General features: G+C 48.7%; 4 protein-coding genes across 5 annotated transcripts; 3 read left to right on the forward strand and 1 right to left on the reverse strand.

Annotated features, from left to right (window-relative positions):
* Window positions 1-3,358: 3,358 nt before the first annotated feature.
* TMEM169 (transmembrane protein 169) lies at window positions 3,359-15,476 on the reverse strand. The gene is made up of 3 exons (XM_072122000.1): window positions 14,547-15,476; window positions 6,637-7,015; window positions 3,359-5,959 (listed from the first exon to the last, which is right to left on the reverse strand). The coding sequence occupies exons 2-3, from the start codon at window positions 6,944-6,946 to the stop codon at window positions 5,337-5,339; spliced, it is 933 nt and encodes a 310-aa protein (XP_071978101.1). The 5' UTR covers window positions 6,947-7,015; window positions 14,547-15,476; the 3' UTR covers window positions 3,359-5,336.
* PECR (peroxisomal trans-2-enoyl-CoA reductase) lies at window positions 12,435-22,335 on the forward strand. Of its 2 annotated transcripts, none has more exons than XM_072122002.1 (8): window positions 12,435-12,561; window positions 16,672-16,805; window positions 16,945-17,110; window positions 17,395-17,476; window positions 18,447-18,543; window positions 18,717-18,827; window positions 20,487-20,598; window positions 21,555-22,335. In XM_072122002.1, the coding sequence occupies exons 1-8, from the start codon at window positions 12,531-12,533 to the stop codon at window positions 21,641-21,643; spliced, it is 822 nt and encodes a 273-aa protein (XP_071978103.1). In that variant the 5' UTR covers window positions 12,435-12,530; the 3' UTR covers window positions 21,644-22,335. The 2 variants fall into 2 exon arrangements, with proteins under 2 accessions (XP_071978103.1, XP_071978102.1); XM_072122001.1 differs by lacking the exon at window positions 12,435-12,561 and adding an exon at window positions 16,048-16,205.
* Window positions 22,336-25,976: 3,641 nt separating this feature from the next.
* MAP3K2 (mitogen-activated protein kinase kinase kinase 2) lies at window positions 25,977-54,160 on the forward strand. The gene is made up of 17 exons (XM_072122003.1): window positions 25,977-26,326; window positions 33,962-34,031; window positions 35,547-35,665; window positions 35,880-35,920; window positions 37,076-37,175; window positions 37,595-37,708; window positions 37,843-37,933; window positions 38,011-38,141; window positions 38,688-38,767; window positions 38,928-38,995; window positions 39,730-39,822; window positions 40,192-40,398; window positions 45,157-45,305; window positions 47,308-47,439; window positions 47,511-47,640; window positions 47,735-47,912; window positions 48,740-54,160. Exons 2-17 carry the CDS (start codon window positions 34,028-34,030, stop codon window positions 48,963-48,965), a joined length of 1,863 nt encoding a protein of 620 aa, XP_071978104.1. The 5' UTR covers window positions 25,977-26,326; window positions 33,962-34,027; the 3' UTR covers window positions 48,966-54,160.
* A 3,680-nt stretch (window positions 54,161-57,840) lies between these two features.
* ERCC3 (ERCC excision repair 3, TFIIH core complex helicase subunit) lies at window positions 57,841-70,605 on the forward strand. Its single transcript, XM_072122005.1, has 14 exons — window positions 57,841-57,996; window positions 58,781-58,983; window positions 60,196-60,432; window positions 60,957-61,006; window positions 61,167-61,302; window positions 61,471-61,635; window positions 61,819-62,023; window positions 62,696-63,010; window positions 63,314-63,498; window positions 64,554-64,756; window positions 65,633-65,847; window positions 67,277-67,395; window positions 69,891-70,043; window positions 70,130-70,605. The coding sequence occupies exons 1-14, from the start codon at window positions 57,969-57,971 to the stop codon at window positions 70,262-70,264; spliced, it is 2,349 nt and encodes a 782-aa protein (XP_071978106.1). The 5' UTR covers window positions 57,841-57,968; the 3' UTR covers window positions 70,265-70,605.
* Window positions 70,606-70,767: the final 162 nt, after the last annotated feature.

Here is a 70,767-nt window from a genome sequence, read left to right on the forward strand (position 1 = left end):
GATGTACCATAGGGATGGATCAAGGCAAAGATGTCAGCCGCCTTGAAGTCCATCTTCAGCAGCAGCTCAACTACCCGTGCCCGAGGGGGACACACATCACTGCCACGCCACCGAAGACGGACCACATTCCTACGGTTAGCACCCGGCCCGGTTGTCGGGAGCGACCATGATGTCTCCCTGCCTCTTTGCTCTCGGAAGGCAGACAGGCCGTGCCTCTCTATCCAAAACGACAAATCAACCTCCTGCCCCGCTACATTGATCGTCCTTTCTCCCTTCTGTAAGGCCTGCAGGAGGCGCCGTTGCAAAAAGCCGTCCCCAGAGCCCAGAGACGAGGATGATGGACCCCTACTTCCCCCAGCAGCGACACTGGCATAGCTCTTAATAGGGGCCGCCACTGGGGGAGCAACCGAACCAACCCCTGCACCCACCACATTAACACTACCCACCTGCATGTTACACTCAGCCACGCCACTCACACCACCAGTCACTCCATCACCCACCCCCAAAGCTGGAAAAGATTCAGCACCACTCACACCATTCACATTATCCACCACAACATTACTGACTCCACTCACACTGGCTGGACCAGCAACAACATCAGGAGACATGACCACCTCCGCATCTTCAGGCACAAGGGACGGGGGTCCCCCCGCAGCGCATCGCCCAGAGGGGACCCCAACTCTTGTCACACTTGTGCCCTCCGCATCATCGGTAGCAGATGTTATTTTACTTCTCCTGGGGCTTGGTAACATTCGCCGCTGCTCTTTAGCCGGTGTGAGGCGCCGCTGATCTTCAATTTCCACAGAATTCAAATTATCCCCAACACCAACACAGAATAACACTTTTTGTCTGGGAGGTTCGGAGCCCTCAGCCTCAGCGACCCCTCCACACTGCCGCCGCTCCATAACCAAGTGATCAGCAGCAACAGCATGAAGAGGCGCCGAGGCACCGGAAGCTGCCACCAGTGCCGGGCTGTCCCCCCCTCCCAGCGGGGGACGCACCACAGCACTGGATTTTGATGTTATCGCCACTGCCGAGCCGCCCTGACTGTCCGGCCTTGCGGCCGATGCCTCCACTGCTCCCCCACTGTTACCACAAACAGAGACGGAGCCCATCGCCACATCAGATGTCACACCTGTAATCTCCCTGCACCTTTGCACCGGGTCCACAGCAGAACTCGGGGGGGTTTGGGTAGCAGGGCTTGCACAGTGAGCTGACCCTGCGCTTTGCCCGGGGGGGTGTACAGGGAGGGGGGTAAAGATGAATCGTACCTCTTCTTGCTGCTTTGGCCTGGTCTTCTTACTCTTCCTCCGGCTGCTCCCCCCAGCGGCTTCCTCTGGGAGTTCATCACCAAAAGAAAAGTTCTCCATGCGCACTGGGGACTCGAGCAGCCGGATCTCTGCCATGAGCGCCCCTCCCTGGCTGCCGGTGTCACTGTCCTCCCCCGAGCGAGGTGTTACTGCTGGCGGTCCTGCAGGGGGCCCACTGCACGAGGCCTGCTGATCTTCCTGCAGGCCGCCAGGTGTGTCCTGCTGATCGTCATCATCATCATCATCCTCCTCCTCCTCCACCTGGCTTGCAGGCTGCAACCCCATCAGCCTTTGCTCTCTGTTATCAGCCATCTGAGCAAATCGGTCATCATTAATCAGTTTTTCCTTAAATGGTCCGCTGTTATCACAAATAAAGGTCTTTCTTTTTGTCAGCTTGTCAATCTCTGCCTTTAGGTGATTAATCTCTCCTTTAACCTCCGTCTTGCGCTTCTTTGGCGCCGTGTTCGCCCTGGCGCGGGCACATCGCAGCTCCTCCCGGAGCCTCCTGATGGTCTTGGTCGCCTCTTCGTACTCACAGAGGTGGCTCTGGACCCGGGAGGCATAGGTGGACAAAGACTCCCGGGGCCCCTGCACCGCCCAGCCTCCCCCCGCATGGTCAGCCTTACCTCTGTGAGCACTCCGCTTCATGGCTCCAGCCCCGGAAGGACCGCCGTCACCCGCACCATCATAGACATCCAGGTTCTTGCCGCGCCGCCTCACACCAGACTCAGGGGGAGCAGGAGCAGTATTACTACGACTCCTGGTGGAACGTCTCACCCCTGAGTCCTCCATAGCGCTGGCCGGTTCCTGGCTACCCCTGCCCCCCGCCGGCCTGGCCCGGGAAGCAGGAGCCTGGGGCTTGCCGCTCTGGCTCATGCCTGGAAACCCACCCCCTCCCTGGGAAGGGAGAGAGCAGGTCCCAGGTGGAGGTGGATTATTCCTGGAGCTCAGAGCAGCAGCAGCACACAGCCTCTCACAGCAACAGACAGAGATAACGAGCTAACGAGCTCCAGAGCTGCACTCACTATCTGCTGCTGGTGCAGTCACTGTGTACATACATGACATTACTTATCCTGTACTGATCCTGAGTTACATCCTGTATTATACTCCAGAGCTGCACTCACTATTCTGCTGGTGGTGCAGTCACTGTGTACATACATGGCATTACTTATCCTGTACTGATCCTGAGTTACATCCTGTATTATACTCCAGAGCTGCACTCACTATTCTGCTGGTGGTGCAGTCACTGTGTACATACATGGCATTACTTATCCTGTACTGATCCTGAGTTACATCCTGTATTATACCCCAGAGCTGCACTCACTATTCTGCTGCTGGTGCAGTCACTGTGTACATACATGACATTACTTATCCTGTACTGATCCTGATGTTTGGGGGATTTTGCCTGGTTATTAGCATAAATAAATTTAGGGGTCAGGCAGTGGCAAAGCAGGGACCATGTCATCAGGAAAATATCATGAACTGTCCATATATGGTCTCTACATCTCCCAGGGCTTCCCCAGACAAAGGGTCTCTACGTTATTTTTTGTTATTTAAATATGTTTTTTAGATTTCTTTGATCATTACTGTTTGTATACGTTTATAGTAAACGTATAGGTGATTGGGCAGAGCTCCGCCCCCAGGGATTCGCCTTATGTTTCTAAACGCAATGTAAACGCCCCATTTGACCCTTGACCTTTGAACCTTGAATCCAGATAATACAATAATTTCAAGAAATTAAAAGTATCAGTATCTTGATACTTCTCCAGGTATCGCACTAAAAATTGTGGCATCGGTTCAGCCGCTGGACCTAGGGACATGAAGCTGCAGTGTCCTCAGGAAATGTTCTGCAGCCTCTGGGCCTCGGGTCGAGTATTGCCGGGTCATGACACTTTCTGTTCTCATGTGACAGATACAAGTCTATGGCCGGTTCTTCCTTCTCCCCCACCAGGGACCACCAGGGATCATACTGGCTCCAACCTCTTCCATTATAACATTCATTACCATCATCCCCTTTAACGACAAAAGAGGACGACTCCCGGATTCCGTTAGATTTGGGATATTTTTTATTTCTGGTAGTGCATCAGATGTGACATTTTACTCGTCCGCCAACAATCCATGAAACAGGAACATAAAACCCTCCATCTTATGGAAAATTTAAAAAAAGGACAAAATTAAAAGTTACATTTTCTACAAAGCAAATAAATAGTAATGGCTTCCCCGGGCACAGTCCGATGACGTCCTGCGCTTGACTGAACATAGAAATGTGTTGTGAATATTAAATAACCCGTTATATGGTGTAGCAGAGCCGGCTGCGTGGAGGGTGCAGTGATGACGTGTGTTGTACAAAACAACTTTATTAACAATAATTGTCGGTATATTTAAAGGGAACATGTCACCATATTCAAGGCAAAAGTGGAGCCACAAATAAGACCCTTCGTTCTATGGCCTCTCAGCCAATCAGTAGGGCAACCAGGGATCATGTGACACTTTCCTGAAGAAACAGGAAGTCCCCTTGGTCAAGTGGGTGGAGCTTAGTTTACTAGATTCATCAGTGATATCTCAGAGGGACATTTAAAAAAGTGCTAATTTGCCGATAGACTGACATTTAAAAAATAAACAACATAATCCAGGTGACCCCTTTAAATAGTCCTCCCAGTGTATAGTTTTAGGTTGCAATCCAGACATGCAATAGGCAGTGGCACAGGTTCACAAATCACCAGCATTATCCATATGGCACAGGATTCCACATACATCAGCATTCCATAACCGCTTAAAGGGATACGGTCAGTGGGTGTGACCAAACAGACTGCAGCCAGTGCTATGTATTGTCCCTGGAGAGATGTGTAATCAGACCTCACACTGCTGTGCTCTGTGCTCTCTGCAGCCAGTGCTATGTATTGTCCCAGGAGAGATGTGTAATCAGACCTCACACTGCTGTGCTCTGTGCTCTCTGCAGCCAGTGTTATGTATTGTCCCTGGAGAGATGTGTAATCAGACCTCACACTGCTGTGCTCTGTGCTCTCTGCAGCCAGTGCTATGTATTGTCCCTGGAGAAATGTGTAACCAGACCTTTGTGTAAGTAACAGCAGGACTGTGATATATGGATGTATATTTCGGGGTTGTAACTTATCCATGTACACAGAGGGAGCCTGCTCACGCTGCTGTGCTCTGTGCAGCCAGGGTTATGTATTGTCCCTGGAGAGATGAGTAATCAGACCTCACACTGCTGTGCTCTGTGCTCTCTGCAGCCAGTGTTATGTATTGTCCCTGGAGAGACGTGTAATCAGACCTCACACTGCTGTGCTCTGTGCTCTCTGCAGCCAGTGTTATGCATTGTCCCTGGAGAGATGTGTAATCAGACCTCACACTGCAGTGCTCTGTGCTCTCTGCAGCCAGTGTTATGCATTGTCCCTGGAGAGATGTGTAATCAGACCTCACACTGCTGTGCTCTTTTTTATGTTTGGTGTGAAGTTTTGCCTGTGGAGATACATGTTATCTGCCCTGTGTGGATGCTGTTAGTAGCAGCAGGACTGTGAAGTATGGATTTATATTCCAGGATTGTAACGTCTCTAATTGCATTGTGGGGGTGTTTTAACACTGCTGTGCTCTGAACTGAGCGTCTCCACAGCCCCTTCCTTTTGCTCCTAGTAAAAGCTGTAAAAAGATACTGGTTAAATACTATAGATATCACTTAACAGAAAAAGAAGGTGCAGCTCTATACTCTATGCACAAAGCCCAGAGCACAGCAGCAAGGGAACACACTCTGAAATACTGATTTATATTCTTGTATATTCTTTATTTATAGTCCTGCTGCTACAAAAAACATACACACAGGTCTGATTACACATCTCTCCAGGGACAATACATAACACTGGCTGCAGAGAGCACAGAGCACAGCAGTGTGAGGTCTGATTACACATCTCTCCAGGGACAATACACAACACTGGCTGCAGTATTTATGGTTGCACCTGCTGACAGGTTCCTAATTAAATAAATTGAAGAAACAACGTGATCAAGCAGAGGTCACACGGCCGAGGTCTCCACTCCCTGCGTGGAGCCTTTCACCGATAAACTCCCAGAGATATTGTCAGAGTCCAGTAGCTCCACGATGCTGTAGGGGGAGCAGTCCTCCAGCCCCAGCTTACTACAGAGCCAACCGCAGAACCCCTTCTCCATGTCCTTCACTGCCTGCCACCACTCAGCCCACGACCACGAGATCTGAGTCACCGCCGTATACGTGGCCAGAGACAGCGACACCGCCACGATGATGATGGGGTAGAAGATGATGAGGAAGGGGCAGAAGGTGATCTTGTGCCAGAAAGTCCTTTCCTCATTGTAGACCAGGAATATATTGTACCATGTTATAGTCCCGTAATAGAAGGAAAGCACGAAGGACAGGACGAACACAACCGGCAAGCACAGGACACTCCACAGGAGGACGTGCGGACCCCTGTCCATGCCCACCGTGCACGGCTTCTTCCCCTCCATTGGCTCCTCCTGCAAAGGCTCCTTAGATCTTGTAAGTTCTTGGAGTTCCTTCTCAGTTAAAGTGACGTGGATGTCCACCAGCTGACCCTTCTTCTTCCCACGGGTGATTGTCCCAGTTAAAGTGACATAACGGCTGTCCAGAGGCATATTCCACCCACCTGAGGGACACAACAAGAGGGTTACATATATCGGTATATAGGGGGTAGTATTATAGTAGTTATATCTCTGTACATAGGGGGCAGTATTATAGTAGTTATATTCTTGTACATAGGGGGCAGTATTATAGTAGTTATATTCTTGTACATAGGGGGCAGTATTATAGTAGTTATATCTCTGTACATAGGGGGCAGTATTATAGTAGTTATATTCTTGTACATAGGGGGCAGTATTATTGTAGTTATATTCCTGTACATAGGGGGCAGTATTATAGTAGTTATATTCTTGTACATAGGGGGCAGTATTATAGTAGTTATATTCTTGTACATAGGGGGCAGTATTATAGTAGTTATATTCTTATACATAGGGGGCAGTATTATAGTAGTTATATTCTTGTACATAGGGGGCAGTATTATAGTAGTTATATTCCTGTACATAGGGGGCAGTATTATAGTAGTTATATTCCTGTACATAGGGGGCAGTATTATAGTAGTTATATTCTTGTACATAGGGGGCAGTATTATAGTAGTTATATTCTTGTACATAGGGGGCAGTATTATAGTAGTTATATTCTTGTACATAGGGGGCAGTATTATAGTAGTTATATTCTTGTACATAGGGGGCAGTATTATAGTAGTTATATTCTTGTACATAGGGGGCAGTGTTATTGTAGTTTTACCATCACTCATTGGAGTCCCCAGAAATCTAGACCCTTCTTCTGTGCTTCTCTCTCCAGTTTCCTGATTAGTTGATTCATCCTCCAGGACCTTCTCATTGTCGGAGCGATACACAATGATGGATTCTGGACGAGGCTCTTTCTTTTTTCTCTTCTTCCGTTCTATAGTTGCTTCTCCAGTTACCCCCTCAAAGGACACAGCTGCTGCAGCTCTCCGCAAGGTGTCTCTTAGGGGGCTGTGGGGGGCGCTCTTATTTGGTTTTGGAGGAGGCTCCTCCATCTCGCCATCACTGGGGATGACCTCGCTCTGCATGATGTGGAGACTCTCGATGTATCAGTCAGCCATGATATGTGCAGTGGCCAAACTATGGTGGGGATCAACCTTAAAAATACAAGAAATCAGTGTTAAGCAGAATCGGAGAGACATAGAAAAGTGCAGAATCTCCACTCCTGGGATGTGCAATGCTGATCAATAATCTACAATACAATATGATAGTGTCACTGGGTCTGGAATATTATGTTCTGGTCTTAGTTTACGCTTTCTCAAACATGTTAAAAATATTGTGCAAATCTTGAGATCCTCAATTTACTCCAATAACTTCCGGAGCTGTGATCATAGGTATCTATAGAATTAGGATTGAGAATAATTGTCAGTCGGTGTGACCATACAGACTGGAGAGACGTGTAATCAGACCTCACACTGCTGTGCTCTGTGCTTTCTTCAGCTTGTGCCATTTACTGTCCCTGGAGAGATGTGTAATCAGACCTCACACTGCTGTGCTCTGTGCTCTCTGCAGCCAGTGTTATGTATTGTCCCTGGAGAGATGTGTAATCAGACCTCACACTGCTGTGCTCTGTGCTCTCTGCAGCCAGTGTTATGTATTGTCCCTGGAGAGATGTGTAATCAGACCTCACACTGCTGTGCTCTGTGCTCTCTGCAGCCAGTGTTATGTATTGCCCCTGGAGAGCTGTGTAATCAGACCTCACACTGCTGTGCTCTGTGCTCTCTGCAGCCAGTGCTATGTATTGTCCCTGGAGAGACGTGTAATCAGACCTCACACTGCTGTGCTCTGTGCTCTCTGCAGCCAGTGCTATGTATTGTCCCTGGAGAGACGTGTAATCAGACCTCACACTGCTGTGCTCTGTGCTTTCTTCAGCTTATGCCATTTACTGTCCCTGGAGAGATGTGTAATCAGACCTCACACTGCTGTGCTCTGTGCTCTCTGTAGCCAGTGCTATGTATTGTCCCAGGAGAGATGTGTAATCAGACCTCACACTGCTGTGCTCTGTGCTCTCTGCAGCCAGTGTTATGTATTGTCGCTGGAAAGCTGTGTAATCAGACCTCACACTGCTGTGCTCTGTGCTCTCTGCAGCCAGTGTTATGTATTGTCCCTGGAGAGATGTGTAATCAGACCTCACACTGCTGTGCTCTGTGCTCTCTGCAGCCAGTGTTATGTATTGTCCCTGGAAAGCTGTGTAATCAGACCTCACACTGCTGTGCTCTGTGCTCTCTGCAGCCAGTGTTATGTATTGTCCCTGGAGAGATGTGTAATCAGACCTCACACTGCTATGCTCTGTGTTTTCTTCAGCCAGTGTTATGTATTGTCCCTGGAGAGATGAGTAATCAGACCTCACACTGCTGTGCTCTGTGCTCTCTGCAGTCAATGTTATGTACTGTCCCTGGAGAGATGTGTAATCAGACCTCACACTGCTGTGCTCTGTCCTCTCTACAGCCAGTGTTATGTATTGTCCCTGGAGAGATGTGTAATCAGACCTCACACTGCTGTGCTCTGTGCTCTCTGCAGCCAGTGTTATGTATTGTCCCTGGAGAGATGAGTAATCAGACCTCACACTGCTGTGCTCTGTGCTCTCTGCAGTCAATGTTATGTACTGTCCCTGGAGAGATGTGTAATCAGACCTCACACTGCTGTGCTCTGTCCTCTCTGCAGCCAGTGTTATGTATTGTCCCTGGAGAGATGTGTAATCAGACCTCACACTGCTGTGCTCTGTGTTTTCTTCAGCCAGTGTTATGTATTGTCCCTGGAGAGATGTGTAATCAGACCTCACACTGCTGTGCTCTGTGTTTTCTTCAGCCAGTGTTATGTATTGTCCCTGGAGAGATGTGTAATCAGACCTCACACTGCTGTGCTCTGTGCTCTCTGCAGTCAATGTTATGTACTGTCCCTGGAGAGATGTGTAATCTGACCTATGTGTACGTTAGTCCAACATCCCCCTACCGAGGATGTCCTGAGGGCTTGTGGCAATGGTATTAATGTCTTGACTGGGTCATGGTCCAAGTGGAAAGGGCCTCATCCATACCGGGCAGGTGTCCGACAGGTGGGTTGCAGGAAAGAGGGAGATACTGCGGATGGTGATAGTTTTCCCTGGGTACTCCTAGTATAAGCGTATATAAGGATCCCTGGATAGTGGGGAGGCCCTTGACCTTAGCAGCTTTCGGGGATCACAAGAGGGACAAGAGATGTCAAATATCAACTCTTGGTTCCTTTATTAAAGAACGGAAACTCAACAGTCCACAGGCAAAGTAACAGTGCAGTCTGTCCGGGTCTAAGGCCACTACGCAGCAGGATCTGGTAGGTAGAGTCCGTTCTGCAGGCCTTGTGTCTGGACAGCAGGACTCAGACACACCTACTCCTCCCTGCATCGAGCCTCCAAAGACCTAGAACTTTCCAGCCAACCAGGGACCTTCTTACAGATGTAATTAACAATTATTAAACGTTCTTGGATTGGCAGAAGTTAAGCAGCTGCAATACCAGATATGGAACGTAGATGGCGCACAGAGGTGATCAGGCTCTATGGGACACATGCAATCTAATAGGAGTAATACTTCATAATGAACCTGCAATGGACAGGCCATTAGTAGCAGCAGGGCTGTGAGTCTGGTTGCAGTCTGCATGGTCACACCTGATAACAGGTTCCCTTTAGAGGCAAGCCGCAGCACAATATGACTGACAGCTTTAGCACCAGCAGTATTCTGGATAGATTATGCTGCAGGGTAGCTCCAAACTCTGTGCGGTGGCATGATTGAGTGACTGCAGCTCAGATCCTATTGAAATGAAGGAGGCCCAACACATACAAATGATAGCACCAGCGCACACCGCACCAATCACAGGCAACGAGGGGGAGACACCGGCAGCAGGTGGGAGGACACTTCCTCAGGGGTCGAAGACGAAGCGCATGAACAGTTTTGATTTTTTTTTTTTTTTTTTTACAGGTCATTTTCACAATGTCATTGCCTCCCCCAAATATCTTATTATGCACCTGTTCCACTGATGTTTTATGAATATGTTTATGTAATAAAAGGACTTTCCTCACAGATCCTTGTGTGTTGTGACAGTGTAACGGCGAGGTATCGCAGTCCTAGGCAGTCGTGTGTCGTGACAGTGTAACGGCGAGGTATCGCAGTCCTAGGCAGTCGTGTGTCGTGACAGTGTAACGGCGAGGTATCGCAGTCCTAGGCAGTCGCGTGATGTGACAGTGTGTCAGCGAAGTGTCGCAGTCCTAGGCAGTCGCGTGTTGTGACAGTGTATCAGCGAAGTGTCGCAGTCCTAGGCAGTCGCGTGTTGTGACAGTGTATCGGCGAGGTATCGCAGTCCTAGACAGTCGCCCTTACATGACCTGGGGCAGGTGATGCTCAGACTTATCGCTCATGTAATGGCTCTGATGGACATCTAGGAGTATAATCCTCCATTTACCGCCCTTATCCCACCCCGATCACCGCCCAGCGGGTGCCTCCACTTCCTGGCAGCCATCACTAAGTGAATTACTACCTTTCAAATGGACTTCAGCCTCTTCATACACTGGATGCAGTAAGTGATCGGCTCCCATTACTCACAGGGCCCATAGGTTACACTCCCGTTACTTTATCAGTTAACCCTTTATAAGACCCTAAAATGGAACAAGGAAGGAGCCTTAACATAAAGCCGTAGGAGAGTGAATGATATATGATCGGATATGGAAAGAACACTCCATGGAAAGTGTTGTACAAGATGAGAAAACCTACACTATGGGGGAACCCCAGACAGAATTTCGCTTGAGGTCCCTAATATCAAATCCCCCTCTTTCTATGAGCTGCCGTACGAATCCACCAGAGTCATCTATAGGATTATAGAGGCCCCATTAGAAAGATCTGTGTGATGTCAGAGGCAGATAGAGGTCCGGTCGAATCTGGAGTGTTGCGGAATACTCAGCACATGGAGAGGGATATGCTCAGGACCATGTGAATCCCCCCAGACCGAGCCTCCATTATCCTACAGCTGATTTCCTGCCTTTCATCACCAGTGATCGCACAGGGAATAATCCTCACAGGATGTGAGCGGCTCCTCCGTCCTCTTTCCTCTCCCGGATTTCCTAAGGACAGTCCCAAAGTTTATAAAAGTCGTCAGCGTGACCTCCATTCAGACTCAGTAATAATTCTTTATGTATATAGCGCACACAGATTCCGCAGCGCTGCACAAAACTTGCCAGAGCAATCCCGGTCCCCATACGGCTCACAATCTAATCAACCTACCAGTATGTTTTAGAGTGTGGGAGGAAACCGGAGGACCAGGAGGAAACCCACACAAACACGGAGAGAACATATAAACTCTTTGCAGATGTTGACCCTGGGACTTGAACCCAGGACACCAGCGCTGCAAGGCTGTAATGCTACTCCTCCCTTTTCACTCCATTCCTGTTTTGGACTATGGAAACTGTATCTGAAAAACTGAGCACAAGAACATATCCAGAGGACGTGTTCCCACGTTCCGCTTTTATTGCAGTTTAGAAATGCATCTTATGAAAACACACGCATATTCACCGGAACTTTGCACAATACGTTTGCATTTTAAATGCGTTTTCTTCGAAGCACAGTGCAATGTTAATCCGATGCGTTAAGAAACTGCTACTGTTAACGCTGCATTTTGTAAGAGCAAATGTTAACAGCAATGTAATGGCAAGTCTCATCTCCTCAGCGGTTGCATCAAAACACAATGAAACCGGCACGTGTGAGCGCAGCCTCCGAGTGAGAGCCAAGGAGTAGATTCTCCTCTACTTTCTGTATGCAGTGAATGGAAGACGTAGGGCGCTGTCACGCGGTGCGTTCTTGGACAGGTTCTAAACGGATTAAAAACGCCTGCGCTTTATTATGTTTCCGATGGAAAACATACATAACACATGCGTTTTCAGTCCGTTTAAATACCGACCAAGATGAGGCGCACATAACAGCGACTAGTCTCCAACCACCGGCTCTGAGATGGTTGAGGCTGCGTTCACAAATTGCGTTTTAAATACATCGAAGGCTCCACATCTGATCACATTTTGAGTTAAGGGCGATGGCACACATGGCGTTTTTGGCCTGTTTTTAAGCAGTGCGTTAAAAAACGCATGCGTTTTTGACAGGTTTGACCAATTATCTTAATTCAAACTAGTCAAAAACACAATCGTTTTTGGGCGGACTGCTTAAAAATGGGCAAAAAACGCAATGTTGACTCAAAATGTGATTGGGTGCAGCCTTTGGATTATGGGTCAAGACACACATGAAACGCAACGTGTGATTGTGGCCTGAAACGTCTACAGGATCAACACGACCTGCACTGATGGGAATAAAGCACTTTGGGTGAGATAGAAGACTATTATCTCCAGCAGCCTCTTCATATGCCCATTTCTCTGCTGAACTCTATACCCCAGAACATTGGAATCATCTATGTAATACACAAATCTACAGCTGGATCTGGACGCGATCCCTCGGCGGCTGCACCTGCCTGACTATTTGCTTGTGGGTGAAGGGTTCGAGATGGAGATTTCCCAGGAAGGAAGTGACATTGATGTGACAAGAGGAAGAAGCCACAGCAGGAGATGAACAATATTTGCCCAGTAGTCAGGACTGACCTACAAATCAGATGATGGAACATGGTGATTGCTCTCAGGGTGGTAAGTGCCACCAATAATCCACTGGCTTCTGGGAGCTTTCCATAGGCTGAAGTTATTTCTCCTGTGACATGAAGCGGTGATGGTCATCCTGCTGCTATATGTTCATGCTCCGCAGGGTAGAATATACAAGCAAGGGGGGTGATTGATTGTATAAGAGACACTTCCCCTTTAAGTGAAGGGTCTGCTGCGCTATCTATAGACAATGATGAATGCAGTTTCGGGAATTAGCATTTATTTCCAGCAGAGAAAAATGTGACCATCACAGGGGGCCGGGACCCCTCCGGGCGGTGGCTTCTGTAGTTTATGGGCAGCTGGATGACTTTCACTGGAGGGGGGAGCAGAGACCATAGAGATGTAAGAAGTGGAGGATGGGACATGAAGACACAAAAAGGGACATCTGTAAATGTGAGATCCAGGACATGGGCATAACTACAGGGCCCCCCCCCCCCATCCAACCTAACACCAAACAATGGGGGATGTACACACACACACATACGAAGCTGGGTCCTGCACCCAACTCATAGAGATCACTTATCCCAAGCAGTTTCTTCAAAACCATCAACACCTTAGGGCACGTTCACACATCCGTTTTGTAAACTGGAATGTAATTTGGCAAATCTCCACGGTTGTGCTTGAAAACGCATGCGTTAACGCCACATGTGAACGTGCCCTTTGGATGCATTTTAGAAAGCCAAAAGCAGGTGTGGGTGATAATGGCTGAGAACATACTATAGAGAGGCGCTGCTCCTCTGAAAAACTGAACGTGTGAAAGCAGCCTCACAACGAGGACCTTCCGGTGTTGACTTTACAGGATTATCCATCAATCCATCATCCACAGGAGCATTCATACAAATCATCCCACCAACAACATGGTGGCTACACAGGGGAGTAAAAAGCAAGAACATATACACGTAACCATCAGACCACACAATGCACAATTGTTTGTTACATTTTTATACACTGGAAAGACATTCGGTACTTAAAAAGTGACCATAAATGTCCGGGGCATCTGTTATAATATTTGCTGAGACTCCGAGCTCATCACCCAGCTTTCTGCATTGATTTCCCCATTCCGTGTGTACAAACCCACCCATTCCTATACAAAACATGGAAAGATGATCTTACACCGGGGCAATGTGCCGTCTGCGGCCTGACGTGGGGGGAGGGGCAGAGCTACTGTAGAGCTATATATAAAAATAGGAGATTCCCTCACTAGGGGCGAGAGCTCAGCTGAGCGAGTGCAGACAACAGACGACTCCCTGTTCTCATCAATGAAATCCTGCTGAATTTTTTGGGGGGCTAGTAAAATAATACCGTAAATTGAGGAAATTACAGATAAAAAAATAAAAAGCTACATGGATGTAGAAGGGAAGATCCATCACATGGTGCACACAGGATAATAATCACTGATACATTGTAACAATATTTACTTTTTTCACCATTGTTGATACATTGCAACAATATTAAAATGTTATATTATACATTGACCTGCTCACAATCTGAGCTACAGAACAGCCCCAATCCCTTCACGTCATGTATGTATGTATGTATGTATATATATACACACACACATATACACACACACACATATATCACCCTCTATCCATCCGGCATCTACCCAGATTCATTGTTTCTCTCCTGTTCTCGGAGTGCATTGTATCCATATCTGACCCTGTGACATTGTATCCGCTCTGATACGGGTAACCTGGGATTATTTCCATACTGGCTCATCCTCTGTATCACTAGCAGTCGTGTACACGCATTAACCCCATCCTCCCCTCACCGTACACTTCAGCAATTAATTACAGAATCATCAGTAATTAATGAGCCAGATATTTCATTATCTGCAGATAAAAGCTTCCTGGTCCCAGTCCTGCAGATGGCAGGCGGGGGAGTCAGTGTGACAGTCTGCAGAGAGTGCAACGGTCTGCAGCAGGGCTTCTACACAGGGGACCTATAGTGAATATACAGAGGGGGCTGCTCACCTGGTCCCATGTGCAGGGGGTCTGTGATGGTGGGGAAGGAGGTTCCCAAATATGAGGTAGATCAAGATGCATCAGTGTCCATCCAAGGACTGCTGCTCCCTGCACAAAGCCTAGAGTGCAGACCCTATCCAGGCATAGCCACGCCCATCAGGCACATCCCTGGGCGGGGCCTGAGACCCTACACATGACATCATTCAGGCACCAGCCTCTGGGTGCATTCACACATTCAGATTTTCACGTGCAATTTTTGATGTCCACACCAGGAGTGGAGTAAGAAGAAGAAGAGGAGCAGCTTCTCCTGATTATATGTCCTCACCCATTATCATCCCTGGAAACACATATGTGATCGGACCAAGGCCTGCCCCCTGTGCGCTAGCGTTGAATTAAACGCTAGCGGAACGCGTGACTGTGGTGTAAAAGGTTAATGGGTTTTAAAAAACTGATCCCCTAATGTTTTGGATAAGTGATCGATATGAGGTTGGGGGGCAGGCGAGGAGCTCCCCATCAATATGGCTGTCACTGTTATGGGGGATCTATGGCTGTCACTCTGTTATGGGGGGATCTATGGCTGTCACTGTGTTATGGGGGATCTATGGCTGTCACTGTGTTATGGGGGATCTATGGCTGTCACTCTGTTATGGGGGATCTATGGCTGTCACTGTGTTATGGGGGATCTATGGCAGTCACTCTGTTATGGGGGATCTATGGCAGTCACTGTGTTATGGGGGATCTATGGCAGTCACTCTGTTATGGGGGATCTATGGCAGTCACTCTGTTATGGGGGATCTATGGCAGTCACTGTGTTATGGGGGGATCTATGGCAGTGACTGTGTTATGGGGGGATCTATGGCTGTCACTCTGTTATGGGGGATCTATGGCAGTCACTTTGTTATGGGGGGATCTATGGTTGTCACTCTGTTATGGGGGATCTATGGCAGTCACTGTGTTATGGGGGGATCTATGGCAGTCACTGTGTTATGGGGGGATCTATGGCAGTGACTGTGTTATGGGGGGATCTATGGCTGTCACTCTGTTATGGGGGATCTATGGCAGTCACTGTGTTATGGGGGATCTATGGTTGTCACTCTGTTATGGGGGGGGGGGGGCTCTGCCTCTGTTATGGGGGATCTTTGGCTGTCACTGTCTTATGGGGGATCTATGGCTGTCACTGTGTTATGGGGGATCTATGGCTGCCACTCTGTTATGGGGGGATCTATGGCTGTTACTCTGTTATGGGGGGATCTATGGCTGTCACTGTGTTATGGGGGATCTATGGCTGTCAATCTGTTATGGGGGAATCTATGGCTGTCACTGTGTTATGGGGGGATCTATGGTTGTCACTCAGTTATGGGGGGTTCTGTCTCTGTTATGGGGGGATCTATGGCTGTCACTGTGTTATGGGGGGGGGGGCTCTGTCTCTGTTATGGGGGGGGGGCGCTCTGTCTCTGTTATGGGGGGGTGCGATTGGTGTCTGTGGCCTGCAGTGGTTGCCTTGGTACCGCAGCCTGGACTTCTGACCCCGGAGGTGTCACGTGACTTCCCCCATCATGGCGGCGCGCAGTGTCTTCTCCGCGGGACTGTTTCGGGATAAAGTGGCCATAGTGACCGGAGGAGGCACCGGCATCGGGAAAGCCATAGCGAGCGAGCTGCTGGGTCTGGGTGAGTTATCGGGGGGCGCCGGGCCCCCCGGGAACACGCAATATTATCTGCTCCGTCATCGCCTGTGTGGGAGTGACAGCAAGAACACAGACCTTTAGTCCGAACTAGGACTACACATCCCGGCATGCCTTGCGGGCCACAGAGTGGAGTTGTTACAGAGGATGCTGCGCGGCATGCTGGGACTTGTAGTTTTTTCTCTTATTCAGTTTCTGACCTTCTGCAGGGTGTATAAAGTCTTTCAGACCTGATTAAAAATTTATTTAGAGGTGATACTGGGACTGCAGCAACGTCATTCAGTGCAACATCCAGGTCAAAGGCAAATCTGCAGTTTATTCCCCAGTTTGAACACATAGGAACCCCTCTTTTTAGGCAGTGATACCCCATGTGAGTGCTATGGCTGCACCCTGTGGAGAGGTCAGAGGTCATTATCCATCATCCTCATGTACCGTCTTTTTGTTCTGCGCAGGTTGCAATGTGGTCATCGCCTCCCGGAAACTTGACAGATTGAAAGAAACGGCAGAGAATCTTGTGACCCAAATCTCCCCTGCGAACCCCAACAGGGTGACAGCACTAAAGTGTAACATCCGCAAGGAGGAGGAGGTGAGCTGTGCAGCACAGAGTATTTCAGGAGAGGAGCATGTAGGAGGGATGTATGGGACTTGGGTCCCCTTTAGTGTTCCCCATTGTAACTACAGGTGTCTTAACCCCTCCACGGCTGGCTTCCTGTCTCTGGGAACAGGTGGAATCGATGGTTAAAACCACCTTGAACATCTACAACCGTATCGACTTCTTAATCAACAATGGAGGAGGTCAGTTTCCTTCTCCAAGTGAAGAGATCAGCGCTAAAGGATGGAACGCGGTAGTGGAGACTAACCTCACCGGGACCTTCTACTGCTGCAAAGCAGGTAGGTCCCTAATACTGTGGAATAAACATACACATTATATCATTATAAGGGGAAAACAAAAAGTTGCATCACAGCACAACTTTAAAATCATTGCAAGGAGTAGCAGACGTTGGGCCTAAGCACTTCGACCGAGATTGCTCTTCGCCATGCCATATTATTTTGTGAGTTAGTCCCTCATTGCCAGGGGTGCACAACCACTATGGGTCTGAGGGTCATATTGTCACACTTCAAGGGACAGTACTAGTAACTAATCACTAACTATGTCATTTTTCCTTTATATACAGTGTATAACGCCTGGATGAAGGAGCATGGGGGCGCCATAGTGAACATTATAGCAGATATGTGGAAAGGATTCCCTGGCATGGCGTATGTTCTTCATTGTGCATTATCCTAATTTATGCAAGAAACTAACTAAGCTGCAGAATAGTGAGTGGAGCTCTGGAGTATAATACAGGATGTTACTCAGGATCAGTACAGGATAAGTAATGTCATGTATGTACACAGTGACTGCACCAGCAGAATAGTGAGTGCATCTCTGGAGTACAATACAGGATGTAACTCAGGATCAGTACAGGATAAGTAATGCCATGTATGTACACAGTGACTGCACCAGCAGCAGAATAGTGAGTGCAGCTCTGGAGTATAATACAGTATGTAACTCAGGATCAGTACAGAATAAGTAATGTCATGTATGTACACAGTGACTGCACCAGCAGCAGAATAGTGAGTGCAGCTCTGGAGTATAATACAGGATGTAACTCTGGATCAGTACAGGATAAGTAATGTCATGTATGTACACAGTGACTGCACCAGCAGAATAGTGACTGCAGCTCTGGAGTATAATACTGGATGTAACTCAGGATCAGTACAGGATAAGTAATGTCATGTACGTGCACAGTGACTGCACCAGCAGCAGAATAGTGAGTGCAGCTCTGGAGTACAATACAGGATGTAACTCAGGATCAGTACAGGATAAGTAATGTCATGTATGTACACAGTGACTGCACCAGCAGCAGAATAGTGAGTGCAGCTGTGGAGTATAATACAGGATGTAACTCGGGATCAGTACAGGATAAGTAATGTCATGTATGTACACAGTGACTGCACCAGCAGCAGAATACTGAGTGCAGCTCTGGAGTATAATACAGGATGTAACTCAAGATCAGTACATGATAAGTAATGTCATGTATGTACACAGTGACTGCACCAGCAGCAGAATAGTGACTGCAGCTCGGGGGTATAATATGGGATACTATTCTGGATCCAGTTTAGCTGGATAGGAGCAGGTTTGGGTTCTCTGTGTATAACGCTTTTCAGGTGTGTTTTGTCTTGCTAGTCACACAGGAGCTGCACGAGCCGCTGTGGATAACCTGACTAAGAGCCTGGCTATTGAATGGGCACACACGGGTGTCAGGATAAACTCTGTCTGTCCTGTAAGTATGGGGGATCTTTGTGTTGATACTACAGGGTGTTATAGGACGCTCTCCAGGGGCTGAGCTGGACATGGACTTTGGAGCTGTTGTTTAATGACCCTCATTGCCCCTTGTAATGAAGATTTATTGGGGTCATTGAGGAGTTACTAGCGGCTTCATTATGTTGTTTGCAGGGAACCATCTTTTCACAGACTGCAGTTGAGAATTATAAGGACTTGGGACCTGAATTGTTTCAGAACTATGTCCCAAAGATTCCAGCCAAGAGACTTGGCCTCCCTGAAGAGGTAAGACATTACCCTGGATGATTCTCTCTCGTGTCACACACGTTGGCCAGCTGGGTGCAGAGCTGAAGCAAACCCTCTGCGGTGACAAGTATTAGGCTGCATTCACACTCAGCGTTTGAATTGAGTATTGAAATGCAATTCATTGGCTTTGGGGAGGGTCTGCTGCGTTGAAATACTAGACATGTTCTGCATGTAATAAACAAAACATATCTGTGATCAGGACAAGACCCTCACTGCAGCCCCGGGATTACACAAATCAAACGCTGTGTTTGTAGCGTTCTAATGGGGGTCCTGATATGTACAGCGCTACAGAATATGATGGTGATATATATTATTATTTTGATTTCCAGGATAAAGAAATCTAAAAATCCATCCTGATAAACCAGGGACATTACTCTTAGATCCAGGCACTGGGACTGTGGTAATCTGCTTATATTTGTTATCCATGGCCTCCTTCCTTCTAACATCAGGGTTTACCTTCCAGGTCATAATTATAAAAGTTGATTTTAGAAGGGAGGTGGCCATGGATAACAAATATAATTACCACAACCCCGGTTCCTGGATCTAAGAGTAATGTCCCTGGTTTAACAGGATGGATTTTCATGGTATATTTCCCTCAAAGGGGTTGTCCCGATTAATTGTTAACCCCTATCTGCCATGTGACTACTAGGACCCTAAGTTCCTGTCCCCAGTAGCTAAAAGTGACCATGTCTGTCCAAGTAGCCAACAGTCACTGTGCTTTCCCCACAGTACACAATAGTTACAGTGCTTTCCCCACAGTAGCAAAAGTTACAGCGCCTGTTCCCAGTAACCAATAGGGACAGTGCCTTATTTGTATAGCTGATGGTCACGGTGCTTGCCCCACAGTAACTGATGGTCACAGTGCTTTCCACACAGTAGCCAATATTTACAACGCCTGTCCCTAGTAGCCAATAGGGACAGTGCCTGTGTTTGTAGCCGGTGGCCGTGGTGCTCTCCCTACAGTGGCGGGTGGCCTTAGAGCTGTGGATCAAAAGCACAGTTGTCCTCTGCCCTCTCATTCATCTTCCGTGGGCTAGGATCCCACCCCTGCTGTTGCCCCTTCCCCCTCATTACAGTATTGCACTCCATGTCCTTGCAAAGTTTGTTTCTGATCACATTGATAACAGTGGTCATGTAATTCTGTGCAGAATCTTGTGCATTTACCACATCTGCACGTGGTCAGATGTGACCACTCCATTTAGGAATTAGGACACCCTGGTGGTCCCAGATGTCAGATCCTCAGCAGCCTGGCCAGGGAGTTGTTAATAGGAATAAAGCTGTATGCAATGCTAGATATTTATTAATAATCAGAAATGGCATTTTCCTTTATATTAAGTCCATGATGGTGTAATACAGTAGCGGGTGCTTGGCCCACAGTAGCCGATCAAAAGAATGGGGGTCCTGCTCCCTCTAATTGACGCACTGTCTATGAGAGTCCCAGAAATAGCTGAGCACAGTCGTCCTCGGCCTTCTCATTCATCTTCCGTGCACTCCGTTGGGCTATGTCCTGCACGATCATGGACATTGAATCTAGCGTCGTGCTCATCCTGTCACTCATTTCATTAGTGGTGATTTATCCGCCTGCTCTCATGGTTCATCTCAATAGTCTCTGACTGCTTCCTGCTCTCTCCCGCACAGATCTCTCCCATGGTTTGCTTCCTACTGTCTCCTGCCGCCTCCTTCATCACTGGAGAGACCATCAAGGTGGACGCTGGCCAGAGCTTGTACCACAGTCCCTGGACTGTGCCAGGTAGGAGATGCCCACAGGAAACATCAAGAAGGGTTCCTAATGTGTTGCCCAGGGGTGGGGTTTTAGTATATTAAAATAATATTTAAATGAACCTTTTTGTATTTAATAGAATTTGAGTTAACATTTTCTACGTTCTAATCTTCTGGCTTAGAATGTAAATTACACATTTAGTGCTTGTCCCCGTAGCCAATAGTCACAGTAACTGCCCCCGTCGCCAATAGTGACAGCGCTTGCCCCTGTAGCTGACAGGTCACAGTGCTTCCCCCCCAGTAGTCGGTAGCTGAATCACTTGCCCCACAGTAGCCAATAGTCAAAGTCCTTGCCACCAGTGAGCCAGCAGAGATGCTACCAGCAGGCTGGATCCCACCCCTGCTGTTGCCCCTTCCCCTCTGTACAGTATTGCACTCCCAGTCCATGCATAGTTTGTTTCTGATCACTATGATTACAGTATTCTGTGCAGAATCTTCTGCATTTACCACATCTGCATGTGGTCAGATGTGACCACTCCATTTAGTTTGAGGAATTAGGACACCCTGGTGGTCCCACATCCTCAGCAGCCTGGCCAGGGAGTTGTTAATAGGAATAAAGCTGTAGGCAATGCTAGATATTTATTAATAATCAGAAATGGCATTTTCTTTTATATAAAGTACACAATGGTGTAATACAGGCTTAGTACATTCACCTGCAAAAAATATGGGACCCCCTTTCTTGTAAAGTCTCATATGATAGAGTGAAGTGCAAGCTCTGTCCTGTGGTGACCCCTGGAGGTGGTTGGTGGTAACTTGATGCTCTAACTGGACATTTGTAGATCTTTGGATTCAGCGACCCCATTAATGGTTAATTAGTGTGAGATGTTTATCCCGGGGTCTTAACTTGTGTATTATTGATCTATTACATGATTATCAATGAGGATATTATTGGCCGCATTAATCACCCGCTCTGTCCTCTCCATCCAGATCACGACAGGTGGCCGGAGGCTCCGGACGGGGAGAATGCCAGAGCCCTAAAGAAGATGATGGCAAACGTCCCCCCTTCCAAGCTGTGAGGTCTGGGGTCTGTGATGGATATAGCCACGTGGTGTAATTGCCACGCCGAATGAAATGCACTGATGAGCGCTAATTACACAGATCTTTTATTTTTGTCAGATGAAAAGCTCAATGGATTTCACTGTCCAGACGTAAAATATATGATCATAAAGATGATCAGCAAAACTGCATAGAATGAGATGTATCAGAGCCGCCTGCGTGTGATACAGATAATCCTACAGGAACATGTGGCGTCTCATACCCAAAACATCTTTCTGGGCCTCATTCACTGTCATTGGGCAGAGAAACCCAATTCCTTGGAAGAATTCGACAGCCAGAACTTTTATCAGCCGCACTATCTATAAACTGCGGCATTAATAGCGCCTGCCGCATTATCCGTGTTCTGTGTAATCTCACAAGATGAGGAAAAAAACGAACAAAAATAATAAACTGTTTCACAAGTGCCTAGAAAATGCAGCTTAAAAAAAAATCAGATGTCACCTTAAGGATGTATTCACACTGCACGGTCTTTCGGGGAAAGATGTTTGTATTTTTTTGTGGATTTTATATTGTAGATGAAACACGTTATCCTAAGACCGAGACCACAAAGTGGTTCCTGAACCTGATCTCTATCTTCTGGCTAATGGACCATGTGGAAATGTTTGACCACAACAAATGTCTAATTGAATAAAAATGCAAAAATTTCATGCAATTTTTTGCACGTTTCAATTTTTTATTTTTTTTTTTTAATTGGTGGGCTACCTGTGTATAAATTGGAACATCTTTGCTTGGGGGAGTCAACATTTTCAAAATCTCTGCTTCCTGAGAAACATTCGTTTTTGCTAAATCATGGCGGTATTTTGACACTAGGCATGAATCACAGGTCGTGCAGACCGACCAACAACTCCGGAAGGAGAAGAAATAAGTTTCTTTCAGAATTTTCCCTTTTGGATTTAGATGCTGATTTTCAAGTGGTTTTTCTATGCAGATATTGACAGGGTATAGGTTGTGTCTGCTGGGCCACAGAGATTGAAATTCTGCAGTACTTTCTGTGTGTTTTTTGGTGCCACCTGCAGACATCTGAATTATCTCCCTTTTTGCATCGGATGATGTGACTTTAACTGATGCAGGAAGATGAAAACATTAGCATCGTACGTGAATAGCGCTGGCGCCATAAATAGCGAGTGCCAGCTGTGGTGCACGACTCTGATGGCAGGTCTATAGCCGATGCAGTTTGTAGTCCAGGCATTGCCATGGCAGACATTTATTTTTGGATCCCAGATCGACCTGTATTATGACCGTATGTGGAGAAAAATTTGTAAAAATTATCTTTTATACTTGCCTAGAAGTGAGTCCATTGGAGCAGAACAGACTCCCATCAGAAGATCCAGAACCTGCTCTCAGGATCTGGCAAACAAAGATGCGATAATGCCCCGGCTTCATTGTCTATGTGCTGTACCCTGGGGTGCTGCCACATGGGGCATTTTTGGAACGTGTTTAAAAGCATGTTTCCCATGCATTTGGCTGGTTTTAATCCGTTTCACAGCGGTCTATACTTCTAGAAATTAAGATAAACAGGTTCAAACCAGCCAAACGTATGTTAAATATACGTTAAATAATTATAATACTGCATCTTTTTTAAACGGTTAAAAACGGTTCAAGAACGCACTGTGTGGCAGCACCCTAAAGGTGATGCTACACATGGCGTTTTGAACCCGTTTTTGGTCCGTTTTTAAGCAGTCCGGTTTTACCAACTATCTTAAAAAACGCATTCGTTTTTGACCTGATTTAATTAAGATAGTTGGTAAAACCGGTCAAAAACGCATGCGTTTTTAACGGACTGCTTAAAAACTGCCCAAAAAATGGGTTCAAAACGCCACGTGTGCCGCCGGCCTAAGGCGCTTGTTCAGTGAGGTCCGGGTGAACTACATCAGATGCATTGCCACTGCGCGCAGGCGCCAAGGGGGACGAGGTGAGTATAAATTTTTTTTTCAGGGCGCGCTCACACATTCCGCTAGCGCACAGTGGGCGGGGCTCGGGCCGATCGCATATGCATTTCCCGGGAAACGCATGCGATTAATAACCCGATCGCATGCGTTTCTCTGGAAACGCATATGCGATCGCCCCAAACTCCGCCCCCTGTGCGTTATGAACGCGGCGCTAGCGGAACGTGTGAACCGCCCTCACTTAAAAATACTACAGGGTGACCATAAGGACCTTTGGGTGTTTTAGTGTTCCAAGTCGCCATGGCAGGGTCCCTTCATGCCCCTGCACAACGTTCTTGGTCCAACCCCTTGGATGCTTGCAGCACATTCTACCACAAATCTGCAGCATGTGAATATAACCCTTAGTGCAAGGTCTGGGAGTCAGTGATGGACGCAGTAAGGAGCTGATAGATCATTGCAGTAATCACAGAGGAGGTGACGTGCGCTGCGAGTGGAATGTTTCGCTGTAGATAACAATGTCGTCCTTTGCCCTTTATATATAACGTGAGGGCGATGAGGTAAGTGAAGGAAAACTGGAGGTGCCGGTCAGCGCAATAATAATCGCCTTCACGTTCCTGCTCCATAAGGTGAAAGATAAACCTCAGCAGACACAATGCTGCCGGAAATCTTTCTATTCAGTCCGGATACACAGAAACCACGGTGTGCAGATTTTATGCTGTGTGCTCCTGGTTGGTGTGTTATATCTTAGGGTGAAGACACACATGGCGTTTTTGGGCCGTTTTTAGTTAGTGCGTTTTCAGACGCATGGGTTTTTGACCAGTTTGAATTAAGATAATTGCTCAAACCTTTTAAAAAACGCATGCGTTTTTAACGATGTGAAAACGCACTAACTAAAAACGGCCTAAAAACGCCATGTGTGTCTTCACCCTTAGGCCACGTTAACACCAGCACATTCAGTCTGAGTAGAAACCATGAGGGCGCGTTCACACGTTCCGCTATCGTCGCGTTCATAACGCGACGGTAGCGCACAGGGGGCGGAGTTTGGGGCGATCGCATATGCATTTCCAGAGAAATGCATACGATCGGGTTATTAATCGCATGCGTTTCCCGGGAAACGCATATGCGATCGGCCCGAGCCCCGCCCACTGTGCGCTAGCGTCACGTTATGAACGCGACAATAGCGGAACGTGTGAACGCGCCCTAAGGCCCGTGTGTAGAGACTTGCATATAGTATCAGTGGCTGCACTCGAGTGAAATGCAGCAAAAGTGATGAAGAGGTTTTCAAAAAATCCCAAAGAACCTAACGAGGGCAACAAAAAGTGTCAGCTGGCCTGGAAGCGTCGGGGGGGCTCGCGCTCTATGGCACTGACCCCTGATTACAACCCAAAATCCACTGTGATTCTGGAACTGGTCCTATATTGGATTTTGCTGAATTCCTGGAACCCCCAGCACCCCCCCCCCTTTATAATACTGGGGCACATTTACTTACCCGTTCCGTTGCGATCCCTGTGGTGCGTGGTCTGCCGCGATTCACTAAGATCGTGAGCCCGATATCCTGCATGTGTCGCTTCCCTGCTTAGATCCGCCGGAGTTCACCTTCTTCTTCCTGGTGCATGTGAGTGCATGGCTTGCGACACAATTTTGAAAGTTAAATTCCGCGGTTTGTCTGAATCAGTCGGGTTGTCCGAAGGCCATACTCCCGTGTAAAGGGAGTATGGAGAGGGCCTCAGTACACACCGATCGTACCGCATCTGTTTTTGACAGGTTTTACCAATTATCTTAATCAAAACTGGTCAAAAACTGATGCGTTTTCAAAAACCGCATGTGTTTTTTAAAGGACTGCTTAAAAACGGCCCAAAAACGGGTTCAAAACGCCATGTGTGCCGCCGGCCTTATAGTAAAGCCGGGACTGTATCCCAGCTATCCTGGACTATCCCAGTTATCTGGGGCGCAAGGGAACAACGGTCAAGGTGAGTATACGTTTTTTTTGGAACACTAAACTAAGTGTTCCAAATCGCCCCGACAAGTTTAAATTAAATTAAATTGTGCTGCAGCTGAACCCAGGGCATTTTAATCAATTTTCGAAAATTATTGCCGAACTGTAGGAAATGTTCATTACTGTACAAAACTTTATTTATACAGGGAAATAGTCCTGTTGCCAATAGCAGCCAGTCTCCAATTCAAGAAAGGAGGTTGATACAGCAGCCACCTGATTGGTGGATACAAGTATCCACTTTTGTACAAAAAACAGCTTTTACACCCTCGTAGTGTCAGACTTTTGGGGACAAGTTTTAGTATTTTAGGTTCTGTCTTTATTTTGAGGTGCTGTGATATTTCTAGTTACATGTCAATCAAACGCTTGTGACTCCGCCCCTTTTTACCACGTCTTTTGGTGGAATGACAGGAAAAGCCCGCCCCCTGCTGTTGTCACTGCCACGAAGGAGGCTGGCCACGCCCCCGGTGACGTCACGTGTCTGGCCGCTGGTTCCGCTCCCGCCGCTGCCCGGTGTCTCCGGGATATTCGGGATCCGCAGCAGTCGCGCCGTGTGCAGGCCGGGCTCCGGAGCGCAGGACATCATCCACGGCTTCTAGGCGCCGCCGAGACCAGATGGCCGCCATCTTGTGACAGGGCCGCGGGAGAGCAGCGGAGCCGCGGACTCATGTGACTGGTGTCCGGCCAGAGAGAGGAGCTGCCCCCGGGCCTGTGTCCCCCCGGATCCCGGGAGGTGCGGGCTGGGGGGCGGGAGAAGCCTTCAGGTCAGTGCCGTCCGCCATAATGTATGTCCCGCTGTCACCATGGTACCGTCCAGTGAGCCCCCCCCTGCTGTCACCATGGTACCGTCCAGTGACCCCCCCCCCCCTGCTGTCACCATGGTACCGTCCAGTGACCCCCCCCCCTGCTGTCACCATGGTACCGTCCAGTGCCCCCCCCTCCTGCTGTCACCATGGTACCGTCCAGTGACACCCCCCCCCTGCTGTCACCATGGTACCGTCCAGTGACCCCCCCCCTGCTGTCACCATGGTACCGTCCAGTGACCCCCCCCCTGCTGTCACCATGGTACCGTCCAGTGACCCCCCCCCTGCTGTCACCATGGTACCGTCCAGTGACCCCCCCCCCTGCTGTCACCATGGTACCGTCCAGTGACCCCCCCCCTGCTGTCACCATGGTACCGTCCAGTGACCCCCCCCCTGCTGTCACCATGGTACCGTCCAGTGACCCCCCCCTGCTGTCGCCATGGTACCGTCCAGTTACCCCCTCCTCTGCTGTCGCCATGGTACCGTCCAGTGACCCCCCCCCCTGCTGTCACCATGGTACCGTCCAGTGACCCCCCCCCCTGCTGTCACCATGGTACCGTCCAGTGACCCCCCCCCCCTGCTGTCACCATGGTACCGTCCAGTGACCCCCCCCCCTGCTGTCACCATGGTACCGTCCAGTGACCCCCCCCCCTGCTGTCACCATGGTACCGTCCAGTGACCCCCCCCCCTGCTGTCACCATGGTACCGTCCAGTTACCCCCTCCTCTGCTGTCACCATGGTACCGTCCAGTTACCCCCTCCTCTGCTGTCACCATGGTACCGTCCAGTTACCCCCTCCTCTGCTGTCGCCATGGTACCGTCCAGTCACCCCCTCCTCTGCTGTCGCCATGGTACCATCCAGTCACCCCCTCCTCTGCTGTCGCCATGGTACCATCCAGTCACCCCCTCCTCTGCTGTCGCCATGGTACCGTCCAGTGACCACCCCCTCCCCCTTGCTGTCACCATGGTACCGTCCAGTGACCCCCTCCCCCTTGCTGTCACCATGGTACCGTCCAGTGAGCCCCCCCTTGCTGTCACCATGGTACCGTCCAGTGACCCCCTCCCCCTTGCTGTCACCATGGTACCGTCCAGTGAGCCCCCCCCCCTTGCTGTCACCATGGTATCGTCCAGTGACCCCCCCCCTTGCTGTCACCATGGTATCGTCCAGTGACCCCCCCCCCCCTTGCTGTCACCATGGTACCGTCCAGTGACACCCCCCCCCCCTTGCTGTCACCATGGTACCGTCCAGTGACACCCCCCCCCCCCCTTGCTGTCACCATGGTACCGTCCAGTGACACCCCCCCTGCTGTCACCATGGTACCGTCCAGTGCCCCCCCCCTGCTGTCACCATGGTACCGTCCAGTCACCCCCTGCTGTCACCATGGTACCGTCTAGACCTCACCCGACCCCCCCCCCCCTCCCGCTGTCACCATGGTACTGTCCAGTTACCCCCCCCCCTATGCTGTCGCCATGGTACCAGTCCAGTGACCCCCCCCCCTGCTGTCGCCATGGTACCGTCCTGGTGGTAGATTCCCCCCCCCCCCCCCCTCTGCTGGCACCATGGTACAGTACAGTCACCCCCCACTGGTGACCCCTTAGCCCCTCCTCCTCTCACCCTACATTTTTGTGATACATGACCCCAGTATTACGGCTTCTTGTTAGGTTTAGGGGACAGCAGTGTCTTCTCCCTGGCCCCCTGTCCATGGGGATCCCTGTGGATTATAAAAGGGTCCAGATTATTGTCCTACAACAGATAACGTCCTGGATTATAGGATGATGGTTCTGGTCACACAGTAGATCCAGTCCTGGATTATAGGATGATGGTGGTGCTGATCACACACAGTAGATCCGGTTCTAGATTATAGGATGATTGTGGTGCTGGTTTTACAGTAGATCCGGTCCTGGATTATAGGATGATGGTGGTGCTGAACACAGTAGATCCGGTCCTGGATTATAGGATGATGGTTCTGGTCACACAGTAGATCCGGTCCTGGATTATAGGATGATGGTTCTGGTCACACAGTAGATCCGGTCCTGGATTATAGGATGATGGTGGTGCTGATCACACACAGTAGATCCGGTCCTGGAGTATAGGATGATGGTGGTGCTGGTCACACAGTAGATCCAGTCCTGGATTATAGGATGATGGTGGTGCTGGTCACACAGTAGATCCGGTCCTGGATTATAGGATGATGGTGGTGCTGGTCACACAGTAGATCCGGTCCTGGATTATAGGATGATGGTGCTGGTCACACAGTAGATCCGGTCCTGGATTATAGGATGATGGTGGTGCTGGTCACACAGTAGATCCGGTCCTGGATTATAGGATGATGGTGCTGGTCACACAGTAGATCCGGTCCTGGAGTATAGGATGATGGTGGTGCTGGTCACACAGTAGATCCAGTCCTGGATTATAGGATGGTGGTGGTGCTGGTCACACAGTAGATCCAGTCCTGGAGTATAGGATGATGGTGGTGCTGGTCACACAGTAGATCCGGTCCTGGAGTATAGGATGATGGTGGTGCTGGTCACACAGTAGATCCGGTCCTGGAGTATAGGATGATGGTGGTGCTGGTCACACAGTAGATCCAGTCCTGGAGTATAGGATGATGGTTCTGGTCACACAGTAGATCCGGTCCTGGAGTATAGGATGATGGTGGTGCTGGTCACACAGTAGATCCAGTCCTGGATTATAGGATGATGGTGGTGCTGATCACACACAGTAGATCCGGTTCTAGATTATAGGATGATTGTGGTGCTGGTTTTACAGTAGATCCGGTCCTGGATTATAGGATGATGGTGGTGCTGAACACAGTAGATCCGGTCCTGGATTATAGGATGATGGTTCTGGTCACACAGTAGATCCGGTCCTGGATTATAGGATGATGGTTCTGGTCACACAGTAGATCCGGTCCTGGATTATAGGATGATGGTGGTGCTGATCACACACAGTAGATCCGGTCCTGGAGTATAGGATGATGGTGGTGCTGGTCACACAGTAGATCCAGTCCTGGATTATAGGATGATGGTGGTGCTGGTCACACAGTAGATCCGGTCCTGGATTATAGGATGATGGTTCTGGTCACACAGTAGATCCGGTCCTGGAGTATAGGATGATGGTGGTGCTGGTCACACAGTAGATCCGGTCCTGGAGTATAGGATGGTGGTGGTGCTGGTCACACAGTAGATCCGGTCCTGGATTATAGGATGATGGTGGTGCTGGTCACACAGTAGATCCGGTCCTGGAGTATAGGATGGTGGTGGTGCTGGTCACACAGTAGATCCGGTCCTAGATTATAGGATGATGGTGCTGGTCACACAGTAGATCCGGTCCTGGAGTATAGGATGATGGTGGTGCTGGTCACACAGTAGATCCAGTCCTGGAGTATAGGATGATGGTGGTGCTGGTCACACAGTAGATCCGGTCCTGGAGTATAGGATGATGGTGGTGCTGGTCACACAGTAGATCCGGTCCTGGATTATAGGATGATGGTGGTGCTGGTCACACAGTAGATCCGGTCCTGGATTATAGGATGATGGTGGTGCTGGTCACACAGTAGATCCGGTCCTGGAGTATAGGATGATGGTGGTGCTGGTCACACAGTAGATCCGGTCCTGGAGTATAGGATGATGGTGGTGCTGGTCACACAGTAGATCCAGTCCTGGAGTATAGGATGATGGTTCTGGTCACACAGTAGATCCGGTCCTGGAGTATAGGATGATGGTGGTGCTGGTCACACAGTAGATCCAGTCCTGGATTATAGGATGATGGTGGTGCTGATCACACACAGTAGATCCGGTTCTAGATTATAGGATGATTGTGGTGCTGGTTTTACAGTAGATCCGGTCCTGGATTATAGGATGATGGTGGTGCTGAACACAGTAGATCCGGTCCTGGATTATAGGATGATGGTTCTGGTCACACAGTAGATCCGGTCCTGGATTATAGGATGATGGTTCTGGTCACACAGTAGATCCGGTCCTGGATTATAGGATGATGGTGGTGCTGATCACACACAGTAGATCCGGTCCTGGAGTATAGGATGATGGTGGTGCTGGTCACACAGTAGATCCAGTCCTGGATTATAGGATGATGGTGGTGCTGGTCACACAGTAGATCCGGTCCTGGATTATAGGATGATGGTGCTGGTCACACAGTAGATCCGGTCCTGGAGTATAGGATGATGGTGGTGCTGGTCACACAGTAGATCCAGTCCTGGAGTATAGGATGATGGTGGTGCTGGTCACACAGTAGATCCGGTCCTGGAGTATAGGATGATGGTGGTGCTGGTCACACAGTAGATCTGGTCCTGGAGTATAGGATGATGATGGTGCTGATCACACAGTAGATCCGGTCCTGGATTATAGGATGATGGTGGTGCTGGTCACACAGTAGATCCGGTCCTGGATTATAGGATGATGGTGGTGCTGGTCACACAGTAGATCCGGTCCTGGAGTATAGGATGATGGTGGTGCTGGTCACACAGTAGATCCGGTCCTGGAGTATAGGATGATGGTGGTGCTGGTCACACAGTAGATCCGGTCCTGGAGTATAGGATGATGGTGGTGCTGGTCACACAGTAGATCCAGTCCTGGATTATAGGATGATGGTTCTGGTCACACAGTAGATCCGGTCCTGGATTATAGGATGATGGTTCTGGTCACACAGTAGATCCGGTCCTGGAGTATAGGATGATGGTGGTGCTGGTCACACAGTAGATCCGGTCCTGGAGTATAGGATGATGGTGGTGCTGGTCACACAGTAGATCCGGTCCTGGAGTATAGGATGATGGTGGTGCTGGTCACACAGTAGATCCAGTCCTGGATTATAGGATGATGGTTCTGGTCACACAGTAGATCCGGTCCTGGATTATAGGATGATGGTTCTGGTCACACAGTAGATCCGGTCCTGGAGTATAGGATGATGGTGGTGCTGGTCACACAGTAGATCCGGTCCTGGAGTATAGGATGATGGTTCTGGTCACACAGTAGATCCGGTCCTGGAGTATAGGATGATGGTGGTGCTGGTCACACAGATCCAGTCCTGGAGTATAGGATGATGGTGGTGCTGATCACACAGTAGATCCAGTCCTGGAGTATAGGATGATGGTGGTGCTGGTCACACAGTAGATCCAGTCCTGGAGTATAGGATGATGGTGGTGCTGGTCACACAGTAGATCCGGTCCTGGAGTATAGGATGATGATGGTGCTGATCACACAGTAGAACCGGTCCTGGATTATAGGATGATGGTGGTGCTGGTCACACAGTAGATCCGGTCCTGGATTATAGGATGATGGTGGTGCTGGTCACACAGTAGATCCGGTCCTGGATTATAGGATGGTGGTGGTGCTGGTCACACAGTAGATCCGGTCCTGGAGTATAGGATGATGGTGGTGCTGGTCACACAGTAGATCCAGTCCTGGATTATAGGATGATGGTTCTGGTCACACAGTAGATCCGGTCCTGGATTATAGGATGATGGTTCTGGTCACACAGTAGATCCGGTCCTGGAGTATAGGATGATGGTGGTGCTGGTCACACAGTAGATCCGGTCCTGGAGTATAGGATGATGGTTCTGGTCACACAGTAGATCCGGTCCTGGAGTATAGGATGATGGTGGTGCTGGTCACACAGTAGATCCAGTCCTGGAGTATAGGATGATGGTGGTGCTGATCACACAGTAGATCCAGTCCTGGAGTATAGGATGATGGTGGTGCTGGTCACACAGTAGATCCAGTCCTGGAGTATAGGATGATGGTGGTGCTGGTCACACAGTAGATCCAGTCCTGGAGTATAGGATGATGGTGGTGCTGGTCACACAGTAGATCCAGTCCTGGAGTATAGGATGATGGTGGTGCTGGTCACACAGTAGATCCGGTCCTGGAGTATAGGATGATGGTGGTGCTGGTCACACAGTAGATCCGGTCCTGGATTATAGGATGATGGTGGTGCTGGTCACACAGTAGATCCAGTCCTGGAGTATAGGATGATGGTGGTGCTGGTCACACAGTAGATCCGGTCCTGGAGTATAGGATGATGGTGGTGCTGGTCACACAGTAGATCCGGTCCTGGAGTATAGGATGATGGTGGTGCTGGTCACACAGTAGATCCGGTCCGGTTGCGGCTTTGGTGACATTTCCCTCCTGAACCTTCACTTCCCTTTTCTCTGGCGGCTGATGCATTGTTTGTACTGCGCTACAGCTTGAGTTTGTGCTCCAGGGAGAGAAAAAAAACAGGAAATTACATTCGCTGTAGTGTTGTTACATTGTATCAGCTAAGAAGATCTCCTTGTATTATGCTGCACCTTACAATATATAGATACAAGTGTAACAGACCCTTAGCTCTGATGATGATGTTCCCGGTTTCTGCAGATACTTGCATCCTGTGTGCAGGGGCTATGCCAGCGATGTGCCCCCCATGACCCGCTCTGTGCAGCATGACTACTGGTGGCGAGGGTCTGGAACGTCCTCCATCCCCTGTGCCTCTGGCGCTGCCCCAAAAGAACCTCATTATAAATTGGGGTCTGTTTTTTTTGACGCCTTGTGATCAACTGTACGGAGACCATGTGACGGATGGGTCCAACCGGGGCTGGCGCTGCATCCAGGACTACTACACCCAGCGGATATGATGACACTACAGGCCGTTCAAGGACATCTACCTCCAGGATGAAGGGTTGTAAAATAAGCACTGACGTTCTGGTGTGCGCCCCCTCTGCCAGGATGTGCTTTTCTTTAAGCTTTTTATGCCCTTGTTTTGAAGAATCAAAGGCTTTCAAATATGCAAATGAGCCTGAGGGGCTCCAGGCTCCATTAAAACCTATGGAACCCAGAGCCGTGCAGGCTCAGTCCTTTTTTATGGGGGGGGGGGGGGGGTGGACAGGGAATAAGAAGAGAAGAGCAGATCCTAGCAGAGGAGGTGCACACCAGTAGGTCAGTGCTAGGTTTACAATTCTTCATCCTGGTGGTAGATTTCCTTTATTGGCTGTGATGACCTTTTGCAGTCCCCGTATAGACCCCCCCCCTCCCCCCCATGTGTCTTCATGGGACAAGGATTTTGGGATCGGGTCTGCTTGGGATGGATGGCGGCTTATAACTTTACTTTTAAATGTCCCTGGGAGCACCGGCGCCGCAGTCCCGCGCTGGTCCCCCTTGTATCTCTTGGGGGGCCGGCGGTGAACTCCCTGTCCTAGTCCCTGGGGGGTTTTAGTGTTTAGTCTGCAGAGCGTTGCGCTGTCTTCACATCGTGTTCTGCAGCATGTCATTTTTATACTTCAGGAACCTTATTAGAACCAGAAACCCGATCCGTCTGTGTCCTGGGAAATAAGCCGCGTGGTTTTTGGGAAGGATCCCCGGCCGTGTTTCTCTGGATTTTCCAGCCTGACTGGTTTGCAGGTTTTAGAGCCTGTTCTGCTCCAGCTTGAGACCCTGCACCCCCTCCTCATGGTCCCTGGGGGGCGACTCCTGGGAAGGTTTGGAAGTGTCTGTAGGGGCGGCAGGGAGCGCCCCCCCATCCTCTATAATGGGGGGTCTGGATGGGATTTGCTGTTATTTTCTATCCTGTATAAGATGCATATAAGGAATTTCCCTCTTGTTGCAGGAGAGAGACTGGACCTGCACATGGGACCCTCATCTCCCTGATCACTGCTAGCACCTACCTGCTGTCATGGGTAAGTTACTCTACACTGTTACATATGAGCTGCGCAGATACATTGTAACAAACAATGCACTGATAAATATCAGGTCACATAGGAGCTTCTATATGACTGAGAGGGAAGAGAAGGAGCTTCATATATATAAAACATTCAAACAGAAACATCTAGAATTTCCAGTCTTTTCTTTGCTGTAAAAAAAATGTCAAGTTCATTGTACAAACAATTTTTATTAATTTTTTATAATTGTACATATACACAGATGTATAGTTATATATTGTCATAGACATTTCTTATCCTGTATTATACTCCAGAGCTGCACTCACTATTCTGCTGCTGGTGCAGTCACTGTGTACATACATGGCATTACTTATCCTGTACTGATCCTGAGTTACATCCTGTATTATACCCCAGAGCTGCACTCACTATTCTGCTGCTGGTGCAGTCACTGTGTACATACATGACATTACTTATCCAGTACTGATCCTGAGTTACATCCTGTATTATACCCCAGAGCTGCACTCACTATTCTGCTGCTGGTGCAGTCACTGTGTACATACATGACATTACTTATCCTGTACTGATCCTGAGTTACATCCTGTATTATACCCCAGAGCTGCACTCACTATTCTGCTGCTGGTGCAGTCACTGTGTACATACATGACATTACTTATCCAGTACTGATCCTGAGTTACATCCTGTATTATACCCCAGAGCTGCACTCACTATTCTGCTGCTGGTGCAGTCACTGTGTACATACATGACATTACTTATCCTGTACTGATCCTGAGTTACATCCTGTATTATACTCCAGAGCTGCACTCACTATTCTGTTGGAGATGCTGATAATGGAGTCATTTTTGGGCTGCTGCTGCGGAGCATCTTGCTTGTTGTGTTCACCTTTCCCTGACATATTAAGCTTCAGCTCTTCACCGCAGTCGGCTTCTGAGCGGGCGCCATTGTTTGTGCAGAATAAATAAGCCTCAGGGAGGATTGTGGTGGATAAACACATGATGTCATGTCTCACCCTGAGCTTTGTGTTCGGGGTCAGGCAGGAGTTTTTGTAGCAAATCTTTTGGCAGATTGTGAATACATGGGTTGTAGCGACAGGCTTCACAGTGTAGGTATTTGTATGCATCTTCCTAGCACTCTGCTTGCTGTCAGTAAATTGAAACTTTGTCATTTGCATGCGTTAGTGGGGAAACCCTCGCCGCCTTTCCTTCAGCTGGGAATGTGGTGCAGTATTCAGTGTAGACATCCGGGTCACATGTCATTCAGTGTAAGCCTAATAGTGTAGCTCATGTATGTGAAGGGACGGCAGGTCATCATTTTATGATCGTAGGGACTTGATATCTTGGACCCCCAGCACAGGTGGAGGAGAGGCAGCACTGATGTATGTATGTATAATGTAGCAGTATGTTTATAGGATAAAGCCTTATTCGGGGTATAACCTGCAGCTTCTTATGTTAGTGGCGTGTGCACGGATGTGTCTCCAGCGTGACCAGTGACTGCAGTGTCCTTGTCTCCCCACAGATGAGCAGCAGGCGCTGGACTCCATCATGCAGGATCTGGTCGTCCTTCACAAAGCCAGCGGACGGTCCCTGTCACTGCAGGAATCCAGCGCAACTAAAACCTCCTCTCCCAAGAAGCAGGTAGGTGTCCGTGTAGAGCGTTGGATATGCTCCAATACTGTGGCCCTCCTTTTGCAAGTTTTGGTAAAACATCTCAAAGGTTTTGTTCCACGATTGACATTTTATCAAGTCCGTACTTTTTTTTTTTTTTTAGCTGCACTCCAGTCACATCCAGAGCTGCATCCACCTTTCTGTAGTGCAGGTACAAGCCTAATATTATGTCTCTGTTTTGCAGAACGATGTGCGCGTCAAGTTTGAACATCGTGGAGAGAAGAGGTGAGAGCGTAATGTGTCCGGCAGCTATCATGGCGGATCTTGGGGAGGGCTGGGAGCGGATACGGCACAGATAGGCGTTCAGGAATATCTCTCAGGACTTATGAATGATTGGAGAGAGATGAGACAGATGGCTGCGGCACGGGTGTAACGCCAATACACACAATATGTTATGAATGATCAGCAGGAAGACGCAGCTCTCCTCATTCACTGACAAGTCGCTGCCGGCTTCTGGCATGAATAGCATTGTGTAAAGAAGTAAAGCAAATGCAGATCATCTTATTAGCAGGGCAGAACCACAAATACAGCACCAGAACCCCCACATAAAGCAGCATAACTGCACCGATCCAAAGAAAAGGGGTCCCCAGTCTCCCATTATGAATAATAGAGGGGCATGATGGGGTCACTTGCTATTGGCCGTGTGTGATACCCCATGCTGTTGAATGCCACAGTCAATGACATTGGGACATTTCAGTCTCTTCAACTTTCTTCCCGTGGTCCCTCACATTTCTCAGACATTGATCCTGGCTGCACGTGACGTGAGCAAAGGTCGTCTGACACAGGCGTCAGCCATGCAGGGCTATTGATCCACGAGCCGAAGGACAATGGCATTGCTTAAAGTTAAACTTCACTTTTCAGCTTGAATTTTCAGATCATTAGGTTCTTGTGAGAATACATACATACATACATACATACATACATACATAATGAAATCATGATTGTAGCCAGAGATCTATGCGTGGAAGTGAAATTGAGATCTCCTTTGCCTATAGTACAGTCCTAGTGAGTCTTCCTGCACCTACCACTAGGGGAGCTTTTCATAGCTACACAGTCGTCTTCAGCTAGTGCCCTCTAGTGATGGCAGCAAGCACATAACGTGTGAAGGGAAGCAGAAGGTCTGCAGCTCCATCGCCTGGAAGACGTAGATAAAACAACAGACTTCCCAACTAGTTAATGAAATGAAGAACCCCGATGTAAAGAATAAAATGAATCTGCTGGAAGTCTATTCCCCCGTTGTGATCGCACTAATGGACTTCAATGTTTTTAGCTGCTGCTCTGCGACTTTATTATGTGTCTTCCGCTCTAACCTTTAGCATGTAAATCCATGTGATGGAAGAAACCATACAAGCTAATGCATCTCTAATCTCTCATATACAGGATCCTGCAATTCCCCCGGCCGCTCCTGCTGGAGGATCTATACAGTAAAGCTAAAGTCGCCTTCGGACAGTGTATGGATCTGCACTACAGCAATAATGAGGTAGGTGTCAGCCACTGTCCGGGTAGCACTTGCAGCTCTGGAGTCGTCAATTTTTCACAGCTGAAGATTTGTTATAATTGTATTTGGCCTCGGCCGTCTTTTTTTGAGCTAAACCCATCGGCCTCCTGATCAGATCAGTGTAGGGTTTATTGGTCTAGATTGACATTGTAACAAGTTTTCAGTTGTGATAAGTACTAGACGAGGCATTATATAGCTCCAATTACTCCAGTGGATCTGCAGTGTAAGACGCAGACACTCCAGAGCTTCACAGTCTCCTAGAAGGGGTCTTAGTGGGACCCTCTCGCTTTATTGCCTCAAATATCTAAAGAGGACAAATGGAGAGGGAATTCCAAAAAGAGAGAGAGAGTCTTTAGGTGCCGTGAGGTGGGTTATAAATTTGTCTTGTTTGCTTTCTGTAGCTGGTCATCCCTCTGAAGACCCAGGATGATTTGGACAAGGCGGTGGAGCTGCTGGACCGGAGCGCTCACATGAAAAGCCTGAAGATCCTGCTGGTCCTACATGTTCACAGTCAGGTAGGAGCTATAGATCACCTAGTAGTTATGGCTGCAGACACTGAGAAACAGTAACTAAAACCCCAGTGGTCGGTGCAGGCTTGTTTTCCCCATTTGTGAGATACAGAATGATAGAATCCTGTTGTGTCTCTTAGGCCCCGCACCTGTGTGACATGCCTTCCTTAGATGATCTGGACAACACAGTGTTTGGCGGGACTGAGGCAAAGGACAGGATGCCAGTTATTGGTAGGTCGAGGATAAGAAGGATTGTCCGGATTGCAAAGGATATCACCGTTGCTTACTGTACTAATTCTGGATCCTAGGAAATCTCACCAGGGACCGGAGCTCTCCTCCTCCAGGTTACATTCCAGATGAACTGCACCAAGGAGTCCGAAACGGGTCCTTCACAAGCATCAACAGCGAAGGGGAGTTCATTCCAGAGAGCATGGACCAGGTACTGCTACACCTAATATTCCTTATTAAAGGGGAAGTCTCACACAGTTATGCATGGAGCGGAGGATGTGCTGTGCTCTGAAGCTTCATTCATATCTGTGAGACTGACTGATATAGCTGACTGCCATCACCTGTCGTTAAATAGTAAAACGGGCAAAAATTGCCTCAACTTAAGAGGGAATGTGAGCGGAGCTTTTCATTCCCAGTGATCAGCTACCTATTACCTGGCCACAAGGCAATACGTTTTGATCCTGCGACCATGCGCCCAGCTCCTTGCCCATAGCATAAGGATCCAGACTCTGAAGGGCTTTTTAGAAGCCTTATGTGGGAGCCTTGGATCCAAGCTTCATGCGTATCCATTTCTGACTTTATATGTTATATATGACAGAGAGACTGGTCTCACAGCTGTGCGCCACCAATGTACAGTCAATCTCCATTTTTATAGAATTCCATAAAGGATCTTTTTTATGGTTTACAACACTTTTGCTTTCCTATCTTTTCCCTTTTCCTTTTGTAAATCAACCATGAGTATTTTCTTGCACCATAGATGCTGGACCCCTTGTCTCTCAGCAGCCCCGAAAACTCTGGCTCCGGCAGCTGCCCCTCACTGGACAGCCCTTTGGACGGGTAAGGAATATGGCAAAAGAAAATGCACAGAAATCCATTTTTTAAAAGGAATTACTAATTGTCAGTGCCCTGCATGATGTGATCAGGTTTTATATATCTTTACTTTTGTTGTGCTTTAATCCCCTGAATTGTGGATGCACTCTCCTGTTCTCTTCCATAGGGAAAGTTATCACAAGTCCAGGATGCCCCGAGCTCAGAGCTATCCTGACAATTACCAGGAGTTCTCAGGTGAGCCCCCCTCCTGCTGTCACTGAGATAAGCGGCACTTTGCACTAAATGGCTGGAATAGTTTTCAATTCAGATGATCGTAAGCGAAAGGTCAAGTTAATGTTTTGCTGATAAGAAATCGGCAAAGTTCAGTGAAGGAGTAAAGAAATGCCGAGAATTCTGAGGATTTTTATGGCGTTGTAACTATCTGTCTTATCCATCTCATGATGTGACATGTACGTAGGCTTATTTTCCACCCTAAACGTGTCCACCACTGATGAGAATGATAGCTTCATCTTATTATCTGTTAGTGCTATATTATATTTGAGACTCCGATGACCAACAATCCCTTTAATGCCAGGGACACATTGCTTGGAGTCTCGGCAGTGTACAGTAGCCGTGTAGGGCAGGATATCTACACAAATCACTTGGGCAGATGGGCCATGCTGCAGATATTACGTCTGCAGCAGGGAGAGTTACTTCTGCAGATTCTGGGGTGGCCTCCTGGCGATGCCTTTTCGGCTGTGAATGTGCAGCAGGGAGGGACCCCTGTGTCTCCAGCTCGAAGGGCTTCAATGCTTTACATGGGACATCTGCACTGGGACCACCACTGATCATGGGAATAAGGCTTCCAGGTTTCCCCAGTTATCAAACCTGCTCTATACATTGCTTCCTCTTTTGATCTCGTAGACCTCACACAATGCTGAGCTCAACCCTTCTGTGATGCAACTTCTCTGTTTTGTCACCCACATTAGAATACGACATTCCAGTGTTTGAGAAATTTGGAAAGGGTGGGACGTACCCGCGCAGATATCACGTCTCGTGTCTTCATCAAGATTACAGCGATGGTGAGAGGGAATATAGCATGTACACATGGGATTGTCCCACAACACACATTGAGGATAAGTGTCAGATCGCTGGGACCCCCAGAGATCAAAAGAATGTGCCCCTTCAATCACTGCAATCACGTGCATTTCATGCACTTATAATGAATAGGAGGAAAGTGTCAACCCCTTTATCTATGATTTGCCCCTACAGACATACAGAAACCCCAATTCATTTCTAATGACACACCACAAATATCTAACATGACAAGGTCTCTAAGTATTTAATTCTAGAGCTTTCCTTCTCTGTCCGCTGACTAGTGGCTGCTGATGATGATCACATTAAATACAGTAATGATGGAAAGTCTCTAGAACACATTTTCCTATTTACAGGCCGTAAAACCTTTCCACGCGCCCGGAGGACTCAGGGGAACAGCTTCCGCTCTCCGGTCAGCTTCAGCCCCACAGATCACTCCCTGAGCACCAGCAGCGGCAGTAGCGTCTTCACCCCGGAGTATGAGGACAATCGTCTGCGGAGACGAGGCAGCGACATAGACAACCCCACCCTAACAGTGATGGATATCAGTCCCCCCAGCAGATGTAAGTGTGTGCTGTACACCACTAGGAAGCTGTATACCTCTGCTGTACGAGGTTGGGGTGGGAGGGCCGTATACCTCTGCTGTACGAGGTTGGGGTGGGAGGGCCGTATACCTCTGCTGTACGAGGTTGGGGTGGGAGGGCCGTATACCTCTGCTGTACGAGGTTGGGGACGGAGGGCCGTATACCTCTGCTGTACGAGGTTGGGGTGGGAGGGCCGTATACCTCTGCTGTACGAGGTTGGGGTGGGAGGGCCGTATACCTCTGCTGTACGAGGTTGGGGACGGAGGGCCGTATACCTCTGCTGTACGAGGTTGGGGACGGAGGGCCGTATACCTCTGCTGTACGAGGTTGGGGACGGAGGGCCGTATACCTCTGCTGTACGAGGTTGGGGTGGGAGGGCCGTATACCTCTGCTGTACGAGGTTGGGGACGGAGGGCCGTATACCTCTGCTGTACGAGGTTGGGGACGGAGGGCCGTATACCTCTGCTGTACGAGGTTGGGGACGGAGGGCCGTATACCTCTGCTGTACGAGGTTGGGGTGGGAGGGCCGTATACCTCTGCTGTACGAGGTTGGGGTGGGAGGGCCGTATACCTCTGCTGTACGAGGTTGGGGTGGGAGGGCCGTATACCTCTGCTGTACGAGGTTGGGGTGGGAGGGCCGTATACCTCTGCTGTACGAGGTTGGGGTGGGAGGGCCGTATACCTCTGCTGTACGAGGTTGGGGACGGAGGGCCGTATACCTCTGCTGTACGAGGTTGGGGACGGAGGGCCGTATACCTCTGCTGTACGAGGTTGGGGTGGGAGGGCCGTATACCTCTGCTGTACGAGGTTGGGGACGGAGGGCCGTATACCTCTGCTGTACGAGGTTGGGGACGGAGGGCCGTATACCTCTGCTGTACGAGGTTGGGGACGGAGGGCCGTATACCTCTGCTGTACGAGGTTGGGGACGGAGGGCCGTATACCTCTGCTGTACGAGGTTGGGGACGGAGGGCCGTATACCTCTGCTGTACGAGGTTGGGGACGGAGGGCCGTATACCTCTGCTGTACGAGGTTGGGGACGGAGGGCCGTATACCTCTGCTGTACGAGGTTGGGGACGGAGGGCCGTATACCTCTGCTGTACGAGGTTGGGGACGGAGGGCCGTATACCTCTGCTGTACGAGGTTGGGGACGGAGGGCCGTATACCTCTGCTGTACGAGGTTGGGGACGGAGGGCCGTATACCTCTGCTGTACGAGGTTGGGGACGGAGGGCCGTATACCTCTGCTGTACGAGGTTGGGGACGGAGGGCCGTATACCTCTGCTGTACGAGGTTGGGGACGGAGGGCCGTATACCTCTGCTGTACGAGGTTGGGGACGGAGGGCCGTATACCTCTGCTGTACGAGGTTGGGGACGGAGGGCCGTATACCTCTGCTGTACGAGGTTGGGGACGGAGGGCCGTATACCTCTGCTGTACGAGGTTGGGGACGGAGGGCCGTATACCTCTGCTGTACGAGGTTGGGGACGGAGGGCCGTATACCTCTGCTGTACGAGGTTGGGGACGGAGGGCCGTATACCTCTGCTGTACGAGGTTGGGGACGGAGGGCCGTATACCTCTGCTGTACGAGGTTGGGGACGGAGGGCCGTATACCTCTGCTGTACGAGGTTGGGGACGGAGGGCCGTATACCTCTGCTGTACGAGGTTGGGGACGGAGGGCCGTATACCTCTGCTGTACGAGGTTGGGGACGGAGGGCCGTATACCTCTGCTGTACGAGGTTGGGGACGGAGGGCCGTATACCTCTGCTGTACGAGGTTGGGGACGGAGGGCCGTATACCTCTGCTGTACGAGGTTGGGGACGGAGGGCCGTATACCTCTGCTGTACGAGGTTGGGGACGGAGGGCCGTATACCTCTGCTGTACGAGGTTGGGGACGGAGGGCCGTATACCTCTGCTGTACGAGGTTGGGGACGGAGGGCCGTATACCTCTGCTGTACGAGGTTGGGGACGGAGGGCCGTATACCTCTGCTGTACGAGGTTGGGGACGGAGGGCCGTATACCTCTGCTGTACGAGGTTGGGGACGGAGGGCCGTATACCTCTGCTGTACGAGGTTGGGGACGGAGGGCCGTATACCTCTGCTGTACGAGGTTGGGGACGGAGGGCCGTATACCTCTGCTGTACGAGGTTGGGGACGGAGGGCCGTATACCTCTGCTGTACGAGGTTGGGGACGGAGGGCCGTATACCTCTGCTGTACGAGGTTGGGGACGGAGGGCCGTATACCTCTGCTGTACGAGGTTGGGGACGGAGGGCCGTATACCTCTGCTGTACGAGGTTGGGGACGGAGGGCCGTATACCTCTGCTGTACGAGGTTGGGGACGGAGGGCCGTATACCTCTGCTGTACGAGGTTGGGGACGGAGGGCCGTATACCTCTGCTGTACGAGGTTGGGGACGGAGGGCCGTATACCTCTGCTGTACGAGGTTGGGGACGGAGGGCCGTATACCTCTGCTGTACGAGGTTGGGGACGGAGGGCCGTATACCTCTGCTGTACGAGGTTGGGGACGGAGGGCCGTATACCTCTGCTGTACGAGGTTGGGGACGGAGGGCCGTATACCTCTGCTGTACGAGGTTGGGGACGGAGGGCCGTATACCTCTGCTGTACGAGGTTGGGGACGGAGGGCCGTATACCTCTGCTGTACGAGGTTGGGGACGGAGGGCCGTATACCTCTGCTGTACGAGGTTGGGGACGGAGGGCCGTATACCTCTGCTGTACGAGGTTGGGGACGGAGGGCCGTATACCTCTGCTGTACGAGGTTGGGGACGGAGGGCCGTATACCTCTGCTGTACGAGGTTGGGGACGGAGGGCCGTATACCTCTGCTGTACGAGGTTGGGGACGGAGGGCCGTATACCTCTGCTGTACGAGGTTGGGGACGGAGGGCCGTATACCTCTGCTGTACGAGGTTGGGGACGGAGGGCCGTATACCTCTGCTGTACGAGGTTGGGGACGGAGGGCCGTATACCTCTGCTGTACGAGGTTGGGGACGGAGGGCCGTATACCTCTGCTGTACGAGGTTGGGGACGGAGGGCCGTATACCTCTGCTGTACGAGGTTGGGGACGGAGGGCCGTATACCTCTGCTGTACGAGGTTGGGGACGGAGGGCCGTATACCTCTGCTGTACGAGGTTGGGGACGGAGGGCCGTATACCTCTGCTGTACGAGGTTGGGGACGGAGGGCCGTATACCTCTGCTGTACGAGGTTGGGGACGGAGGGCCGTATACCTCTGCTGTACGAGGTTGGGGACGGAGGGCCGTATACCTCTGCTGTACGAGGTTGGGGACGGAGGGCCGTATACCTCTGCTGTACGAGGTTGGGGACGGAGGGCCGTATACCTCTGCTGTACGAGGTTGGGGACGGAGGGCCGTATACCTCTGCTGTACGAGGTTGGGGACGGAGGGCCGTATACCTCTGCTGTACGAGGTTGGGGACGGAGGGCCGTATACCTCTGCTGTACGAGGTTGGGGACGGAGGGCCGTAGCCGTACACCTCTGCTGTACGAGGTTGGGGACGGAGGGCCGTAGCCGTACACCTCTGCTGTACGAGGTTGGGGACGGAGGGCCGTAGCCGTACACCTCTGCTGTACGAGGTTGGGGACGGAGGGCCGTACACCTCTGCTGTACGAGGTTGGGGACGGAGGGCCGTACACCTCTGCTGTACGAGGTTGGGGACGGAGGGCCGTACACCTCTGCTGTACGAGGTTGGGGTGGGAGGGCCGTACACCTCTGCTGTACGAGGTTGGGGTGGGAGGGCCGTACACCTCTGCTGTACGAGGTTGGGGTGGGAGGGCCGTACACCTCTGCTGTACGAGGTTGGGGACGGAGGGCCGTACACCTCTGCTGTACGAGGTTGGGGACGGAGGGCCGTACACCTCTGCTGTACGAGGTTGGGGTGGGAGGGCCGTACACCTCTGCTGTACGAGGTTGGGGTGGGAGGGCCGTACACCTCTGCTGTACGAGGTTGGGGACGGAGGGCCGTAGCCGTACACCTCTGCTGTACGAGGTTGGGGACGGAGGGCCGTACACCTCTGCTGTACGAGGTTGGGGACGGAGGGCCGTACACCTCTGCTGTACGAGGTTGGGGACGGAGGGCCGTACACCTCTGCTGTACGAGGTTGGGGTGGGAGGGCCGTACACCTCTGCTGTACGAGGTTGGGGTGGGAGGGCCGTACACCTCTGCTGTACGAGGTTGGGGTGGGAGGGCCGTACACCTCTGCTGTACGAGGTTGGGGTGGGAGGGCCGTACACCTCTGCTGTACGAGGTTGGGGTGGGAGGGCCGTACACCTCTGCTGTACGAGGTTGGGGTGGGAGGGCCGTACACCTCTGCTGTACGAGGTTGGGGTGGGAGGGCCGTACACCTCTGCTGTACGAGGTTGGGGTGGGAGGGCCGTACACCTCTGCTGTACGAGGTTGGGGTGGGAGGGCCGTACACCTCTGCTGTACGAGGTTGGGGTGGGAGGGCTGCTGCCGTACACCTCTGCTGTACGAGGTTGGGGTGGGAGGGCTGCTGCCGTACACCTCTGCTGTACGAGGTTGGGGTGGGAGGGCTGCTGCCGTACACCTCTGCTGTACGAGGTTGGGGTGGGAGGGCTGCTGCCGTACACCTCTGCTGTACGAGGTTGGGGTGGGAGGGCTGCTGCCGTACACCTCTAGATCACAGTTCAGTGCTACGTAACCTTTGGGTCACAGAGAATCCTCCTTACATGAATGTCCTGTTTGTTTTTAGCACCACGTGCCCCATCAAACTGGAGACTTGGAAAGCTCTTGGGGCAGGGGGCCTTCGGCCGGGTGTACCTGTGCTACGACGTCGACACTGGCAGAGAACTGGCTGTAAAACAAGTCCAGTTTGATCCAGACAGTCCGGAGACCAGTAAGGTAACCAGCTGCTGCCCGCTGCTCCCGTAGTATCATACTTTTATCTTGTCCTCTTTTACAAACACTTTGCAGTATTTATTTTTTTTTGCTTCATATTTAAATGCCTTCATAAAACCTTTAGTCCCGAAGTTCTCTGTAATAAGAAAATAAAAACTGCAGGTTGTTAGGATCTGACTGTTTGTCCGTTACTATGGAGACAAATATACAAAACCGCTTCAGATTATTCAAATTATATAATTTTAGATGCATGAAAAATTATTGCAACAATTTTCAACAATACATTTATATCCATATTTTCATATCGGGTCACTATAAGGGGTCATCTTGGGAATCTTAGAGATCCGCCACAAGTCTGTATGTGCAGGAGCATCTAAGCCCCTGTTGCTGTAGGTGAAGTTTGCAGGGGACAAGCTGACGGCTTAGTAATTCGGCCACATCCCTTCTACTTTCTTCAGTGGATAAAATTGCTTCTCTGATTAAAATGAATAATCCTGATCAGTGTCTGCCCCTGATGTTTAGTTGCTTGTCTCCTTACACCAGTGACTACTGCTCCACAGGCCCTTGATATCATATCTATTGGTCATATGGCTGGGGCTAAGCTGCAATACCAAGCACAGCCACTATGCAACATATGGTGCTGTGCTATGGAAGTAGTGAGACCACCACAGCACTTGCCTCCTTGCTGCAATCTCTGGGTGATGGACCCCCAGGAATCTGATATTGATAGTGTATCAAGGGGATGTGGGATCCATTACAAAGTTAAATGGTATAAAGCTCCTTAAACTATTAAAAGTAGGACAAGTGACAAGAGGTGTTCAGAAGCTGCTGTTCTGATCAGAATTTGGAGTGACATTACATAAATGTAATGGGTATATAGCTGTGGATATCCAGTAGGAGGTCTGAAGATATAGTATATAACCCTGCGCTCATGGGCAGTAATACCAAGGGCTCACAAAGGCAAAGTCCTGCACTTGCTGATGATGAATAATCTGTATGTTAAACTGCCAGCTTTATCGGAACATATATCTAGCAAACACTGCACTTCCATAGCCCCAGAATGCCGGACCGAGCTTACAGCGGTCCGGCGTATTCATGAGTGGGTGGTCTGAGGAGGTGGTAACTACTGTATGAAGCCCCCCTCAGAATGGGACATAAAGGCAGTTAGACATAGTTGGGAATGTGATCTGCAGATAAAGCTCCAGTTCCAGTCTATGACTGTAACACCTGTTATCCCCGGGTCTGTGGATCACAGAACCACAAGCCTGATTCTTATTTTCATAATGACACCAGCGGCATGTTTTGAGTTTCTATAAAACAGAAGATGAGGGTGTCTGAAGTGGCCTCTAAACTTGACTCACCTTAGGCAAAATCTGACTCGTCTTCGCTTATTGTCAACTGACTTAGGCTGGCGCCACACGTAGCGCTTTGTCTGAGTTGCGCCGGGGCAGTCCGGGCACCGGGGCAGTCCTCGGTCCGATCGCAATGGCGTTTCCATGGAAACACCTGCGATCGGGGACGAGCCACCGGTGTTTTGCATTAAATTAACGCAAAACACTGGCGGCTCGTTCCCGATCGCAGGTGTTTCCATAGAAACACCGATGCCATCAGGCCGAGACCCGCCCCGGTGAGCGCGACTTTGTCTGCATTTGCAAGCGCAGACAAAGCGCTACGTGTGGCGCCGGCCTTAGGAAATTGATTTATAGATAAATGGTTGAGATTTTGCATAAAAGAAGGAATTCCAGAAAGGGTATCTCATGCCCTATTTGAGGGGGTGTCTAGTTTAATGGGGTAAATAGCAGGGTACCTGGTAATGAGTAGCTGAGAGCATTGGCTGAGCAGATACAGGTCCTATGTGATGCTTATGAATGTCTGAATAATAGCAGCGGGTTGTGAGGGTCTTGTCTTTTGCTTTGTAGGTATAACCTGCATTGCCTGTGTCTGGGAACATGACCAGACATGGCAGCCTCCTCTCTTATAGCGCCCCCTGTTTTGTGTCTTGCAGGAAGTGAACGCGCTGGAGTGCGAAATTCAGTTGCTCAAAAACCTCCTGCACGAGCGCATAGTTCAGTATTACGGCTGCCTGAGGGACTCCCAGGAGAAGACGCTCTCTATCTTCATGGAGTACATGCCGGGGGTGAGTGATGTGTAGGCCACCCCCTGCCACCCCAGACTACAACTCCACCTAACATCATGTCTACTCCCCAGGGATCCATAAAGGACCAACTTAAGGCTTACGGAGCACTTACAGAGTTTGTCACCCGGAAATACACCCGCCAGATCCTGGAGGGGGTCTACTATTTGCACAGTAACATGATTGTACATAGAGATATTAAAGGTAACTTCTGAAGATTTAAAGGGGTTGTACAGAGATTGATGGGGAAGCTCCTTCTTACATCACATCTTACCGAAATGTGCGTTTTGTTCCTCAGGAGCGAATATTCTGAGAGACTCTTCAGGAAATGTCAAGCTCGGAGACTTCGGAGCCAGCAAACGCCTCCAGACCATCTGCATGTCTGGTACCGGCATGAAGTCTGTCACTGGCACCCCCTACTGGATGAGCCCAGAAGTGATTAGTGGGGAAGGATATGGACGAAAAGCAGATATATGGTGAGTGATGGGAGACAAAGGTCAGACGCTGAACATCAGACGCTGCGCATAATCTCCATAGATTCAAACAGATTGTACGTGTGTAACAATAGTAGTACTGATCCTGAGTTACATCCTGTATTATACTCCAGAGCTGCACTCACTATTCTGCTGCTGGTGCAGTCACTGTATACATACATGACATTACTTATCCTGTACTGATCCTGAGTTACATCCTGTATTATACCCCAGAGCTGCACTCACTATTCTGCTGCTGGTGCAGTCACTGTGTACATACATGACATTACTTATCCTGTACTGATCCTGAGTTACATCCTGTATTATACCCCAGAGCTGCACTCACTATTCTGCTGCTGATGCAGTCACTGTGTACATACATGACATTACTTATCCTGTACTGATCCTGAGTTACATCCAGTATTATACCCCAGAGCTGCACTCACTATTCTGCTGCCGGTGCAGTCACTGTGTACATACATGACATTACTTATCCTGTACTGATCCTGAGTTACATCCTGTATTATGCCCCAGAGCTGCACTCACTATTCTGGTGCAGTCACTGTGTACGTACATGACATTACTTATCCTGTACTGATCCTGAGTTACATCCTGTATTATACCCCAGAGCTGCACTCACTATTCTGCTGCTGGTGCAGTCACTGTGTACATACATGACATTACTTATCCTGTACTGATCCTGAGTTACATCCTGTATTATACTCCAGAGCTGCACTCACTATTCTGCTGGTGCAGTCAGTCTGCAGAATTGGCATTGCATCTCCATTATACTTTGTGTTTCACTCCTGTTGTTCCTCTTTCTCTGATAGGAGTGTGGGTTGTACAGTTGTGGAGATGCTGACGGAGAAGCCTCCTTGGGCAGAGTATGAAGCCATGGCCGCCATCTTTAAAATCGCCACCCAGACGACCAACCCACAGCTACCAGCAAATGTATCGGACCACACACGGGACTTCCTGAAAAGGATTTTTGTGGAGGCCAAGCTGAGGCCGTCGGCTGAGGACCTCCTCCGGCACACATTTGCCCAGTGTCACTAGTGACTTCCTCCTTTCCGCTCTTCCTTATCGCTGCGTTTCTTCCTTCCAAAGGCTCTGGCACTTTAAAGGCCGATGTAAGACTCTGCAGTATGACGAGAGAGACTGTGACTCCTCTCGATGACTCCTCCAGGAGGTCTACGCTCTAGTGATGGTCGATGTCTCAGAACTGTTTGGTTTTCCTCCACAAGGTACAGCGACGTTACTCAAAGTCAAAGCACTTTAGAAGATTCTCCTTCCCGGTCCGGTGGAGAGGGGATCCCTCTGGTACAGGAGTACGACGTTCTTGAGGGACATGGGCCATGTGGCAGCTTTTCAATGTGTCCCGGTTGGCGGAGCTGCTGGGGGTCACAGCTGCTTTCCATATTTCGTTAAATGTTTTTCTCGGTTCAAGTCATCGCTGCTGGTGCCAAAGGGAAACCATCACCAAGAAGGACCTTCAGGATTAGTCACTCATCATCCGCCCCACTAATACTATGATCTCGTCCCATGTAGTACTACAGTAATCCTGAGCTAGTCACACAGGGCAGTACAGACATATGTGGAGGAGGTTCTATCCAGTCTATGCTACCGGGACGGCTTAAAGGGGATTTGAACAGACTGACTGCAGCTAGTCCCTGGAGAGATGTGTAATCAGACCTTTTCTATATGTTGTTAGTAGCAGCAGAACTGTGATTTATATTTCAGGATTGTATCTTTCCCAAGTGCACTGGGGGTGTCCTCACACTGCTGTGCTCTGTATTGAGTTGCTGTATGTCCTTCTATCAGAGTGAGAGCTGTAGAAGACTTTTGGTTGAATACCAAACAGGTTACAACAGAGGGGTAAATAGTTTGGCAGAATAAGAGCACAGAATTGTGAGGACTTATATTTCACAGTCCTGCTGCTACTGACAACAACATACACAAAGGTCTGGGTGATTGGACATCTCTTTGGGAACAATACAAAATATTGTCAGCAGAGTACAGAGCACAGCAGTGTGAGCACAGATATCTCCAGGGACTATACATAGCCCTGGCTGCAGTCTGTATGGTCACACCTGCTGACAGGTTTCCTTTTTAAAGGGATTGTCATCTCCTTCCCTTATGGTACAGTAGTAGTTGTGCACGGCACTTGGATAACTCTGTCACTGAATCCTTCTGCTTCATGAATAATGGCGAAGGAGCATTTTGCCCTCCATATCAGGACGTTGTCTCCTCTCCTGTAGTTTGGCCTCTTCCAGGTCCTTCTTTCTGATGGTTTCCCTTTAAGTCTTAGTAGTTGACTTTATTTGCCCATCAGATATTGGGCCTACTGTTGGTTCCTCTAATCACAGAGTCATGAGAAGACTCCGCGGCGCAGACGATCACCAAAGGTTCGCTACTGGATTTGCCGATGGCTCGGGCTGCCGCTGCTTCCTCTAGCGTTTTTAGGGTATCGATGGCTACAGGTCTGAATGAAACTTGAATAATTGATGTAAAAGTTGTAGGATTGTGGGTTAACTCTCCGTTCCACATGCTAGGACGCCGTGACGGTTATGCCTGCCGTCTGTCTGTCGTCGTATTTTGGGTTTTTTTGTTTTAGTTGTGCTTTTGAGCAATCCGGCAGCGCTGCAGATCAGACCCCCCCATAACACAACCCTCCCCCTCACTACAGGGTCCAGTGATTTCTCAGGCAGTAAGACGCCCTGGCAGCTACACATGGGGCCATTTGTAATGGGCCACTTTTTCTTTTTTTACCCCAATAACTGATCAGAATTTTAGTTTTGTAAATTTTTTTTAAGTGTTTATCACGTAGTTTATGACCCTAAGCTCCATTCACCAGTCCTATAGGCTCCAGCTGGTGGGGACTGGTGACAGCACCCAACTGCTTGAAGCCTTGGGGTTACTTTAGGTTTAACACTCTAATTGTGGTCTTGTCCCTAACAAGTGGGACCAAATCTACACCCGACATAAAGGAAATCTACCGTCAAATGTCCATCCTGATAAACCAGAGACATTACTCATAGATCAATGCACAGAGACTGGGGTATCTTCTTATATTTGTTATCCATGGTCTCCTTCCTTCTAAAAGCAACTGTTATAATTATGCTAATGAGTCGGAAGGGCTCTTGGGGGTGGGGGGCATTACCAGAATCCCTCTCTGCTGTAGCTTCAGTCTGTTACACTGCTCCTGCTTAGTGTATACACATGTGAAGCTACAGCACATTGGGGATTACCACAGTCCTGGTTCCACGAGTTGTGTCCCTGGTTTATCGATGATGGATTTTGATGGTTGATTCCCTTTTAAAGGGGTTGTCCAGCCACATCAGGTTTCCCCTATACATCAGGACAGGGGATAACTAGTTGATTGGTGGAGGGACTCCCTCCTTCATGGTCATAAGGGGGCGCTGTCCTAGTTCAGCAGCCCTTTTATTTGGGGGTCAGATTACTTCTCTTTCCGATATGATGCACTGTGCACTCCCCACCAAGATGAGGGGGGTCTTGTCCCGGATGAGATCTAATAGGATCTAATGTTGTGCAGTTCAGATGCCATTAGAAGCCATAATTGCCCTTTGCCACCTGATATTTATTCTCTTGCCCTTTTACTGCAGATCGTGTGGTGCCCCCCCCCCCCCCATCTATATGTTTTTTAACCCTTGATAAACCTGGATGCTTTAGCTCCTAGCAGTCCAGGTCACTGAGCGCTCAGCGTGATGGCGGCAGATGCGTCCATGTACTCGGTGTCAATGACCGCAGCTTCGCTCTGAGCCACCAGATGAAAATTGCCTGTAGGCTCCGGGTTTGTCTCAAAAGCCATTACTGACCGTCCTGGTCCTGAGCAGTGCCTTTAACTCATGTCCGCGTGGTTGTGTTTTGTATCGATGTCATGTTTGTGGTTGTTTTTATGTGCACTTGTATGAACATATGTAAATAGGTTACATGTATGTGCGTGCGTGTGATGAGATTATCTGTGGCCGCATCACCACAGAAAGTGCCAAATGTACATTCCTCCAGCCCCGGGGTCCTATCAAATCAGAGAGGCCGAGTATTGCTATTTGTATATGAAAGGGTTAGTCTTAAAGTGTAATCATCGTATAAAAAAATTGACCTTGTATGTGCGTCTCCTAACCATTTCCAAGATCTCCGCTTGCTGTCAGAGAATGGAAATGCTCCGGTGTGACCCTTAAAGAAACAAAACTCCTTATAACTGAGGGTTTGTTACAGTTGTTGTACCCCCAGGGCTCAGTTGTGGATTAGTGGGGGGTTGAACACTGACACCCCCAGCAATCTGAAGAATGGGGGCTGCTCGCCCTTTCCTTGGCTGTATCTGCAGGTGTTCTCCCATCAAGCTGTGGGCACCCAGTGGTCGGACCCCCTACCAGTCATGGTGAACTCCTCAGACATCACCCTGTGCCCTTTCCCTTTCTTTGCTGTAGTTATTGTATTGCATCTGTAGTTTTTATTTTCCAGATGTAAACATTAATGTTTCATTTATTGACAGCAATCGGAGGTCTTTACAATCTGCAGCTTTCTACATTCTATTGTGATCAGGTGTTGTAGTGATGCCGATGCCTCTGCAGAAGACGCCACGGTTCAGGCCTGACTTGGGTTTCGATATTTTATATTCCTTCAATGCCAAAGATGTGTCGTGTATGTACAAGAATTAACCCTTTGTGCAGTAGCTTTCCCACCCCCCACATTACTGGTGCTGATAGCAGCCATGTTGTATCAGATACCCCCTGACCTTTTCACATCTACTGCTGCAGGGAACATGTCACAGGGTAGATGGATGATTCCCCAACAAGGCTGAACGAGTGAATGGCATCGCCCCTACTTACTACTCCAATATGTTTAGGACCCCCACCCCCTGGACTCTCCTCGTTTTCGGTGGGTTTGATTTGCAGGCTTGGTGGTATGTGAACTTAAGGCACTGGCGCGGTCTATCTGAGGGGCACATAGTTCAGCCATTGATCTCTAGGGGTGGAATTCATTCTCCTATTGGAGCGGGTGGTATTGGGTAATCAGGGTTACTTACCCGGTGCCTGCCCTGACACCATTATGGTAACTGATGTGGATCACCAGAGTCTATGTATTAGAGCCGCAGGGCAGAATGTCATGGAGAGAGCGCGCGGCACCGATTACTACATGTGAGGCTATGGAAAGCGGGGTCCACATGAATGTATCCAGCAGCACCATCTGTGCCTGACTGGAGGAGAGCAACTGGACTTGGCCCTGGTGGGATCGGATCTTAAAATGAAGGAAAAGCTTACAAACATCCACTGCTTAAATAATGTGTAGAGGGACGGCAGGACCCATCGGTACTATTTGGCCGCTCTTGCTCCTTTTGTCCGGTTCCGGACCTCTGTAGCCGTTCCAGTCTGGTTCCGGATCTCTTGGCTGCTCCTGTCTGGTCCTGGTCCGGTCCTCCTGTGGCTGCTCTTGCCTGTCTGGTTCTGGACATCTGTAGCCACTCCTTCCTGGTCCGGTCTCCTCCGTTATGAAGCGGTTCCACATGTGATTGTACGCCAGTGGTCGGGCACTATACATAGTATATATCTATAAATATATCTTACTGTACAGCATTTTTTTATTAGTCTGTAAATGTTTTGCACATTTTTTTTTTTAAGATTTTTATTTTGATGGATTGATTGTAAACTTTGGGAGCAGCTGCAGATGTGTGTGTGTGAAAGCGTCCGTGCGATGTACTACTGTCTGTGCTTGTCCGACATGGAGATTTTAATATACTGAGCTACTTACCTGCTCCTGGGTGTTCTTATACTGTACCTTGTTATGTACTGAAGCTTCTTGCTGGTACAGGGGGGCAGCTGGGTTTTCTATGTTATAGGCATTACTGAGGCTCTGTCCCTGGGGTAGGCTCTGCAGCGCCCTCGTGTGGCGGGGTGAAGCTGTTATCACGGGACAGACTCTCTGGGCGCCGCTGTGCCAGCAACACGTCCTAAGTGACCTGTCATAGTAAAGAAACATAATGGACTTGAATACATATTCTATAATGTGTCTGAGGCTGGATCCAACACTATTTTGTTATGTTTTATGATGATTTTTTTATTTTTTTTTTTAATGACTTTTCCCCTCCCTTCCTGTTTCTTACTCCTTATGGAATGGTTGCACTTGATCAAATGGCTTGTTTGAATCGATATCTTAAAGATTAGAGATCTGTCATGCAGGCACCTCCTGTCCTATTGTGTTTATTAGCATTGAATAAATTCGGTTTTATCCTCCCCCTTGTATGTATCCCATTTTTATATACACGGTAAGAAGGGGGTTATTCACATTCAGGGATGTCCTTCCTGAGGGTTCGGTTTTGTTCCCATTCCTGCAACACTGGCTCCCTCTTTGGAGCAATCATGACTTAGTGGTTGTATCAACATTTGTTGTAACTCCCTATTCACAGAATGGGAGAACAATCTAATTGAACCCGTTAATGCATCCGTTTTTGACCGGTTTTACCAATTATCTTAATTAAAACTGGTCAAAAACGCATGTGTTTTTGGACGGACTGCTTAAAAATGGACCAAAAATGGGTTCAATCCGCCATGTGTGGCATCACCCTTACGCTAGTTGCAGCTTTTCGAGTTTGTCTTGTCACACTATTGGTTCATTGGCTATGCTGGAGTTAGCTGAGCACAGCGCCCTAGTATCACCTTTACTCGGAACCTGTGGATTGGAAGATAACAAGGAACTCTATCTCCAGGATAGGGGCTAACACTCAAAAACGCAGCCCCTTTAAATATGGCTTCCAGAAATGAATGCTGGAGAGGAAGAAAGTGGAAAGATCCACTGCTCCCTGACTCTCCTGGGGTGTTCAAGATGGGGCAAATAGTGTAAGTAGTAATACATATTTTTGTACACAGACTAAGGTCAATAATAAAAGAACTCAGACATGTCACATATGTAGAGGCATCTGCCTTTGGATAGTGTACAGGGGGTTTGTCCTCACACTGCTTTGCTCTCTGCTTCTTCAAAGCCAGTGAGGGGTTACCACAATGGAGAAATTCTGTTCTTGGAATATAAATCTATATATCACAGTCCTGCTGTTACTAACACCATATATAGAGGTTTGATTACACATCTCTCCAGGGACCCATACCTAACAGTGACTAGAGAGAACACAGAGTGTGAGGGCCGAGCCCCCTGTGCATTTGGAGACTATTCAACCCTGGAGTAACTATGTAAAATCTCAAGCCACTTGGTGAATTCTTTACTTTCTGTAACATTTACTCCAACCACATCAAGAGCTGCATTCAGTCTATTGGTGTGTAAAGGAACACAAGCCTCAAATTCCATTTATTGGACAGCAGTGATAATAAAGCTGTGCAACTGCTAAAACCGAGGACAGTAGTCTGAGGACATGCACTTGGGGAAGCTACAATCCTGGCATATGAATTCACATAACGCAGTCCTGCTGCTACTAACCTGTGAAGGTCTGATTACACATCTCTCGATGGACCATACATAACACTGGCAGCAAGGAGCACAGCAGTGTGAGGACACAAACCCTGTGCACTAGGAGAAGCTACAATCCAGGAATATAAATCCATATATCACAGGCCTCCTGCTACAAACTACATACACAAAGGTCTGATTACACATCTCTCCAGGGACAATACATAACACAGGTTGTAAAGAGCGGAGAAGAAAAAAAAAAAAAGCTCTGAGTTGCTTATGTCTTCTGGAAGATATAGATGGAAAAATTCAAATAAAACCTTTTTGTTTTTTTTTGGAGGGGGGTGTTAAGGTTCTGTAAGACTTGGGTTCAGACCACATCTGGTGATAGCTGTACACAGCAGGGTCAAAAAAGTTTGGCATGAGGGGCCATCTACAGCCTGTGCTCTCTGAGGGTCCTGGAGCGGAGAATCCTGCGCTGGTGGAGCTGGAGCTACAGAAGGTTTGCGATTGTTTGTCAATGAAACCCAAATCCTTCCTGTGCACATCAATGTATAATATGTATGGATATAATCTGAATGATAGAACTGCACCTTCTTCTCCAGTCCCCGGTGGTGACCAGTGCTTCCTGCTGTAATTGTCCAGGAGGGAAATTCCTGAGAGGCTCACCAGCCGGAGGTGGCCGTGTCCTGCACTATATGACTGACCGCAATTTAACGGCAGCACTGAATCCATCACCCAATAGGCAAACTGACCAGGTCGGCTCCAGGTTTCAGTAGGCCCCTGGGCGACAGAACCTCAGTGGCCGCTTTGCAGTAAACTCACATGGTGGAATTAAAAATTCAGAAACTAAAACAGTCTCCTGTTACCTAGTTTATCATCCCAAACAGCCTCCTCATGGTTATTTTACATAAAGCTCCCTCACCCCCTATGGATTCATTAGAAACTTCCGCCTCTCACCCCATGGATTATTCATGTTACAGCAAGTTCTGACCCCTGGCACTTGCCCAGGTATACTCAGTGCTGGCGCCGGGCCCTGCTACTGACTAGTCCATTTCCAGGACATTATGTTGATTTGGGAAAAAAGTCATGTAGTGTGCAATTCTTTTTAATGGGATTGTTGTCCAATGCAGAGAATAAAATAATGTCACTTTTCCTTTTTACGTTGTAGTCTATGGGACCACAGATTAGGTGGAACAAAGGAGATATAAAAAGACACATGCAGAGAAAAATGGTTATAAATCCGCTTAGAATCTGCACTACAAATAACACAAATTGGCAAATACAACATTACACATAATAAATTGCATGCATTAGGTGCAGACTGCCTGATGGTTGTGGATGCTGGACCATTATCTGCCATTGTCCTTCTAATTGAGCTGCGAATACAGATGTGAATTAATGAATGTAGCAGTTGCATCGATTGGGGGAGTGGGGGGCTTCTGACCGCAGGTACCCTCCTAAGTCGTGGTAGGGGTGTAGGTGTAGGTTACAGGAGAGGCATGTGCCAAGGGGGGATAGATTGCAGATGCAGCATGTGCTCAGGGGGGTGGGTGGCTTCTAGAGAGTGAGGGCGCATTCACACAATGTGTCGCGTTGCACATAACGTTTTTGGCGCAGTCCACTGGCTTCAGCCTTGATTAAATGGTAAGGTTACATTGTGTTTCCACTGCATGTGATCAAGGCTGAAGCCAGTGCAATGCATGGAAAATGCAACACACGATCGCATCACGTGAATGCGCCCTTCAGGTAATTGTGTGGCAGGTGTGGGGGAGGCTTGTGCTTCAGAGCCATATATTCATTTTTGTGCCATAGGGTATGAGGGGCTTTTGTAGAGTCATGGGATTGGTGTGGGGAGGGGTGTGTGCCTTTGAGGGGTGCTGAAGAGACATTTGTTCTGTGTACCAGAGGGTATGAAAGGCTTTTGGAGTGACGCGGATGTGTGCGCCCAGTGGAGGGGTAACCATTGGGGGATTATGCATAGGCAGCCCACATGCTGTACACACCCGCAGTAGTGGATTATAATGCAGGGTTGGGCAGTAGTTCGGGGCCCAAACCTCCCACCAAATGTTATACACAGAAGGACCTTCACCCATGAACTAACAATCATTTGAGGACCTTTGAAGGTCCAAGGGCTCTGAAGCTGCAGATTAATAGCAGGCAGAAGGGACACGTCCTCCATTCCCCCAGAAGCTGATTCTAGTACCAGATGTAGGGAGTGATTCCAGACCTGTAGGGCCCATAATATCCCTCCAGCCCAGGGCCCATTGGGGTCTTATGACACATATTAGCAGTGGTAAACATCTAGTAACCAGATTCACTATACACTACAGCGCATGCGTGGCCGCCACGACCTTCTACCACGCATGCGCATTTTCACAATTGTCACCGGTATGACAACAATGTAACAAGCTACGCAGCTTCCAATTCCACCCCGCGCGGCCTCCAACAAGCCACACCCTTCGTACGTATTGGTCAACTCTCCGGAAGTTGCGGAGACTTCCGTTTGTACACTTCCGCTCTGCGATATTATTGGCTAATCCTCTGCAGAGGGCGGAGTTTTGCCTCCTGTAGGGTAATTTTCCCTGTCAGGCGGTGGGTTGTTACATCCATTCCTGTCCGGAGGCTCCTGAGCGCCGCACCATGGGCAAGAAGGATAAGTGGGACCGAGGTAGGAGAGTGAGGAGACTACAACCCTCAGCAGACTCCTCCAGTATCCCCTGTACCCCTAGTATGGCTATGGAGGGGATGCTGGGAGTTGTAGTTCACCACTCAGCCTGTGCAACTGTATAGTGTGCCCTGCTCAGACTTGTGGTCCTCCCCGGGAGATGCTCTTAAAGGGATTCTCTGTCCATACTAAATATTTACCCAGACTGGTTATATATATATAAGAATCTGACTGTCCCTACTGATCCACACTACTCTGAGGGAAACGGCAGGAGATCAGGGGTTCAGGATCAGTACAGACATCCCCTTTAAGATGTTGCCATCTCCTGTGATGAGGAGTCTGCACAGCATTGGCGGCCGAGGTCACTCCCATCATCTGATGGGACTTCCCCCTCCTAATAACTTGTATTACCTTTGCTGCGTGACTATTATTCCTAATGGAAACGTGGGAGTAAATAAGATCCAAATAGAGGCACATGAGATCAGTGGTCACTGTAGGTACACGCCCCTTTGACTGGTAACGCCCTGTTGACATTTTGTTCCCAGGAGGAATAACAGTGATGCAGTACACAAAATAAGAAATAATGCAGAATCGTTGTCAGATGAGGGGAGGTTTCCCTTTTCTGTGATCTAGTTCTGGTTACCGGATCTATTGGGCTTCCTGCTGTAATCGTGTTCTTATTTATTCATAATGATTCACATGATTTTGTGCAGACGTGATGTCAGTGTGTTGTCAGCTGGTTGTGTATGTAGCCGTGTTCTACTTCTGGATGTTTTTGTCCCTACAGACAAGAAAAAATCTAAAAAGCGTCACTATGATGAAGAGGAGGAGGATGAGGACGATGCGCCCTCCAATGACCAGGAGGCCGTGCCCTCTGCAGCGGGAAAGCAAGTGGACGAGGACGGCACCAAACTGGACGAGTACAACGCCAAGGACTACAGGTTACAGATGCCCCTGAAGGGCGACCATGTGTCACGCCCACTCTGGGTGGTAGGTGTCTTTATCATGGATCTTCTTGCTTTTCCTGCCAACTGTGACAGAATCCCAGCTGTGATAAGGCAGGTTGGACTTCAAGTTGCATCACGGCAGTGCCAATTACAGATTTTAGGGACTGTTGGGAATGTTTATCCATAACCATGTTCTATTTTATACTAGATATATTCTGCTCCAGCCATTGTGTGTGCCTTGAACATTTTGTATTTGTTTTCTGACATCTTATATGAAATATAGACTGCACCTATTTCTGGAAATTACCTGGTGCAGCTATGACCACACCACACATGGGACAGGGAAATGCTAATTGACTCATGTCATGTGATAACGTTACGTCATTGTGGATATATGTATCCAGAATTAAGAGGAAGTCCTTAATAATAATAATAATTCCTTTATTTATATAGCGCACACAGATTACGCAGCGCTGCACAAAGCATGTCAAATTGGTCCCTGTCCCCATGGGGCTCACAATCTAAACAACCTACCAGTATGTTTTTTTGAAGTGTGGGAGGAAACCGGAGTACCCGGAGGAAACCCACGCAAACACGGAGAGAACATACAAACTCTTTGCAGATGTTGACCTGGGTGGGATTCGAACCCAGGACCCCAGTGCTGCAAGGCAGATGTGCTACCCACTCAGCCACCGTGCCGCCCAAGTCCTTGTTCATGAACACTCCAGCATTTGTGATAATTGAATAAATTAAGCAATCAATACAGCAATAGGGAATAGTCCATTTGGGATGACCCCTAACAGGAACAAGTCGTCCTGACCTGAAATTTCTCAGTTGTATCCAGACCAGACAATCCTCTTACATAAACCGTTTGATTTGTACATTGTACTATATACACTTGTACAGCTGTTGTGGTGGGTTGATGGAGGATCACTGCTATTAAAGTTTTATATTCTCTTATCCTGAAATAGGGGTTTGCAGCTCACTATTAGGACCCCTACGGATTTCCAGGATGATCAGAGTACACTAGCCCTGCCATAGAATGAATGGCGTTGCTTGATTTATGGGGGGTAGGGGGCTGGTTAGTGGGGTCCCAGAAGTGAAGTTGGACCCCAGCCATTAAGCATCATGGTTCCCTATCCTGTAAATATGATTAAAGATTTTCTTTGGCCAACCCCTTTATACTATAAGTGGAGGGAAGTGTTACCCTTGGATGATTCTGTAACGACACATCAGTGACTTGTCTTCCCCTCAGGCTCCGGATGGACACATCTTCTTGGAAGCCTTCTCTCCAGTCTATAAATACGCCCAGGATTTTCTTGTTGCTATCTCGGAGCCCGTCTGCCGCCCGGTGCATGTACATGAGTATAAGCTGACGGCCTACTCTCTGTACGCTGCCGTCAGTGTGGGGCTGCAGACCTCGGACATCATCGAGTATTTACAGAAGCTGAGCAAAACCGGAGTCCCTGAGGGGATCGTGCAGTTCATAAAGGTGAGCGGCAGGACACAGGTCTAGATACTGGAGGGTCAGTATCACTGGTGATTGTCTCTTCATTCCCTATATTAACTCGCTGAGCAAATTGTCATGAATATTAGGGGCCAGTTTAGACTGAGGTGTGTAGGTCTGTGCGATCGGTCCAGCAAAATGGGACAGTAGCCTGGACCAAACGTGACTCTGACCTGTCCCTGAGATACGGACTGAAAACCAGAGGACCCCTTTAATTCTGAATATTGGACAATCTTTGTCTTTCACCCAATTAAATTGTTTTTAATCAAATGTTCAAGGTCTCTGCTTGCTGTCAGTGAATTATCACATTCATTGAGATACTGAGTTGCGATGGTGACATAGCTGTGTAGTTTGTTATATTATTAGGATGTCTCACTTACACCTGGGTATGGGCTTTTGGTCAGGATGGGACACCCTCAATGTAGGAGTTGGAAGGAATGAGACTTTGCACTGCAGGTGTGATTATTTTTCCTTGCTCTTGCGTGAATGTCTCTGTTCCTCCTCTGCAGCTCTGTACTGTCAGCTATGGGAAGCTGAAGCTGGTGCTGAAGCATAACAGGTAAGTCATGTAATGTAATACATGGTGGGCAATTTTTGGCTTGTAGTGTCCTGTCAGCCGCTTATATCGCCTGTCCCTTTAAAATAGGTAGCAAGCCCCTAATACTTTTCAGGGGACCCTCAATACATGATCTTGCCCTAATCTTGTGACCTCCCTGCAGGTACTTTGTAGAGAGCGCTCACCCTGAAGTCATCCAGGATCTCCTTAAAGATAACACCATCCGCAGCTGTAGACTGAGGAACGAGGAGGGTGAGGAGACGGAGCTGATCACCGAGACCTTTACTAGTAAATCTGCTGTAAGTCCATTCACTGACGCTGTATTGTCATTTGTGGACAGACGAATTGATCCATTAAAGGGTCTCTGGAGTCCTGAAAGTTCCTCCTTCATGTTTTAAACTGCAGCTCTGCTCATTGTCCTAAATGAACGTGACTTCTTATAATTTCTGGTGTTAACTCCTTCCCAGATCTCTAAGACAACTGATGCAGCCGGCGGACCCTCCACCTCCCAGGTCCCAGAGTCGCAGAATAAGACCGATGTCCCGGCCGACTTGTTTGAATTCTACGAACAGATGGACAAAGAGGAAGAAGAGGAGGAGGAGACGCAGACGGTATCATTCGAGGTTAAGCAGGTAAAGGGTTTTCATATTATCGTCTTCTCCTTCTCTAAGCTGCTATTTCTGCTTGCCCACAAGCTTGCTGACTGTTTCCAGTAGCATAGAGCACAGCCATCTGCAGTTTCCACCTGTGTTACTAGTATTGGGACAGCTTATTCCATGCATTAATGTCTCCCTCATTCCCGCCGCCTCATTTAGGAAATGATTGAGGTCCTCCAGAAGCGCTGCATCCACTTGGAGTACCCGCTCCTGGCAGAATACGACTTCAGGAACGACACTATGAACCCGGACATCAACATCGACCTGAAGCCCACCGCCGTGCTGCGCCCGTACCAGGAGAAGAGTCTACGAAAGATGTTCGGCAATGGACGCGCCCGCTCTGGGGTGATTGTGCTGCCCTGCGGTGAGGAGTTAGTGATCGGTGGGGTGTTACCTCCCCTATAGCTGCCCTTTCATGTTCTTAAAGGGGTTGTCCAGGAATAACTGTTGATGGCTTGACCTCAGAATAAGCCATCAATAGTTGACGCACTGATCAGCCCATGGACACTATGTAAGCAAGCAACTAATCTGAGGAACGGCCATCAAAAATTTTTCCAAGTCTGAGTAGAGCAATTCAACTTGTCATAGCTAACAGCAGGGGGCGCCATCCATCCGTAGATTGAAGCAGCACTGGAGGAGGACAGAGGTCGTGCAGATCTCACGTCATGGAGAACCCATGATTTGTTGATGACTCTACACTGACTCACGAGCTTTGGGCCATGTTATGGACTTTCTGCTGTCTTGACTACTGGGCACTAATAAATTACATACTTGTCTACCCAATTCTTCTTACAGCTGAGCGTTTGCTATAGTATAAACATTGAACATCTCTCCCATTTCCCGTTAGTTTGCTGCAATTTTTCAGGTGTGAGAAATGTTAGGTCAGGATGGTCTGTTAAGATTTGTGTTCTCATTCACTGACTGCAAGCAGAATTTACAGTACAAGTTGTATTAGTAGCAGAACTTTGAATTAAATGATGGCCCTATAGGTTCTGCACGACTGATGATGGTGGATGATTTCTCTCTCTTTCCTCAGGTGCGGGGAAGTCTCTGGTCGGTGTCACTGCCGCCTGCACGGTGCGTAAAAGGTGCCTGGTGCTGGGGAACTCTGCTGTGTCAGTGGAGCAGTGGAAGGCGCAGTTTAAGATGTGGTCAACCATAGATGACAGTCAGATCTGTCGCTTCACCTCCGATGCCAAGGACAAGCCCATCGGCTGCTCCATAGCCATCAGCACATACTCCATGCTGGGGCACACGACAAAGAGGTCATGGGAGGCCGAGCGGGTGATGGAGTGGCTGAAGAGTCAGGAGTGGGGGCTGATGATACTGGATGAGGTGCACACTATCCCAGGTACAGGACACAAGTCACATCGAAAGCTGTATTAACAATGTATGTCACTTGGATTGTATCAGAATCTTGCTGACAGTCATATGATGATGCTGTACAATAACTCAGGATGCTGGACATCATAGATGTTACATTACACAACGTATTCCAGCAGATGGCAGCAGGGAGTTATCAGGACCTGTAATTGCTGTGAATCATAAATGCAGCTCTAGATCTAGACCAGAGTATAATTTGAAATGTTTGCATTTATAACTATGTTATAACATAATTGATTTCTATGTCTTTGTTTTGTTTTTTTTTTCCTAGCAAAAATGTTCCGTCGCGTCCTGACCATCGTCCAGGCTCATTGTAAGCTGGGCCTTACAGCCACCCTGGTCCGAGAGGACGACAAGATAGTGGACCTGAATTTTTTGATTGGTCCAAAATTGTACGAAGCCAACTGGATGGAGCTGCAGAACAACGGCTACATCGCCAAGGTGCAGTGTGCAGAGGTAAGGATTGATCAGGGCTCTACGTGAGGAGGTGTCCTCTTATTGGTGCTAATAGAGAGTGGTGGGGGTGGGGGGGGATTGGTGCCCATGCAAATACATAAGGCACATAGAGGGGATTGGATCCACAGCACAGGTGGGGGAGGGCTCAGTGTTTGGTTCTACGCTTCAAGGCTTTCATTTAGACATTTGGTGGAGGTCTTGCCCTCCCTACAGTCTCCTCCAGTGATTAAAACTTCTTAGGATTTTGAAAGTGAGGTCCATTGAAAAGGTTTCCTGGAGCCCCTAGGGCAGTGATGGCGAACCTTTTACAGACAGAGTGCCCAAACTACATCCAAAATCGACTTATTTACCATGAAGTGCCAGCATGGAATATTATACAGTAACTTACTGCTACCTGTTCTTCCACATTTTTCAATTGCATCGGCCGCCTGAGGCCACCAATATATTTGACAGAAGGAAGGCAAATTCAAACTATCATTGTAGCTTCTTTCCAGGAAGAAATGGTGAGTCCAGCAAGATGACCTCCAAAGCTAATGCAGTCAACAGCTTCTTACATTCCCCGCAGTTCCAAACAGCCAATAAAGTGTCGCTTTAAAATAGCGCTGAGAGCAGCATCTCTTGGAAGATTCAGTGTTTGGTGAACTCTGTCCTTGGACAATAGCTTGAGTGCCCGCAGAAAGGGCTCAGAGTGCCACCTGTGGCACCCGTGCCATTGGTTCGCCACCACTGCCCTAGGGTCATTAGTATATGATCTGTGGAGGTTCTGCACTATCTATGTAGTTGTGTTTGGAGGGGACGGGGGATTATTTCCTTCCTTTTTCTGTGTTTGCTTTATGTGTTGCACTGCTCCCGTCTTGCAATGTTTTTGTTTGTTGTTGCTGCTTTTGCTTTTTCATCATCTAATCCCATGAAGACTTGGTCCTTTCTTCTTTACTACGGTGGCTGTTGCCTTGGTGAGCGGCTCTTGTGCCCGGTGGCCAGTATTGAGGCTATTCATCCCCTTCCTCTAGGCCTCCACATCAGCCGTCTTCCCCTCTCCTCTTTTCTTCCCTCAGGTCTGGTGCCCCATGTCCCCCGAGTTTTACAGAGAATACGTCGCCATCAAGACAAAGAAGAGGATCCTGTTGTATACCATGAACCCAAATAAATTCCGCGCCTGCCAGTTCCTGATTAAGTTCCATGAGCGCAGGAACGACAAGATCATTGTGTTTGCGGACAATGTGTTTGCGCTGAAGGAGTACGCCATCAGGCTCAACAAGTAAGTGGCTCTGCATAGCAATGAGGCGCGGGATGCCCGCCAGCTCCCAGGGATGCAGGCTCCTAAGTTTACTGCTGTGCACTCCCAACTAGTGCTGGAAAGATTTCATGTAGGGATTTCTTATTCTAGATGGGAAAATGGGCGTTTCATGCTAATGGTTTTTTTTTTTTGTCAGCATCTCATCCAAGTTGTCAGATTTTCACTTATACTTTCTGGATTTATAGTTCTGCGTTGTAGGTTCCCTAAATGCATAGGGGTGTCTTCTGACACTGCTATGCTCTGTGCTTGCTATGTTGAGATGCCACCTTGTAGCATTAAACAAAAAGGGACAGGGCTGTGGAACAAGCCAATGCACAGAGTACACACAGTCCTGCTGCTACTAACATCATACACAAGTCTGATTACACATCTCTCCAGGGACAATACATAACACAGGGGCAGTCTGAATGTTCACACCAGACTCTAAGTTATTATAAAGCTCTTTAGTCCAGACGGATATTTACTGGAAAGATCCTTTAATCCGAGTTAAATCGGCCTAAACGGAGTTTAGCTGAAGCCCAGCTCAAGGAATGTTATTAGACGTGTTCACTGTTCCGGGTGATCGGACAAGGAATGAACTCGGGGAGACGGTAATAAGGTGTCACCTCTCCCTCTGCCCCGGATGCGGCCCCTTCACCACATGCCGCCTCTTCCTACTGTCACAAAATTCACATGAAAAATTTGTGTAAAACTGAACTCCCCTGTTAATTAAGCCCAAAGACTCTAACATCCAGTTTTACCCCAAACCGCAAGGTCTGAGGGTGCAGTAGCCATCGTATTGTGTGTTTGAGTTGTAATGTTTTTGGATAATTTCTGACCCATTTCCTTAATTTTCAGACCTTATATCTACGGCCCAACCTCTCAGGGGGAAAGGATGCAAATTCTGCAAAACTTCAAGCACAATCCAAAAATCAACACTATCTTTATATCAAAGGTTGGTGACACTTCCTTTGATTTACCTGAAGCCAATGTACTGATCCAGATCTCATCACACGGAGGATCACGTAGGCAGGAGGCACAACGTCTGGGCCGTGTCCTGAGAGCAAAGAAAGGTACAGATGTGTAATTTACTAGCAGAACAGTGAATGCAGCTCTGGAGTGTAATACAGGGGGGAAAAAGTTAATGTATATATTGTGTATTATTTTTAGTTTGTGTTCTATATTATGTTTTTTACTTTTATATAAAATAAAAGATCTACAGGATGTAACTCAGGATCAGCACAGGATAAGTAATGTCATGTATGTACACAGTGACTGCACCAGCAGCAGAATAGTGAGTGCAGCTCTGGGGTATTATACACGATGTAACTCGGGATCAGTACAGGATAAGTAATGTCATGTATGTACACAGTGACTGCACCAGCAGCAGAATATTAAGTGCAGCTCTGGGGTATAATACGGGATGTAACTCGGGATCAGTACAGGATTAGTAATGTCATGTATGTACACAGTGACTGCACCAGCAGAATAGTGAGTGCAGCTCTGGGGTATAATACATGATGTAACTCAGGATCAGTACAGGATAAGTAATGTCATGTATGTACACAGTGACTGCACCAGCAGCAGAATAGTGAGTGCAGCTCTGGAGTATAATCTCCCTCCCTAATTGGGTAATCATCTTTCCTGTAGTTGTGGATCTGCCATCACCATACGATTATACAGACTTGTGGTTCTGGAGACCCGTGTAGATTGTGTATCTGTGTTGTGTTGTTTGGATGGGTTTCTTGCTCTGTATCTTGGAGAGCTGCGGCTCTTGGCGGTGATGTGTTGGGTGATGTGGTGAGACGCTCCTGGCCTCTGCATTTCCTTCACTTATTAATGCAGTTAATAGGCTTGAACGTTTCTCACGGCCTTCTGCGCCAGCACTTTGTTACCTTGTGGTGAGGGGGGAAGGGGGGGGCGTCTGAGCTTTCCTTCTCGGCGCCCCCTGCCCCCGGCCTCCTACATAATTCACTTTCTCCATCACCCCCTCCTCTCTGCTGCCCTGCGCTCGCTCTGATTGATGCTTCTTTATAAGATTCCCAGCGGCAGCTCAGCCCCCCAGATGTTTTGGCCTCGTACCTGTTACTGCCCGCGCTGCTACGTCTAATCCATCTCACTTTACATTTTATATAAGTTTTATTCAGATTTACAGAGATTTCGGGCTTGTGCCTGGATCTTGGCAGCACAGTGTTGTAGGTTGTGTGGCCAAGTTATGGTCTAGCCCTTAGCATTTCTATATGATTGGTGTAATATGTACCTAATAGTTACTGCAGATTTATCTGTACACATGTTATAGAGCAGGAGGAGCTGAGCACATTGTACATGGTGTCCTATATGGAGGCAGCATGTTATACAGCAGGAGGGGCTGAGCAGGTTGTACATGGTGTCCTATATGCAGGCAGCATGTTATACAGCAGGAGGGGCTGAGCACATTATACATGGTGTCCTCCTATGTGCATTTACATGGTTATATATACATCATTCCGTCTTCTCTTCCAGGAATGGTCGCTGAGGAGTACAACGCCTTCTTCTACTCTCTGGTGTCACAGGACACTCAGGAAATGGCCTATTCCACCAAGAGGCAGCGGTTCCTGGTAGATCAGGGCTACAGTTTTAAGGTATTGACTGTGCAGGGTTATCACACAAGTGGAGGAAAAGTCAGTGTGACCAGCGAGGGCATGGAAATGGATAGATGTACAGCAGATAATAGAGGGCTGTGTAGTATATTGAGGCAGTACACTGTACAGCAGGTAATACAGGGCTGTGTAGTATATTGAGGCAGTGCACTGTACAGCAGATAATACAGGGCTGTGTAGTATATAGAGGGCAGTGCACTGTACAGCAGATAATACAGGGCTGTGTAGTATATAGAGGCAGTGCACTGTACAGCAGATAATACAGGGCTGTGTAGTATATAGAGGCAGTGTACTGTACAGCAGATAATACAGGGCTGTATGGTATATAGAGGCAGTGTACTGTACAGCAGATAATACAGGGCTGTGTAGTATATAGAAGCAGTGCACTGTACAGCAGATAATACGGAGCTGTGTAGTATATAGAAGCAGTGCACTGTACAGCAGATAATACAGGGCTGTGTAGTATATTGAGGCAGTGCACTGTACAGCAGGTAATACAGGGCTGTGTAGTATATTGAGGCAGTGCACTGTACAGCAGATAATACGGAGCTGTGTAGTGTATAGAGGCAGTGCACTGTACAGCAGATAATACAGGTCTGTGTAGTATATAGAGGCAGTGCACTGTGCAGCAGGTAATACAGGGCTGTGTAGTATATAGAGGCAGTGCACTGTATAGCAGGTAATACAGGGCTGTGTAGTATATAGAGGCAGTGCACTGTACAGCAGATAATACAGGGCTGTGTAGTATATAGAGGCAGTGCACTGTACAGCAGGTAATACAGGTATGTGTAGTATATAGAGGCAGTGCACTGTGCAGCAGATAATACAGGTCTGTGTAGTATATAGAGGCAGTGCACTGTACAGCAGATAATACAGGGCTGTGTAGTATATAGAGGCAGTGCACTGTACAGCAGGTAATACAGGGCTGTGTAGTATATAGAGGCAGTGCACTGTACAGCAGGTAATACAGGGCTGTGTAGTATATAGAGGCAGTGTACTGTACAGCAGATAATACAGGGCTGTGTAGTATATAGAGGCAGTGCACTGTACAGCAGATAATACAGGGCTGTGTAGTATATAGAGGCAGTGCACTGTACAGCAGGTAATACAGGGCTGTGTAGTATATAGAGGCAGTGTACTGTACAGCAGATAATACAGGGCTGTGTAGTATATAGAGGCAGTGTACTGTACAGCAGATAATACAGGGCTGTGTAGTATATAGAGGCAGTGCACTGTACAGCAGGTAATACAGGGCTGTGTAGTATATAGAGGCAGTGCACTGTACAGCAGGTAATACAGGGCTGTGTAGTATATAGAGGCAGTGCACTGTACAGCAGATAATACAGGGCTGTGAAGTATATAGAGGCAGTGCACTGTACAGCAGATAATACAGGTCTGTGTAGTATATAGAGGCAGTGCACTGTACAGCAGATAATACAGGTCTGTGTAGTATATAGAGGCAGTGCACTGTACAGCAGATAATACAGGTCTGTGTAGTATATAGAGGCAGTGCACTGTACAGCAGATAATACAGGTCTGTGTAGTATATAGAGGCAGTGCACTGTACAGCAGAAAATACAGGTCTGTGTAGTATATAGAGGCAGTGCACTGTACAGCAGATAATACAGGGCTGTGTAGTATATAGAGGCAGTGCACTACACAGCAGATAATACGGGTCTGTGTGGTATATAGAGGCAGTGCACTGTACAGCAGATAATACAGGTCTGTGTGGTATATAGAGGCAGTGCACTACACAGCAGATAATACAGGGCTGTATGGTATATAGAGGCAGTGCACTGTACAGCAGATAATACAGGTCTGTGTAGTATATAGAGGCAGTGCACTGTACAGCAGATAATACAGGGCTGTGTAGTATATAGAGGCAGTGCACTGTACAGCAGATAATACAGGGCTGTGTAGTATATAGAGGCAGTGTACTGTACAGCAGATAATACAGGGCTGTGTAGTATATAGAGGCAGTGCACTGTACAGCAGATAATACAGGTCTGTGTAGTATATAGAGGCAGTGCACTGTACAGCAGATAATACAGGGCTGTGTAGTATATAGAGGCAGTGCACTGTACAGCAGATAATACAGGGCTGTGTAGTATATAGAGGCAGTGTACTGTACAGCAGATAATACAGGTCTGTGTAGTATATAGAGGCAGTGCACTGTACAGCAGATAATACAGGGCTGTGTGGTATATAGAGGCAGTGCACTGTACAGCAGATAATACAGGGCTGTGTAGTATATAGAGGCAGTGCACTGTACAGCAGATAATACAGGGCTGTATGGTATATAGAGGCAGTGCACTGTACAGATAATACAGGGCTGTATGGTATATAGAGGCAGTGCACTACACAGCAGATACAAGTAGGAGCTGTAAGAAGAGGAAATTACTATAGATCCTCCAGGGGCGGAGTCATCGTTAGCGTTTCGTGCTTATTTACATAACTGTGACTGTTGTATGTATCAGGTGATCACTAAGCTGGCCGGCATGGAGGACGAGGACTTGGCCTTCTCCACCAAGGAGGATCAGCAGCAGCTTCTTCAGAAAGTTTTAGCCGCCTCCGACCTGGACGCCGAGGAGGAAGTGGTGGCCGGAGAGTTTGGATCCAAATCTTCCCAGGTAAGTACAACCCCCATCATCTAGATGAGTGGACTCCTCCTATCAGTAACTTAGATCTGATACCTTTGTCTGCTTCCTCTCCGCAGATGGCCCGGCGTGTGGGCACCATGAGCTCCATGTCCGGGGCGGACGACACCCTCTACATGGAGTACCAGGCCCCCCGGAACAAGGGCGCCAATAACAAGCACGTGCACCCGCTATTCAAGCGCTTCCGCAAGTGACCCTGCCCCACACCATGTACCTGCACAACAGGGAAGACTTGGCAACATTTTTTCTTGAGAAAAGAAAATTTTTTTTAAAAAAAAAACTATATTTATTTGCGCATCTTCCTGTGGCTGCGGTCGCTGGCGCATGCGCAGAGATAAACGTTCCTTACAGGAATAAGAACCGAGGATTATTTCTTATCCATTGTTACTCGTCGTAATGTACATGATACATTGACACGGATGATCTGCTGTGTGAGACACAGGCAGAGACGCATCTTTATACCACTGTGTATAATAGGAGACTCTATGGGATGTCTGACTGACGACCCAAAATAAAAAGTTTCATTTTGTTGCGACTTGTGTCTGCTGCTCTCTGGTATCAGCTCTTCTCTACTGATACGTCGGTCTGATGGTATTGTCCTTGTAGAGATGCGAATCAGACCTCACACTGCTGTGCTCTGTGCTCTCTGCAGCCAGTGTTATGTATTGTCCCTGGAGAGCTGTGTAATCAGACCTCA

Source organism: Engystomops pustulosus, chromosome 8 (genome assembly GCF_040894005.1).
Source record: "Engystomops pustulosus chromosome 8, aEngPut4.maternal, whole genome shotgun sequence".
NCBI lineage: Eukaryota > Metazoa > Chordata > Amphibia > Anura > Leptodactylidae > Engystomops > Engystomops pustulosus.

What these genes read in the sequence shown, in the direction of transcription:
- PECR (XM_072122001.1), top strand. Translation starts at nt 16,094, where the DNA reads ATGGCGGCGCGCAGTGTCTTCTCCGCGGGACTGTTTCGGGATAAAGTG. An exon ending in CTTCTACTGCTGCAAAGCAG is followed by an intron (nt 17,111 to 17,394) that starts GTAGGTCCCTAA and finishes CTTTATATACAG; the next exon opens with TGTATAACGCCTGGATGAAG. An exon ending in GGATAAACTCTGTCTGTCCT is followed by an intron (nt 18,544 to 18,716) that starts GTAAGTATGGGG and finishes TGTTGTTTGCAG; the next exon opens with GGAACCATCTTTTCACAGAC.
- TMEM169 (XM_072122000.1), bottom strand. Translation starts at nt 6,946, where the DNA reads ATGCAGAGCGAGGTCATCCCCAGTGATGGCGAGATGGAGGAGCCTCCT. An exon ending in GGGGACTCCAATGAGTGATG is followed by an intron (nt 5,960 to 6,636) that starts GTAAAACTACAA and finishes TGTGTCCCTCAG; the next exon opens with GTGGGTGGAATATGCCTCTG.
- MAP3K2 (XM_072122003.1), top strand. An exon ending in GGACAGGATGCCAGTTATTG is followed by an intron (nt 37,934 to 38,010) that starts GTAGGTCGAGGA and finishes TCTGGATCCTAG; the next exon opens with GAAATCTCACCAGGGACCGG. An exon ending in TCATGGAGTACATGCCGGGG is followed by an intron (nt 47,440 to 47,510) that starts GTGAGTGATGTG and finishes TCTACTCCCCAG; the next exon opens with GGATCCATAAAGGACCAACT.
- ERCC3 (XM_072122005.1), top strand. Translation starts at nt 57,969, where the DNA reads ATGGGCAAGAAGGATAAGTGGGACCGAG. An exon ending in CCAAGGTGCAGTGTGCAGAG is followed by an intron (nt 63,499 to 64,553) that starts GTAAGGATTGAT and finishes TTCTTCCCTCAG; the next exon opens with GTCTGGTGCCCCATGTCCCC. An exon ending in ATCAGGGCTACAGTTTTAAG is followed by an intron (nt 67,396 to 69,890) that starts GTATTGACTGTG and finishes TGTATGTATCAG; the next exon opens with GTGATCACTAAGCTGGCCGG.